Source organism: Aquarana catesbeiana, linkage group LG13 (genome assembly GCF_042186555.1).
Source record: "Aquarana catesbeiana isolate 2022-GZ linkage group LG13, ASM4218655v1, whole genome shotgun sequence".
Lineage (NCBI taxonomy): Eukaryota > Metazoa > Chordata > Amphibia > Anura > Ranidae > Aquarana > Aquarana catesbeiana.
Window position 1 is genome coordinate 48482504 of NC_133336.1, and position 72089 is coordinate 48554592.

General features: G+C 44.7%; 1 protein-coding gene across 1 annotated transcript; it reads left to right on the forward strand.

Moving 5' to 3' along the window:
* The first annotated feature begins 8784 nt into the window (after positions 1 to 8784).
* On the forward strand, positions 8785 to 40785 carry LOC141117677 (prostaglandin D2 receptor-like). Its single transcript, XM_073610647.1, has 2 exons — positions 8785 to 9696; positions 38927 to 40785. The coding sequence occupies exons 1-2, from the start codon at positions 8890 to 8892 to the stop codon at positions 39140 to 39142; spliced, it is 1023 nt and encodes a 340-aa protein (XP_073466748.1). The 5' UTR covers positions 8785 to 8889; the 3' UTR covers positions 39143 to 40785.
* The last annotated feature ends 31304 nt before the right edge of the window (positions 40786 to 72089 follow it).

A 72089-nucleotide genomic window follows, 5' to 3' on the forward strand; every position in this document is an offset into this window, starting at 1 on the left:
AACTAACCTTTAATGTGAAGGTGCCCTTCTAGATCCTCATCTACAGACTAATCACAATGCAATTCTGAATATATGGTCAGGGCTGTGAATTAACATGTTATGGAACACAATGAGGGGAATTTATCAAAACTGAAGCAGCAAGATTTTGGAGCAGCTGTGCATAGCAGCCAGTCAGCTTCTTTCTTTCATTTTTAAAGCTCAACTGAACAAGCTAAAGATAGAAGCTGATTGGTTGCCATGCATATCTGCTCCAGGTTCTTTCTGCTTTCGTTTTGATGAATTCCCCTTATTAGGACTTAAAGCTAATTATGCTTAGGATAACAGCAGGAAAAATACAAAATTTATGTTCATGTTTCCTGCATTTAACTTGCTATAATATAGCGGCTTATTTATACGTTTGCAGTCACCTCCATTCACAGGTATAAGACTGAGCAGCACATGTTGCAGATGAAGGTATTTGGCAAATGTGCATGAAGCTTCCAATAAAATGGCAGCACATACCTTCATAGGAAATCAACAGATTTTCCATCGCAGATTGGCAGAGATTTCTGACCAAATATTTTCTGGGGAAAACCACTGGAATGGATGACGGCACTGCAATCCACTTCCTCACACATACATAGTCAGTAAGGCTGCCTTTTACAGTAATGGGCTGACAGTGATGCACTGCAGTTAGGAAGTGTGGTACAGTGCCATGCTGAAGGTGGTATGTGCATTAAACAGGGCCCCAAATTACTGAACTCCTGGGGCACACAAGATCAAAACCATAATGTATTTAGTACAACCTGGTCCAGAACTCGTGTTTGGACAGTGAAGGAAGAACAACACACTCATGAAGTCATCATTCTGTTCTCTGCTCCTGTCAGCAGGCTCCCAGCATTAGCCTGACAGCACAGTACAATAGTGATTAGCTGACACGGTTTGCTCAGCTCTAGCCATAGCTTTAGAGGGAGTGAGGAAAGTTCCTCTGTGGTAATTGAAAAAAACTTATGAGCAGGGACAGCAGTAAAAACCTGACAGAAATAAAAAGAAGAAAAAAAAGAAGTTTGTTTGTAGTTCATTGTTAAATGTTTACATCACAGTTTCCTTACTGGAAATACCTTTATATAGAGCAACATGTACCTAGTGTTTTTTTTTCCCCCTTTAAATATGTTGTAATAATCCAATAATTTAAAAGATAACTGTCCTTTCATATTATAAGGAAACAATTTTGCCTTGGGCAGACAGGATTGGCATTTCCTGGAATAACCCTATTGCATGGTCTGTGCGCAATGTTTAAAGCACCCTGTCGTGCTACAGTCATTAAAAGCCATGGGCTGAGCCTAAGAGGGCTATCACACCGAGCCGCGGGGGCCGTCGGTGGTAAAGCGCGCCGCTTTACCGCCGACGGCCCCCGCGGCTCGGTGTGATAGCCCTCTTATTATTTTTAGCTCCGCTTTACCGTTGTTTTAGCGGCGCTATTCGGGTGCTAGCGGGGCGGTTTTAACCGCCCACTAGCAGCTGAAAAAGGGTTAAATCCGCCCGTAAAATGCCGCCGGTGCAGCGTTTTGCCGTCGGTATCGCAGCGCTGCCCCACTGATTTCAATGGGGAGCAGCGGTGGAGGAGCGGTAAGCGCTCCTTCACCGCTCCAAAGAAGCTGCTGGCAGGACTTTTTGTGATGCCCCGCCAGCGCACCACTCCAGTGTAAAAGCCCTCGGGCTTTCACACTGGAGTGAATGGAGCCGCTTTTTTCAGGCGCTATTTTTAGCGCTGTAGCGCCTGAAAAACGCTGGCAGTGTGAAAGGGGTCTTAATGATGCAGTGAAGTGAGCCCATCTACCTCAACGCTCCAATCATTCTCTTTGAGCCATTTGAAGCAAGGCACTTAGTATTTTCTTTTTATAGCTGCAGCAGAATGGGAGACTCTTAAAGTGGAGCTCCACCCAAAAGTGGAACTTCCGCTTTAAACACTCCTCGCCCCCTGACATGCCACATTTGGCATGTCATTTTTTTTTGGGGGGGGGGGGAGTGTGTACCCTCTTTTTAGTGTGACTTCCTTTCCCACTTCCTCCTTCTTGTTCTCGGGAGCCTAGGCAACTCCTCCTCTCACCCTAGGCGCCCCCTCCCTGCCAGCGATCTTCTGGGACACAACACAGGTCCCAGAAGATTGGCTGGCCAACAGCAGAGTGCAGCGCGACTCGCGCATGCGCAATGCGCGCACAGCCGTGAAGCCATGAAGCCGTAAGCTGTCATGGCCGGGTGCCCACAGTTGCTATGATGGGAGAGGAGGGGGAGAGGAGCGAGGCTCCGGGCAGCCGCATCCCTGGACCGTGGGACAGGTAAGTGTCGGTTTATTAAAAGTCAGCAGCTATGCTTTTTGTAGCTGCTGACTTTTAATAAACTAAAAAATGGGTGGAACTCCGCTTTAAGAACTGTGCACAGGTGAGGCCAAACAGTTGGGTTTTTCTAGGGAAATCAATGTGGCAATGTAACATTTTAAACGTAGCTCAATTGTGCCCTGGGGTAAGTTTCATATTTTTCTAAGTACAATCCTTCCTATTTGGCAGATCTATCTGCATTTTCCATTATTGCCATCTAATGACGTACTGGCGGAAAATGAATTCAAGCTCACATGTTGCTCAATTTGTCACCTAATCCCTGACTACGTACAATAACCTGCCTGTGAGAGTCCTTCAGGCAGAACTGCACTGCATCTGAGCACCACAAACCAAACATGCTATTTAACCACCTCAATACAGGGCATTTTCACCCCCTTCCTGCCCAAGCCATTTTTCAGCTTTCAGCTCTGTCACATTTTGAATGACAATAGCGCAGTCATACAACACTGTACCCAGATGAAATTGTTATAATTTTTTTCCCCACAAAAAGAGCTTTCTTTTGGTGGTATTTGATCACCACTGTGGTTTTTATTTTTTGCGCTATAAACAAAAGAAGAGTGTCAAGTTTGAAAAAAAAAAAACACATTTTTTACTTTGCTATAATAAATATCCATTTTTTTTTTCTTTAAAACAAATTTTTTAGTTTAGGCCAATATGTATTCTTCTACATATTTTTGGTAAAAAAAAATAAAATCGCAATAAGCGTATATTGATTGGTTTGCGCAAAAGTTATAGCATCTACAAAATAGGGGATAGATTTATAGCATTTTTATTATTTTTTTTTTTTTTACTAGTAATGGCGGCGATCCGCAATTTTTATCATGACTGCGATATTGCGGCGGACATATCGGACACTTTTGACACATTTTTGGGACCATTCACATTTATACAGCGATCAGTGCTATAAAAATGCGATGATTACTGTATAAATGTGACTGGCAGGGAAGGGGTTAACACTAGGGGGCAGGGAAGGGGTTAATTATGTTTCTAGGGAGTGCTTCTAACTGTAGGGGGCAGGGACTCAAAAGGGGAGGAGACCGATTGGTGTTCCTCTGTACTGGGAACACACATCGGTCTACTCTCACCTGACAGGACGTGGATCTGTGTGTTTACACACACAGATCCACAGTCCTGCTGTGTTCCCTGAGCAATCGCGGGTGCCCGGCGGACATCGCGGCCACCGAGCACACGCACCGGGTGCCCAGTGACACGGCGGGCGCGCGAGATTGCCGGCGGTGGGGCGCGCCCCCTGGTGGGCCAGGAACGTGAGGCCGTCATATGACGCCCGCTCGCAACGAGAGCTGCGCCGCCTGGCCGTCAATTGACAGCCGGCGGTCGGCAAGCAGTTAAAGTCGTTTAAAAGCCCAAAGGTTTTTTTTTTTTTTACCTTAAAAGAGAAGTGTGGGTTTTACAAAAAAATTAAAAATAACATGCATCTGTCCTCCACCACCTCTGCACTGCATTTTAAAAATTAATTAAAGTGATATTAAAGCTTATTTTTTTTAATAAAATAACTAAAACATGTTATACTTACCTGCTTTGTACAGTTGGTTTTGTACAGAGCAGCCCCGATCCTCCTTTTCTTGGGTCCCCCTCCATCACTCCTGGCCCTTCCCCTTTGCCAGGTGCCCCCATAGAAAGTCACATTCTGTGGGGGCATTCATGCTGGCTTGTTCTCGAGTCGCCCTGTCTGCATCTATTGACACAGATGGGGCAGCCTTCACTCCCCCCAACTGCTCCCCGTCACAGAATGTTAATTGACAGCAGAGCCAATAACTCCTGCTGCTATTACCCACTTCAGCCCCGGAAGGATTTACCCCCTTCCTAACCAGAGCACTTTTTGCGATACGGCACTGCGTCGCTTTAACTGACAATTGGGAGGTCGTGCGATGTTGCACCCAAACAAAATTGACGTCCTTTTTTCCCCACAAATAGAGCTTTCTTTTGGTGGTATTTGATCACCTCTGCGGTTTTTATTTCTTGCGCTATTAACAAAAAAAGACCGACAATTTTCGAAACAAGGGGGAAGGGAAGGGCTCACTAGAACATGACAGAGATCACTGCTCCCAATCACTGGAAGCAGTAGATCCCTGTGATGTTGCTAGGCAGAACAGGGAAATGCCTTGTTTACATAGGCATCTCCCCGTTCTGCCTCTCCGTGTCATGATCGCGGGCCACCAGACATCGAGTCCGCGGGACCCGCATGCACGCACTCGTCCACTAGCCTGCGACTTAAAGGGGAGGTACAGGCATGCCCATTTGCGCAGCCGTGCCTTCGCGCACTGGTCGGCAAGTGGTTAATCTGCCCAGTGAGGAGGAAGAGAGCCGCTGCACTGCGCTGAATCAGGTATAGGCTCAGGTAAGTATAAGGAGGGTCTGGGGGATTCTGTGACTTTGTGATCAGTGGACTTTTTTTTTTTTTTTGGAAACAAACTTTATTGAGTTTTATGCAAAAGTATATAGGGTATTCATTCATTGCGAGTCCTATCAAGGAGACATAATCCAATAAAGAGAAACAAATGTATGCATACATAAAAAAAAATAAACACACAAAAATTAACAATACTGGTGATGATTGTGTTCCATTTACAATATAAACCAAATGGTGTATATAATTCACACATGCCACATAGGGCTAGGTGCATTCAGTTAGTAATGCATATTGCAGATTCAGGGGACATAGGTTGATGAGGACTGGAGCCATCTGTCCCAGATTTTATTGTATTTGCCCGGACACCCTCTATTGATGTAAATTATCTTTTTGTATGTTAGGGTATTATTAATTTCAGCAATCCAAGCAGCCATTGTAGGAGCTGCAGCCTGGATCCAATTTCTGGCTATAATCTTTCTAGCTACAAACAAGGTTTCATGTAGGAATCTGAGAGTGTGTTTGTCTATATCAGTGTCAGGAAAGATTCCCAACAGGCATTGCTTAGGATCGAGGGACACCGGTGAGCCCATCTGATCATGTAGGAACTGGATAATCTATTACCAGTATCCTCGAATTACGGGGCAATGCCAGAGGAGATGGCCAAAGGTGCCAACTGATATCAAGCACCTGGGGCACATAGAGCTATGCGAAGGACAGAATTTGGCTAAGTGGTGTGGAGTTAAGTATGCCCTATGTGTTATGTAGACTTGTGTAAGCCTATCCGACATTTTGGGGGAGACAAGAGTGCAGGTCTCTAGAGCCTCGCCCCAGTCCTCATCATCCAACTCCCCAGCATCGTCAACCCATTTGGTCTTAGCATTATAGGCAAGTTTAGTGGCAGCTGGAGTAATGAGCATGTTATAAAAAATGGATATGAGTTGACATGGCTCAGTGCTACAGATTATATCAAGTGCATCCAGGGATGGTAGGTCGGGGTAGGAGCCCGCGAACTGGGTATAAAGGGCATGGCGCACCTGGAGAAAATGAAAGAACATGTAGTTGGGGAGGTTAAATTCTGCCTTTAATTGATCACATGTTTTGAGTGTTCCATTTGTGAGAACGTGGGACAACAGGTAAACTCCCCTGGATATCCATATAGTAGGATCGGGTATCTGAAGGAGTTCTGGGAGAAGTTTGTTGTACCACAAGGGAATATTAATGTGAAACCCAGTTGTTCCCATCTTGGACATTGCCAGATCCCATATCCGCTTGCGCTGGAATATAAGGTCCGAGCGGCTTGGGAGCTGAAATGAGCCATGCAGGCCACGCAGCAGGTCGCAAAATGGATGTGGAGCCCGTGAGTCCATGGAGTGACATGCCAAGGCGAGGTATCTACATTTGTCAGTCTTATCAATATGATAAAAATGCGTGAGATGTGCTGCCAGGTAATATAATCCAAGGTCCGGAAGTGCCAGGGAAGTTGGGATCTGAGGAAACTTCCAGGATAATTTGTGTCTACTGGGTCCCCATATGAAAGACTGTAACAAAGTGTCCATAGTTTTAAAGTCTAAGTGGAATGTAGACCGGAGAGTGCCATAGTACATAAAGAATTTTGGGCAATAGTATCATTTTGACTAGTCCCATGCGGCCCATAACTCCCAATGGCAATTTGGCCCACGTCTGTGTTTTGGTTTTAATCAGCGGGAAAAGAGGCTCTACATTCAGTGAGATATAGTCAGCTACATCCCTAGAAACCTGGACCCCCAAGTGTTTAAAAGTGCTAACTCTCAGCAAGGGCATATTGGCTTGGTCTCCAGATGGGGGAAACATATCCATGGGGAGGATCTGGGAATTGTCCCAGTTTATTTTAAGGCCTGAGAATCTACCGAAATTGTCTATGATCTGTAGCGCAGTTGAAAGGGAGGGGCCAGAGTCAGCCAGGTAAAGGATGATGTCATCTGCATATAGTCCCAAACTTTCAACCACAGATCCAGATGTTAACCCTCTAATATTGGGGTGATCCCTAAGTGCCACCGCTAAGGGTTCTACAGCCAGTGCATAGAGAAGGGGCGAAATAGAGTCCAGGCTGAGCACTAGAAGGGAACAGTCTCGCTGTAGCAATTGCGACAAAGTGTCTTCTGATAATGCAGGCAATAGTAGTCACCTCAAACCAGTAAATACACTGATAAAATATGTTTATGGGTGCCATTTTACCTGCCAAATGATTTGTATTTTTGTCCATCTAGTCCTGAGATTTACACAGCCCTGAAAGACAGCACAGGCAGCCTAGAGACCAGACTTTTCTTTGTTGCATTAAAATAATACAACTAGGTCTTGTTCCCACCCTAGCCCTAGCCTGTGAATGAACAGTGAAGGAGAAGCTACAGACTGAAGAGCTGCCCCCGAGCTTTCCTCCTGTCAACATGTTCTTTATCAGCACATTAGCATTACAGTACGATTGATTGGCTTCTTTTCTTTCACCCAGTCTGAGCTCTCCTTTATATAGGATTACAGGAGCCAATGCATGAATTTATGTTATCTGTCTTGGGTTCAGTTTTAACAGCAGCAAGTGCATGATCTTATTGAGTAGATTCCAAATGAAAGGAACTCTAGCCCCAACTTTTTGGCTAACTTTGGATAGAGGAATGTTGAGAACCTCTAGCAAGCCTTTATTGCTATGTCCCTTTTTAGAGGACTTCCCATCACTTCCTGGCCTGGTTACAACATAAGGATGTCAACAATGGCTGCAATATTCCACTTCAAGAAGGGAACATGCAACCCCCCCCCCCCCCATACTTGCTTACACTTAGCAAAGGAAACCTGTCATATGGTCATACATTTTTTATAATAGTAGCACCTAAGGCAGCCATTTACAAAGTACTTTTAAAAAAGTTTAATTGTTCACCAAACCAGTTTATGACAAAAGCAGCCAATAGTTACACCCTAACTAACCATTGAATGAGAAGGGGAATTGGCAGAGTTCCAACTTGAAGCAAAAGTAGAGTGTTTTTTTAATATTTTAAAAATATATTTTATGTGTTTTTTGTTTTTTGTTTTGTTACAATTAGGACTAAAAGCTTGTTCAAACCAGAACGCAGTGTGGGAAGCCAGCAATTCATGAGTGTTTCATGCACCACTGTCAAAACGCACTGGGTCTGTGATCTACTGCGGGTGTTAATTCAATTCTAATGCAGGTCACAAAAGTACGTTTGCGTTTGCCTGCACCAGCAGCAATACCATGCAATCCGATGCAACGCGTTTTTAAAAATGAGTGCATGCACTACTTTTAGCACGATCCATTTCAATTGCAGCCCATTTAAATGAATGACAAAGGGGGAGTGGCAGAGTTCCAACTTGAAGCAATAGTAAAGTACAATGTTTTTAATTTTTTAATATATATTTTATGTATTTTATTCTTTATGTTCAGGACTAAAAAATATTGCTCAATCACCTAATGCTTCAGTACAGGGTTGTAGATAATAAATATGAACATTTATCTCGAAGAATTCACCCAATTTAAAAAAAAAAAAAAGAATGCTTGTTACAATTGTATGTATTTTATTCTCTGAGACTCAACATAACATTATAGATTCTTTTTAAAGTATAATTATTTACTAACCATCTTCTATTGAGATAATGTGCATCAACATTTGTTTAAACTTTTTAAAAGAAAAAAAAACTCTGCATACAACATAGGACATACTACCAGGAAGCTTGGGGGCTTTATATACACTTTAAAATAAAACCAAAACCATTATACTTGTCATTTTAAAAAGGGACAGACACAGCTGCAACAATATGCCTTATTACACAGGGAAGTGCAGAGAGGGACAAAAGCCAACACATCTCTTAATAAAGTTCTAAGATGTTGCAATAAACTTTTTTTTCCCTGTTTTCTTCTTGGCAAATCACAGACCTAATTTCCACATTAGCTTCCTCCTGATTGGAAACTACAAGCTGGCCCATTTCCCAGAAAAAAAGCATGCATTTTTAAAATGATCATTTACGTAATTACTCATCTCCCCCCCCCCCCCCCGCACACTCTGTAAGAAAAGTGCTGATCAGATTTGCCTGCAGAATCAGACACAAACACTTGTTGTTAGCTCTCCGACTGTATCTAACAGTCTTTTTAGTCTTCAGATGGAACTCTACCCATGTTCCTCAAGGAGAGACATCCAAGGTAACCACTCTGTAGTGCCTAGTTCTGTGCTGTTTACTGCTGGCCTCTTAGGCAACATCATTGCCCTCATCATTCTCTGGCAACACAAAGTAAATGGGAAGACCAAGAAGACTTCAGTTTTCTACATTCTGGTAACAGGACTCACCATCGTAAATCTCATGGGGAAGATTATTGTGTGCCCAGTTGTAATAGCTGCTTATTCCAAAAATGAAACTCTATTCCAGCTGACTGAGAACCAAAATTTGTGTCATTTTTTTGCTTTTTGTATGACATTCTTTGGCCTGGCACCCACCCTCATCCTTTTGGCCATGGCTGTTGACTGTTGGCTGGCTCTAGCCTATCCATTTACCTATCAGAGACGCATCACCAACAAAGTTGGGCTTATGGTCCCTGTTGTGGCTTGTATTTTCAGCCTAGGCTTTTGTTTGTTGCCTTTTTTTGGAATTGGGAGGTTTGTACAATATTGTCCCGGCACCTGGTGTTTTATTGAAATGACCATGATGAACTCAGCTCTTGGGGATCGCATCTATTCTATGCTCTTTGGTACAATTATGGGACTAGTAGTATTGGCCATCATTTTCTTCAATGTGGCCATCATGAGACATCTCTATACAATGTACCGGAATAACAGCATGAGGATCGTTGTTCGTGCCAATGTTAGCAACAAAGGGATGGATGGGAACCAAGCTCAGATGAAGGAGTCGGATCATCTAATTCTTTTAGCAGTCATGACTGCTTTATTTGCTGTCTGCTCGATGCCTCTGACTGTACGTATGTAGGAGTAAATATTAAAGTAGTATATTCTATAGTAAACTTACATATGACTTAATTTCCATAATGCAATTGTTTTTTACCACCACTTCAATATGAGAGGTAAAGGGCTCGTTCACAGGGACAGTACATAAAAAAAAATATATTTTGCCTCCTTACCCTGTTTTTGAGTTTGGTAGTGGTCCCACCTGCTGAATGTAAAATGCTGTGTAATTCTTGCCACAGCAGCAACATCCAACAGAAGTTCAACCCCTTCTACAATCCATCCAAATCTAAACGAAAAGTTTTGGCTTCACATACACTTTCAAGTTTTGGGGGTTGCTCTGACCCTGTGCAACACCAGATCAATGTTAGTCTTCCTGTTCTCTGACAAGCTGCATACGTGCGGCAATAACAAAAGCTCATCTGTTCTGCCCATAGTACCGGAATTTAACTTGAGAAGATAAATTATTTGTTCTGATACCAAAAATTGTGGCAAAAAACTTATAGAAAAAAATCTGATTAGCACTGCTTGGTTGCTTTGTGTAATTGTATACTTTTATTTCTTTAACCTTGAATGTGTTTTGGCACTGAAGCTGAACTATGTCTGACAGCTGAACAGTCAGTAGAAAGACAAACAGCGGATCTTCCAAAACATGGAATCGCTGCACCAGCAAGCACAGAAAACCTGTTCAGATTATCTCCAGGACTTGATTTTTCTGTAAATTCAAAGGGGTACATCCAAGAGATGCTGGGACTTCAATCCTTAGGGCTCATGCACACTGGGTTTGTCAGGTGCTTGACTTTTTTTTTAGCCTGTAAAAGCACCTCTATGTTAGCCTAGGTGTCCATGAACACATAGAAGTTTACAGGCATATTGGAAGAGGAGCGTTTACAGGCAAAAAAAAAAAAAATCAATCATCGGCGTGTGGACAAGAGCTTTTGGGCAGAAAACACGCTTGACGCACCAAGACGTATTTAGCACTTGAGCATTCATTCCACTGGCTAGAATAAATTAACTTTCAGGCCAATACAATTCATAAGCGCTCTAATGCTTGACGTGCCTAAACACACATGCAAAACGTGGCTTTAGGGGCTTTTTTAATCACCTTAATACCATTTTACCCGAAAGACGACTACAGCGTGATCCTCTCATTCTGGGAGGTATCCATGGACTCCATCAGGCTTGCTCTGAGATCACAGTGTTCTTCGGACACAGATCACACATTGAGGTAAAGGGCCAATCACAGCTGATTACATGTAAACAGACTTGCCAGTTATCGTGAGTCTTTTCCTCACATGCTGTGTCTGTGTGAGGAAAGGAGAGCTGATAAGTGGCAAGCCTGTCAGATTGTTTACACTGATAATCATTGCCGCCCCATCAGTGCAGCTTATCAGTGCCCATGAGTGCAGGATATCAGTGCCCATCAGTGCAGGTTATTAGTGCCCATCAGTGCAGCTTATCAGTGCCCATGAGTGCAGGATATCAGTGCCCATCAGTGCAGGTTATTAGTGCCCATCAGTGCAGCTTATCAGTGCCAATAAGTGCAGGTTATGTGTCCATCAGTGCAGGTTATCAGTGGCCATCATTGCAGGTTATCAGTGTCTTCTCATCGGTGCAGCTTATCAGCGCACATCAGTTAAGAAAAATTATTACTTATTTGCAAATTTTGTAACAGAAACAAAGGAAAAAAATGTTTTTAAATAACACCAAAAGAAAGCTCCGTCTCAAAAAATATATAAAAATGTAATTTGGGTACAGTGTTGCATGACTGTGCCATTGTCATTCAAAGTGTGACAGCGCTGAAAGCTGAAAATTGGCCTGGGCAGGAAGGGGGTGAAAGTGTCCAGTACTGAAGTGGTTAGGCAGCTTTTCTCCTGTCAGGGGAAAAGGCATTCAGGGGAGCTGAGCAAACACTCAGGGGTTAATTTACTAAAGGCAAAGCGACTGTGCATATTGCAAAGTGCAGTTGCACTATGCAAGCGCATTTGCTCCAGAGCGTAGTAAATGAGCAGAAGCCCTGCTGACTTCCATCATCCAATCATGTGCAAGCAATTCTGTTTTTTTAATTTTCCTTGCATGTGATTGTGTATTCTTTGCAAAGAGAACCTATCCCTCATTTGCGGAGTGCAACTGCACTTTGCAAAGTGCACAGTCTATTAGCCTTTAGTAAATCAACCCAAATGTATAAGTGGATATTGAGCCAATAATAGATTGATTTACAATTGTTATATTTTTACATCTTTGCATTTGTCTTGTAGCCCTGGTGAAGAGGAACCTGTTTTGGCACCAAAATGCATTGACTGTCTTTTGAATCATTAAAGCTCAGTGCACATAAGGCCTTATTGATACAGGGTGGTAAAGGGAAATAAGACAATCATTAAAAAAATCTCACTGGCTCTGGTTAAGCAGCTCACAAGCACCCTGGAGCATCACTTAGAGCTTAAGGCTGGGTTCACATATATGCAGCCGCGGTTTACTGCATGGGGTTCGGTGCGTCCCTGTTCACCGGTTCAGGTGCAAATTCAGGCACCGGACCCAAAAGGCGCACAGGACCCTTCTGCAATCCAGGCTGCGGGCACCCCGGACCTGTGTGCACCGGCTCCATTGAGAGCCTGTCACACTCGCCTGTCATGGAAATTGAATGCGGGGAAACCCACATACAATTCGCATATATGTGAACCCAGCCTAAAGCAGTAGAATAGGTTAATTAAAAAAAGCCTGCAAGTTAAAGGCATAATGGGCTAGTATGCATTGCATATTAGCCCATTATGAAAGACCTATTTAAAACGAACCCCTCCAGTGGCGCGCTGTCACCGCAGGTCTTCCTTTTCAGGCTCGCGGGCTGCAGCTGCTTAAATGGCTGAGCCACAATGACATCACGGCCACGGCACAGAGCTCTGAAGGAATGTCACGTATATTCCGTTCCTTCAGAGTGCATGCGCCAGTGACGTCACCAGCTGCTGCTCCCAAGAATATATTCTAAATGGTGCACATTTAGGAGAAATTCATTTAACCTACAGGTAAACTTTTTATATATTGTAGGTAAAAATCAAAATACAGACTTTACTGCCACTTTAATCCAGGGGTCTCCAAACTATGGCCCTCCAGTTGTTCAGGAACTACAATTCCCATCATGCTTAGTTATGTCTGTGAATGTCAGAGTTTTACAATGCCTCATGGAACTTGTAGTTCCACAACAACTGGAGGGCCCTAGTTTAGAGATCCCTGCTTTAATCCCTTGACGCTGACACATATGCAGCCACACTGGATTGGGCTTTTTTTTTCGTGGGGCCACATACAGTACCTTGAAAAAATATTCATACCCCTTGAAATTTTCCACATTTTGTCATGTTACAACAAAAAACGTAAATGTATTTTATTGGGATTTTATGTGATAGACCAACACAAAGTGGCACATAATTGTGAAGTGGAAGGAAAATGATAAATGGTTTTCAAATGTTTTTACAAACAAATATGTGAAAAATGTGGCGTGCACATGTCTCTACCAGCTTTGCACATCTAGAGAGTGAAATGTTTGCCCATTCTTCTTTGTAAAAGAGCTCAAGCTCTGACAGATTGGATGGAGAGCATCTGTGAACAGCAATTTTCAAGTCAAGCCACAGATTCTCAATTGGATTTAGGTCTGGACTTATTCCAAAACATCAATATGCTTTGATCTAAACTATTCTATTGTAGCTCTAGCTGTATGTTTAGGGTCGTTGTCCTGCTGGAAGGTGAACCTCCGCCCCAGTCTCCAGTCTTCTGCAGACTCTAATGCCCTGTACACACGGTCGGATTTTCCGACAGAAAATGTGTGATAGGACCTTGTTGTCGGAAATTCCGACCGTGTGTAGGCTCCATCACACATTTTCCATCGGATTTTCCGACACACAAAGTTTGAGAGCAGGCTATAAAATTTTCCGACAACAAAATCCGTTGTCAGAATTTCCGATCGTGTGTACACAAATCCGACGCACAAAGTGCCACGCATGCTCAGAATAAATAAAGAGATGAAAGCTATTGGCTACTGCCCCATTTATAGTCCCAACGTACGTGTTTTACGTCACCACATTCAGAACAATCGGATTTTCCGACAACTTTGTGTGACCGTGTGTATGCAAGACAAGTTTGAGCCAACATCCGTCGGAAAAAATCCTAGGATTTTGTTGTCGGAATGTCCGATCAATGTCCGACCGTGTGTACGGGGCATTACAGTTCCTCTTCTAAGATTGCCCTGTATTTGGCCCCATCCATCTTCCCATCAACTCTGACCAGCTTCCCTGTCCATGGTGAAGAAAAGCATCCCCACAACATGATGCTGCCACCACCATGTTTCACGGTGGGAATAGTGTGTTCAGCAGTGGCGGCCCATCCATTAGGCGCTCTCTCCTCACCACCCCTATATGCAGTGGATAGATTCATGCATAGCATGAATCTATTCACGGCCGCTGTGGCCGCCATTAATTCATGTGTCCGGCCCCTTTCAGTGCACCTGGCGCATGAATTACAGCGACCAGGGTTTTTTTTAAAGCACCTTTTTAGAGCCAGAGGCTCTAATAGGCTTCAAAATAGGATGGGCACGGGTCCCAGAGGATGCAACCGAAGCCCAGCCAGGTGTGTTGCAACAGCGAATTAATATTCGCTGGTGCAACACTGATCCTCCTCCCGGCCAATCAGGAAGCAGGTATCAAACTTGTTTCCCGATTGGCCAAAACATCAGGCGATCCTATTGGGCGCCTAGCACCTGGAGGAGCAGAGAGGAGATTCACTGGAGAGGAAGGAGGGGAGGACATCGGAGCAGCTTTCCCTGAGCCCACCACGCTTAAGGACAGGGCTGGAAGATGGCCCGCATCAGCTCCGACCGCTGCTCTCACCGCCTGCATCTAGGGTAAGGGCAGCGGGTGGTGGGGGTTTGGTTTGCTGGGGGTGTTAGTGCCGCGCCGCAGGGGGTAGGGGCAGTTGTGCTAGTGCTGCTCCACCGGCGGCCCCCCGCCCCCCCCCCCCCCAAAAAAAAATCCAGCTGCCACTGTTGTTCAGCGTGATGTGCAGTGTTAGTTTTCTGCCACACATAGCATTTTGCTTTTTGGTCAAAAAGTAAAATTATGGTCTCATCTGACCAGAGCACCTTCTTCCACATGTTTGCTGTGTCCCCCACTTGGCTTCCCACAAACTGTAAATGGGACAACTTATGGCTTTCTTTCAACAATGGCTTTCTTCTTGCCACTCTTCCATAAAGGCCAAATTTGTGGAGTGCACAACTAATAGTTGTCCTGTGGACAGATTCTCCCACCTGAGCTGTGGATCTCTGCATTAATTTTTTTGAAACATGACAAAATGTGGAAAATTTCAAGGGGTATGAATACTTTTTCAAGGCACTGTATATGCGTATCTGTCTTTGTGCTGGGAGCATGCCACACAGCACACTCCCAGCACAGAGACCTGGGTCTCAGCGGGAGTCCCGGGTCCCGTACTAACGATCAGGACCTGGAACTCCCAATTCCGGGTCACCTGATCGCTGTGATAGCCTCTGATTGGCTATCACAGTGATCAGTCACTGTGACGCCACCCCGTATTTCTTTCTCTGTGAATGGAGAGGAAAGATACATTGGATCTTTCTCTCTCCTTGCAGAGAGAAAAATAAAACAAGTGTGTGTAAAAATAATAATAATAATAAAAAAAAAAAACATAAAAAAAAATACCTAGATCAAGGTTCCAACTAGGTAAGTGTTATGCAGCGTACACACGACCGGTCTTCCTGCTGGACCGAAGTCTGACGGTCTTTCCGACGGAGTTCCGTCGAACTTCCGCTGAAACGGACTTGCCTACACACAATCACACCAAAGTCCGTTCATTTAGAATGTGATGACGTACGACGGGACTAGAAAAAGTAAGTTCAATAGCCAGTAGCCAATAGCTGCCCTTGCGTCGTTCTTGGTCTGTCGGACTAGCATACAGATGAGCGGTTTTCCCGATAGGAATTGAGTCTGTCCGAAAGATTTGAAACTTGTTCTATTTCTAGGTCCGTCGGAATTTTTGAAAAAAAAAAGGTCCAATGAAGCCCACACACGATCGGAATGTCCGACGGAATGGTTCCGTCGGACCTTTTCTGCCGGAAAGTCCGGTCGTGTGTACGTGGCATTAGTGTTTGGGTCAGGTAAAGGTCAAAGGTCAGGGTCATGTATATTTTGGGCAGGATTAAAAAATGAAATTAGTATCAGTATCAGTGTGTTTTAGGTAGGATTAAAAAAAAAAAGGCAAAAAAAAAAAAAAAAGCAAAATGCACACTATTGTTTCTGGGCTGTACTATGAGTACAAACAACAACTAACATACACATATGTATCGCTGTGGTTGTCGGAAGCAGGAGAATTTATTTTGGGTTGTTCTTTGGTGGTTGGTAATGTCAGTAATAAGAAATACACAGCTAAATTCAAAAACATTTATTTTTATTTTTTTTACTAGTTTGGGCCAGTTTTCTCTTAACAATAATAATAATAATAATAATAATAATAAAAAAAGGTATAATCGACTTGGATGCACAAAGTAGTTTTGATGTTATGTACAGTTTTACTAACACGTGTCAAAGTTGCAAAATTGTTCTTAGGCGTTAACATTTGTTTTACCCTTACGCGAAAGGGTTAAAGATGATTTCTAGGAATGGATATTTTTCCATAGTTATATTGGTTCAGCTTGGATAGACGTAAATATATATATATATATATATATATATATATATATATGTATGTATATATATATATATATATATATATATGTATGTATATGTATATGTATATGTATATATATATATATATATATATATATATATATATATATATATATATATATATATATATATATATATATATATATAATTATACCTGTAGGATCCCAGTGGAGCCTGGAAATAACTGTAGAGGGCACCGCTACTCCTCTGATCTCTACTAGCTTCCAGGTCCCATGCCGAGCGTCTGTCCTGCTGCATTGTGAACACAGGAGGTCATCTGCTCAACATGGGTGCCATTCACGTAACAGTGTGTATGATGCAAACAGTTCTCTGCTTGGATGGGGTGAAGAGGCAGGGAGATGACATCACAATCTCCACCTTATCTAATCAGAGAAGGCATGGCATTCATTGACAAAATGCAACGCATTCTCTTGTGTTCAGTGAGCAGCACGGCAGTGGCTCAGCACAGGACCCAGAAGTAGTGGAGATCACTGTAGTAGCGGTGTCTACTACAGTTAATTTCCAACTTCCAGCGGCCAGGTATGGTAGGTATGGTATGTGTATGTGACAAGTATGAAAGAGCTACTCCACGTGACAGATTATAAATTATAAATTACAACAAATGCTGTGCAAATATCAAATTAAAGTGCAACAATGGATTTCATATGTAGCACTTACCCCCGAAGGAGCATCTTAATATTTGCTATATCCGTAATTCACGTTTACTACTCAACCCTCGCAGCCCATAGATTTAAAAGTCACAGTCCTTAATGCTTTTTCTTAACGCTTTATTCATCAACATAAACTGGAACGAGAGAAGGATTTCCTTTGATATGCTCTTTTGTTACATTGTCATCTTTCAATGAATCATACAGGAAACTCTGAGTACAATTGCGGGTAGTCAAGAAATCATTTTTAAACGATCTCTTCAATCAGGGACGATGGAAGTAGATTTGATAGAGAATGAGTTGATAAAGAGTCACTCTGAATAACTTCTTCATCTGAATAACTTTAAAAGGAACGATCCATATCTCTACATGTGTGCTTGCAGCTTCACTGCTACCTCTTTACCACTACTTCTCACCGACGTGGTACTTCCAAATTAAGCTAAAGGAGAGCCAATCTGAATAACTCCTCTCGCTTGACTGATTGGAATCCCGGGGCAATGCTGAACTCAAAGTCTTAGGCCATTACTGCCCATCTCACTGACTTGTGCATCAACAACCCTCAGTCTCTGGCAGTACCTTTCCCTTGGGCTTTCACTCACGTGATTAATAGTCCATGTGCCACTCACAAACGATCGATCGCCCAGTTTCCTTCCGCTTCGTTGCTACTTCATCCGCAATGATCCTCAGTTTTCTCTACCTCTTTGTGGCCTGTTCCTCTCCCCGCAGGGGTGGCCTACGACATGCACAACTACACGCGGCAAGATGTCGTCTGTTCCTCCATGAGGACTGGATCTCCACCCTCCTCACTAAGGTGAAGCTCCGTTGGCTCCCCTCCAACTTCCCCTCCGGGAACCAGGCTGGCTCTCTCGCTCCTCAGAGCAGGACTGGACTGGACTCCCCACTCCGGAACCACGTGACCCTGCTTTTATATGAGAGTCCCGGGATTACCAAGCAAATTAATGATTGGCCGAGACCAACGCATAAACCACCTGTCACTCAAATATGGAAATCAAACAAAACAGGCCTGCTGCAAATAGCATCAGCCTGTCTAAATGTACCTGTAACAGAAAGCTAACAAGAAAGGTCACCTACTTAAAAGTAGGTGCCCGCTACACATATAAAGTTCATTAAGTTCACAAAAAGTTCAAAAAAATTCATAAGACTTCAAAATCTTCTTAGTGCATAACCATTTCCATGTGCAAAATAAAAGTGCCAAGTGCTCAAATAAAGGGAATTATACTATATATCTTCTGTTTGCCATCTGTTACCAACTACCTGAACACACTTTGAGGACATCTCAAGCTGCCATTGGAGTTCCAGCCTGTAGGACAACAAAGCCCAGCCATCAGTACAAGCGCTTGAGACTTCTGTCATGGAAGACCATGATATCTGGTGAGTGTAAGGGCACACAAGAGGGGAGCACGGACTGCATGAATAGAATCCTAACAGCACTTAGGACTCCATTCGTGCGTCACCTCAGTTCAGCCAAACTGCAGAAAATACAAAACGCAGAAGGATGACTGGGTGAAAATGAAAGTGCTGGGAACTGGGGAGAGTACTGACAGCGCATCGCTGGAGGGCTCCATTTGTAGGTAAGTCTGTCATAATGTACTAGCATGCAGTGCATACTAGAACATTATGGCTTAAACCGTCTGAGTCATTTAAGATTTTCCTACTGCTCTAAGGAGGATTAATGGGAAGGAAAGAGGGACCCTGAAATTTTGGACTTGAAAGAAGAACTTTTCACATCTGTGTTTTGCAAGGTACCGCAATGCAAGTGGGTTGTGTTGCATTTGTAAGGCACTGCAAAGCAAGTGGGTTGTGTTGCCACAATGTAACATGTTACCACAACAAACGGTAAAAACACATGTTAATAATAACTGTGCAGTGCCTGGTGGAGTCTTATACATGATGAAAATAATTCCAGAGAAATCATTATAAGAGACGTTCAGACCCCTGTTAAGCAGAAATACTTCCTATGAGTAGAGAAAAAAAGCAAAAATTCTGGGGAAGACAATAATGCAAATGAGGGGTGAATAAGCAGCTTCTTGGAAATCTTTTGCACCATATGCTAGGCTGTGAGTCACTAACAATAATCTGTCCGCTGGGACCAAGAGGAAATCACTACTTGTGGTTTTCCCAAGGAAAGCTTTCCCAGTATAGTATGCAGACATACTGTATGCTTTGTTCCGAATCCCTATGGAAGAGGGCCTGCTCAGAGTAAGACTCCATGACACCTTCAAGTGGACTTCCTACAACCCATACCCAATGGAGAGAGGCCCTGGACCCACCTGTCTATGGATTTCATTGTGGAGTTACCCAACTCCCAGGGCAACACAGTTATCCTTATGGTGGTTGACCGGTTCTCGAAAATGTCCCATTGTATTCCACTTAAGAAGTTGCCCACTTCTAAGGAACTGGCTTCCATTTTTGCTCGGGAGATCTTTCGCTTACATGGGCTACCCAAGGTGATTCTCTTGGACAGGGGTAGTCAGTTTGTGTCCCGGTTCTGGTGAGCCTTTTGTGCAAAGTTTTGAATTCAGCTTGCTTTCTCCTCTGCGTATCATCCGCAGTCTAATGGGGCCGCAGAACAAGCCAATCAGTCCTTGGAGCAATTCCTACGTTGCTATATTTCTGGCCATCATAACAACTGGTCAGACCTCTTACCGTGGGCGGAGTTTGCTCACAATAGTGCCTTGAATTCTGCTTCCCTATTGTCCCCGTTTATGGCGAAAGATGGTTTCCAACCTTCCATGTTGCCTGACTCATTTATTCCGCAGAGTATTCCTGCGTTAGAGCAGCATCTCCGTGGTCTTCATTCCACTTGGGCACAAGTCCAGGAGACTTTGCAACATGCTAATGATAGGTACAGACTCCATGCTGACCGCAGACACCTGCCTGCGCATTCCTACCAGGTTGGGGATATAGTCTTGCTGTCATCTCGCAACCTCCGACTTCGTTTTGCCTCTTTGAAGTTCGCACCTTGGTTTATTGGGCCTTTCCATATTCTTCGCAGGATTAACTCAGTAGCTTACGCATTAGACCTTCCTTCTAATATGCGTATTTCAAATGTATTTCATGTCTCCTTATTAAAGCCTTTGGTCTGCAACCGCTTTACCACCTTGTTGCCTCGTACTCATCCTGTACAGGTTGAGAACCATGAGGAGTATGAAGTACAGTCCATTGTTGACTCCCGTAGGTCCCGTGGGTGCATACAGTACCTGGTGCATTGGAGAGGGTACGGTCCGGGGGAATGTTCTTGGGTCTCATCATCGGATGTACATGCCCCTGTCCTCCTCTGTGATTTTCATAGATGTTTTCCCCTCAAGCGTGGTGGTCCTCCGAGGGGGAGGGGTCATTGAGGAGGGGGTACTGTCAGGGCTGGGCTCAGCCCTTCCTTCTCAGAGCTGGCCGCTCAGCTGTCGGCTAATTGCCAGCTCCTATCTCTCCACAGTGACTCACCTGTTGATGATATCCTGCTCGCCAGTCGTGCCTACTTAAGACGTACAGTCCAGATGTTCTCTGCCTTTGCCTTGGTCATATCTCTAGAGACATTCTCCTGTATTCCTGTTAAAGACTTGCTTGGTTGACATTCCTTCTGGCTCCAGATCCTGCTTGCTGTTCTACTACGCTCATCTCCGGCTCCCTGACATTTTGGCATGTCTGACTATCCGTTCCGGTTCCTGAACTCTGGCTATGTTTTGACTTCGTTTGCTCTGTTTATCTTTTTTTATTATTAAACAAGTGTGATTTAACTGTACTCCTGTCTCAGTCTGATTCATGGTTTCTGACAGCAGCTCATGTATCCCTAATTCCCATCCAAGTTCAACGTTCTACAATAAACCTTAAAAACCAAATCCCCTAGACCAGGGGTGTCAAACTCAATATCTTCGCGGGCCTGCATCAGCATTATGGTTGTCCTTAAGGGGCTGATTGTATCTGTAAGACTATATACATTTACAGTATGTAAGGCTTTTTCTCTCAGAGAATAGGTGCAGAAACTCAACCACACCCCCCCAGCCGAACCGCATTGAATGATGGGTGTGGCCAAATTGCACATTGGGATGATCTTCAAGGGGCAATAAATACCAGGAGTGAGTTATGTGCAGAATTTGGGGATGCACTACGTACAGAGTTCATGAGTGCATTGTGTACAGAGTGCAGATTTCATAAGTGCGTTGTGTACAGAGTGCAGAGTTCATGAGTGCGCTGTGTACAGAGTTCATGAGTGCGCTGTGTACAGAGTGCAGGGTTTAGGGGTTTGCTATGCACAGTGTGGGTGGATGCGCTTTGTACAGAGTGTAGGGTTGAGAAGTGCGCTACACACAGAGTGCAGGGTTTAGGAGTTTGCTATGCACAGTGTGCAAGCATCAGCTCTATTTCACAGGTTGTTTACATCTCACTTCCACCCCACCCCCTGGGTGCGAGGGCCACACGAAATGGCCTGGATTGCCGGATTTGGCCCACGGGCCTTGTGTTTGGCACATGTGCCCTAGACTGTTTCTTGAGCCATTTGTAAAATGTTGAAAATTCCTGTCGCCTGGCTGTGGGTGCTGTGTGCGGCAAAAGACCCAAATTTCAGCGGCTCTTAAAGGGGTAGCACTGTACAAGTAAAGTTCTAATTTAAATACTAAAAGCCACTCTAAAGAATATCTTTTAACCACTTCCCGACCGCCGCACGACTATATACGTCCTAAGTTTGAACGGGGATATCGTTGTTATGGCAGCAGCTAGCTGCCATAACCCCGGTATCCCTGTTTTCGTGCGGCGGCCGGCTTTCAGATAAAAGTGGTCCCTGCGGCGGATTCGCCGCGAGATCACTTTTATCGGTGACAGGAGAGGGGCCCCCCCCCTCCCGCCGCGATCCGGTGCCCTCCGCCGCTTACCGGAGCCGTCGGTAGCGGCGGAGGCGATCGCGTCCTCTGCCGTTGTGTGTCAGGAGACGAGTGAGGCCAAGATGGCGCTCACTCGTCTCCAAGATACTGCTGGGCGGAAGCGACGTCAAAACGTCACTTCCGTCCACGCCTCTTAAAGGCATATTTTTTCAAATGTCATTTTTCTAAATGACTTTTTTTTTTTTTTTTTTTTTTTTTATTGCATTTTAGTGTAAATATGAGATCTGAGGTCTTTTTGACCCCAGATCTCATATTTAAGAGGTCCTGCCATGCTTTTTTCTATTACAAGGGATGTTTACATTCCTTATAATAGGAATAAAAGTGACACAATTTTTTTTTTTTTTTTAAACAGTGTAAAAATAAATAAAATATTTTAAAATAAATAATAAAAATTAAAAAAAAATTTTTTAAAACCCCCCTGTCCCGACGAGCTCGCGCGCAGAAGCGAACGCATACGCGAGTAGCGCCCGCATATGAAAACGGTGGTCAAACCACACATGTGAGGTATCACAGCGACCGGTAGAGCGAGAGCAATAATTCTAGCCCTAGACCTCCTCTGTAGCGCAAAATATGCAACCTGTAGAATTTTTTAAACGTCGCCTATGGAGATTTTTGAGGGTAAAAGTTTGACGCCATTCCACGAGCAATTTTCAAGCATGACATGTTGGGTATCAATTTACTTGGCGTAACATTATATTTCACAATATTAAAAAAAATTGGGATAACTTTACTGTTGTTTTATTTTTTTATTCAAAAAAGTGAATTTTTTCCAAAAAAAGTGCGCTTATAAGACCGCTGCGCAAATACGGTGCAGAAAAAAGTATTGCAATGACCGCCATTGTATTCTCTAGGGTGTTAGAAGAAAAACCATATATAATGTTTGGGGGTTCTAAGTAATTTTCTAGCAGAAAAACCTGTTTTAAACATGTAAACACCTAAAATCCAAAACGAGGCTGGTCCTTAAGTGGTTAATCACTGTCTTGCATAAACACCAGACCACTGTCTGTAGAGGCCCAGAGGGATGCACTTTAAGTGACAAAGAGCCCCCGAGCACTAGAGCCTTAGATGAACAGATATTAGGTACATATAATAATATTAGTAATGAGTACATTTTATCTTTCCTAGCTTCAAGATGATCACAAATAACGCTGCGCTCTGAAGAATTAAATCTCTTATTACTTTTGGCAGACCTTTCATTCATCTGCCTGTCCGCATACAGCTCAATTCAATGTGGGAACCAATAGTGGAAAGGTGTGGCACACATGGGCCCTGATGAGGCAGCACAGATGTGCACTGATTGATTGCACAGATGTGCACTGATGAGGTGGCACAGAAGGGCACTGATTGATGTTACAGATGTTTACTGATAAGGCGGCACAGATGGGCACTGATTGATGGCACAAATGGGCACTGATTGATGGCACAGATGTGCACTGATGAGGCAGCACAGATGGGCACTGATGACTGATTGATGGCACAGATGTGCACTGATTGATGGCACAGTTGTGCACTGATTGATGGCACAGATGTGCACTGATGACACAGATGGGCACTGATTGACACTGATGATTGATGGCACAGACTGATGGCACAGATGGACACTGACCCTGAAGGGCACTGTGACAGTGTTTGGCACTGTGACAATGTTTGGCTCTTGATTGGGCACTGTTTGGGCACTGTATTCACTAGTGTAATAAAGTAATTCACTCAAGCTGCAGCACAGGTCGCTCTCCCTCATCACAAGCGGTCTCTGTGTGAGGAGGGAGAGCTGTCAATGAGACATGATCTCATATGTTTACATTTGAGATTATCTCTCATTGGGCACACTAATCACGTAGTAAATGGCCGCTGTAATTGGCCATTTACTACGATCTGTGATTGGCCATGTTTCAATCGGCTATAGCGCAGATGGGAAGGGGTTAAGCAATAAGAAAACCTGTCATACATGAAAGACTATTCAACACAAGGGCACAGTAAGGGGGGGGGGGGGGGTCAGGAGGGCACAATACTGGGATCAGGAGGGTACAGTACAGGTTCTGGGATGTGGCCATCCCAGGACAGCTTAGTAAAAAGTGTTTTACTATGGATATGTGTAAGTGCAATACTTTATATTATTATATTAAATGCAACCCTTAAGAGGTTTTACACTATTTACGTTTTATGTTTTATTTGGATCTGGCAGCATGATCGTTGTTTGGGTTGAGTCCTCTGGATACTCTGGAACTGATCCTGATGTGGTTCCTTTATACATCCCCTACTGATGACCTCTGCTGGGATATATACATCAAGCCTGTTTGACCCTTTGTAATAAAGGGTCCAGGCTCTCCGGTAACTAGTACAACTTATTGTGGTGGTGGCCTGTTCACTTGGTGAAGGGATTGGATGCATCTTATCCACGATCATAGAGTTTTCCCCTTGACCATTATGGTCCATCTTAGAGGCGGATTTTTTTGGACTAATCATTTGTACTTTTTTCAATATTTTTTAATACCATACACTGTAGCGCAACACGCTTTTATTTTGTCTCTTGTTTTTGTGGCAATATCTCACATTTGTGGTGCTGCTTTTCTTCACACTGAATAATCTTTCACAAGCGCAGTATAATTTTTTTGTATGATTAGTTTTTAGTATGATGTACTGCAAGACTATTATGGGGCTCCTGGGAAGTGCCCAAGGGTGCCCATGCATTAGGACAGTCCTGGTTACAAGCTGTTTTTTAAGCTGGACCAATGCACCTATGTAAAAAACGGCATACCTGGAATTATTCAGTAATATTACACAGTGTTTTAGCAAACTAAAATCATTGAGTTAGGCTCCGTTCACATCTTGGCGTTTTTCTGCTCTAAAAACACAAGACAAATCACATTCATTTCAATGGCCCCTGTTCACATCTGAGCGTTCGCCCGTTGCTCAAAAAAGTACATGAGCTTCTTTTTTAGCAGATTACAAGCGTTTTACTGCTTTTATATAGATGACCTTTGAACTTCAAAACGCCTGTACAAAAATGCTGCAAAAACACCTGAAAAAATGCCTGTAAAATAGCAACGCCTAGATGTGAACGGAGCATTTAGATCTGCCTTATTCACAGTTCATAACTATGAATGTTATGTCTGAACCACGTCAACTGCAGAGTATAGAAACGATGGCTAGGGATTACCCTTTGCAGGCACACAGACCATGGCCCAGGAAACAATGGGTTAAAAACAAAGTATATGAGATATTGACAGAACAAAGTTTGAAAATAAAAAGGTTTCATATGTGTACAATGTTTGTTATAAGAGCTTAAAAATACCCCCCCCTTCCAAAGTTTCCCTTCAACATAATGTAATAAATACAGTAATGAAATGAAGCAACCCCCCTACTCCTGGGGCATGTACGCTAATAAAAGTTTACATAGCAGTTTCATTGCAGTGATCATATTTAATTTTTAATCAGCAGACAGTAAACAAAACAAGATTGAAGAATGATTGCTGGCACGATTTTATCAGCGCACAATCATTTCAAGGTAAATAATTAATTTCCAGCACTGAATAACGTTCTGCGGTGTAAAATGTTATTTCCTCTATGAGATAAACCTAAGCCTTTGTTAACATAATTAACCACCGGGATGACGGGGCAGCCAGATTAGGTGGATTCTGGGGAAGAGCTTGTTGATTTGCTATTCTGAAAAAAATAAATCGGTGTGAGATAAAACAAGGTGTGAAGACCAACTAATGTTTTTTCTTGTTTTTGTAACCGTGTAGAGATCCATCCAGGTTAGATGCACACTGTATTTAGCAGTAGAGCTAAATCGCCCATTTATATGTCATTGGCCAGCAGAACAGCTGGAAAAAAAAATGTATACATCTATATAAAAAGCAAGTGTCCATGGGACTTTAAAGAGTCACGCCCAGAAAAAGTAACAAGGGTTACAATATGTACTGTAAATAAAAAGTTTGAACATCTTCATTATTCACATTCCATATGAAAACACTCAAAAGCAGATAATAGAAAACACTTAAAAAGACATGTGTATTAGTATGAAATATCTTACACTGCATTAACCACTTGACCTCCGAAAGATTTAACCCCCCTTCATGGCCAGGCCATTTTTTGCGATATGGCACTGCGTTATTTTAACTGACAATTGCGTGGTCACGCAACACTGTACACAAAATCATTTTTTTCCCACAAATAGATTTTTTTTTTTATGGTATTTGATCACCACTGCGTTATTATGTAAACAAAAAAGACTGACAATTTTGAAAAAAAATATATATATTTTTTTCACTTTCTGCTATAAAACATATCCAATTAAAAAAAAAAAAGTAAAAAACAACATTTCTTCATAAATTTAGGTCAATAATGTATTCTGCTACAGGTTTTTGGTAAAAAAAAAAACCCACAATAATGCCCTGTACACACGGTCGGATTTTCCGATGGAAAATGTTCGATGGGAGCTTTTTGTTGGAAATTCAGACCGTGTGTAGGCTCCATCGGACATTTTCCATCGGAATTTCTGTCACACAAAATTTGAGAGCTGGTTCTCAAATTTTCCGACAACAAAATCCGTTGTCGTAAATTCCGATCGTGTGTACACAATTCCGACGCAAAAAGTGTCACGCATGCTCAGAATCAAGCAGAAGAACCGCACTGGCTATTGAATTCCATTTTTCTCGGCTCGTCGTATGTGTTGTACGTCACCGCGTTTTTGACGTTCGGAATTTCCAACAAGATTTGTGTAACCGTGTGTATGCAAGACAAGTTTGAGCCAACATCCGTCGCAAAAAAAAACCTGGATTTTGTTGTCGGAAAATCCTATCGTGTGTACAGGGCATTAGAGTATATTGATTGGTTTACATGCACATTATCGTGTCTACAAACTATAGGATATATCTATGGATTTTTAATTTATTTATTCTTTTTAATACATATTTTTTTTTTACTAGCAATGGCGGCGATCAGCGACTTCTAGCGGGACTGCGATATTGCGGCGGACAATCGGATACTAGCTGACAATTTTAACTAACTGACACCTGTCAGTTCTCATTAGTGAAAAGGAAAAAATAAGGGGGCGCTAGTTATACTGGTATCTGTTGGGTTACCAACTATTATTAAAATAACTGCAATAGCATAAAAAATATTACAACCTCAAGCTTTAAATACATTAAAGTGCACAGTGCTACATCATAATGTGATTTTTTAAACCAGGTTATAAATAAACGTCCATTATATAGTTCATAAATCTTCAATGATGTGTCTTCAATGTGACATACTGTGAAAAAAACGTTACCGACTTTCAATGTATCCAAACACACCCCCAATGTGCTCAATAGGATGTCCTACTCACTAGAGAGCCATGGCCTCTTCAATTAAAATGAAGGTCAGATTGCACTTAAGTGGTAAGATCTTGGAACTTGCTTTATTGTTCTTAGGGATAAATCAGGAGACGTGTCTTTCTATCCTCCTCTCCAGCATGGTAGCCCATTGAAAATAAGAGAGGGAGGGAACCAATAGCGTAATAATGATTATTTTAAAAAGCTTAAAATCAATACAAAAATGCCCGCTTATATGTGTGGGTGCCTTTTCCCGGAACTGGGGACAGCCCGCATACACGCTAGATGGAATTGTCACCGCCCGACTCACGCTCCAGGGTCGGCGTGCGTTCCACTGCCATGTTGAGACTAAACCGGAAACCAGGAACCCAAAAGTGACGTGACCTGAAAGTGCCTCGACGTACATTTCATTTTACAACGTCTTTAGGATCTCATTAGTGACTACCGATGATGCTCTTATACTCCCCCACGCACATGGGTTCTCCATCCCAGAAGAAACCCTAAGGGGCGGAGCAAAACATGTTGGTGGCGTGGCCTGGTGGGAGCCCAGGCTGAGGTGGTCATTCCCACCAGCACCAGATCATATAGTGATCACTGCTAAAAATATGCACGTCACTGTACTAATGACACTGGCTGGGAAGGGGTTAAACATCTAGGGCAATCAAAGGGTCAAATGTGTGCCTAGCTAGTGTTTGTGTTAACTATGTTTGCTGCTTTTTACTAGGGGAAGAGATGGATTTTAGTCCCTGCCCTGCTGGGCCAGGAACACAGTATCCAACCCCCCCCCCCGTCAGACCGGCGATCTGCCTTGGTTACATAGGCAGATCCCCATTCTGTGTTGTTCACCAACAATCGGTGGGTGCCAGAGGACATTGCATGCCCAGCAGCCAAAGATCGGCTTCTGCTGTGAAGAACCAAAGCAGAAGTGGCGCACCCACTGCAGGCGGAAGTGCAGGATCACATATATACACACATGATCCTGCGCAGAGCTGCAGCCCTATATCAGTAAAACGACTATAGGGCAGTCCGCAAGTGGTTAAAAATGACAGAGAAAAATGTATGGTGTGAACCAGATACTGGTTCCTTCTCTCAAGGCTTTGTGAAACAAAGTTCACTTCTTCAGGAGATAAGTGAGTTTAAAGCTGATAAGCAGCATCTGTAGAGAAACCATGTCATTAAAGCAAATGATCTTAGAACAAAAGTGCCCAGAGAAAAGGGACAAAGACCATATATTAGCTCAAACACATATGTATATAACCAGTATTAATGATTACACTATTATAGTAAAGGGACAGGTGCCTGAATGGGCACCAATGAGACCGTCTGGCCTAGGAGCTGTGGGTGTGGCAAATGGAGGACACACCAAAGATTAATATAGAGGCCAAATGGAAGTAACGGTAAGGGAATGTAACCTGTATGTGAATTGATTAGCAAAAGGAGAGCCTTTTATAATGTATCTGCAAGGATCCACAGAAAAAAAAAATAGGAATTAAAACAAATATCAAAATAAAAAAACAGTAAAGAGAAAAATAAAATAGAAAAATAAGAATTGTCATTATGAAAAAGATAAGAACATGCATTAGGAAAAAACACAAAATACATTACCTGTTGTCACTGGGACAGCTGGGATCAGTGTACAAACATCCCTGTCCCTCAAAGTTCCAGGTACCATCTATTGCAAGTACTATAGAGAATAATGAAGTGCACAAGATAGGAAAGTGCCAAACAAAAGTAACCTGCTCCTTAAAAACCAGTGAAAGGAATTGAAACAGAACTATGAATTGCCTAACTCATATTTGTTTAGATTCTTACAGCTTCGGCATGCTTTTAGTACTCAATTTGAAAATTCCCAAGTGGCTTTTTATTCTTCATCTCTGGAAGACTTACTCAGGGACGGATCTGTAACCAAGGTTCTGTCCAACATATACAAAGTAATCTCACCTAATATACACACGGCACTTGAAACTCTTAAGGCCAAGCGGGTGGAGGGCTTCCCAGGCATGGATACAGAGGACTGGGAGGATGCGTGGGAATGTTCCTTCACACAATTGGTTTTGGCAAGAGACAGACTAATACAATTTAAGGTCATGCATAGGGTGTATTACACACCCTCGCGCCTGCATAAAATATACCCGTCTGTCCCATGTTCGTGCTGGAGGTGTGTTGCCCTGTCGGAGGATTTTATTCATATATTCTGGTCCTGTCCTCAAATAAACCATTTTTGGAGGGAGGTGGCTATGGTTGTCTCCATTGTTACCACCATCCAGATACCACTGACAGTGGAGGTGTGCCTACTGGGTCTTGTCGAGCCTCTGGCTCATAGCGGAGCAGTCAGAACCCTCCTGGGATTATTAGTCTACTATGCACGCAAGGCCATTGTACTCCAGTGGAAATCTTCTGTTGCCCCATCCATCAATCTCTGGAAACAGGACAGGACCGGGACAAAAAGTTGGCCCTGGACTTCCTCATGACTGGCCCACTTTAATTTTGAGTGTCCCCAACAGCGTCCCCCTTACATCAGAATGTCCCCAACAGCGTCCCCCTTACATCAGAGTGTCCCCAACAGCGCCCCCCTTACATCAGAGTGTCCCCAACAGCGCCCCCCTTACATCAGAGTGTCCCCAACAGCGCCCCCCTTACATCAGAGTTTCCCCAACAGCGTCCCCCTTACATCAGTGTCCCCAACAGCATCCCCCTTACATCAGAGTGTCCCCAACAGCATCCCTCTTACATCAGAGTGTCCCCAACAATGTCCCCCTTGCATTAGTGTCCCCAACAGCGCCCCTCTTACATCAGAGTGTCCCCAACAGCGTCCCCCTTACATCAGAGTGTCCTCAACAGCATCCCCCTTACATCAGAGCGTCCTCAACAGCGTCCCCCTTACATCAGAGTGTCCCCAACAGCGTCCCCTTACATCAGTGTCCCCAACAGCACCCCCCTTACATCAGAGTGTCCCCTACAGCATGCCCCTTACATCAGAGTGTCCCCAACAGCGTCCCCCTTACATCAGTGTCCCCAACAGCACCCCCCTTACATCAGAGTGTCCCCAACAGCGTCCCCCTTACATCAGAGTGTCCTCAACAGCGTCCCCCTTACATCAGAGTGTCCCCAACAGCGCCCCCCTTACAACAGAGTGTCCCCAACAGCATCCCCTTTATATCAGAGTGTCCCCAACAGCGTCCCCCTTACATCAGAGTGTCCCCAACAGCGTCCCCCTTACATCAGAGTGTCCCCAACAGCGTCCCCTTTACATCAGAGTGTCCCCAACAGCGTCCCCCTTACATCAGAGTGTCCCCAACAGCGTCCCCCTTACATCAGTGTCCCCAACAGCGCCCCCCTTACATCAGAGTGTCCCCAACAGCGCCCCCCTTACATCAGAGTGTCCCCAACAGCGTCCCCCTTACATCAGTGTCCCCAACAGCATCCCCCTTACATCAGAGTGTCCCCAACAGCATCCCCCTTACATCAGAGTGTCCCCAACAGTGTCCCCCTTGCATTAGTGTCCCCAACAGCGCCCCTCTTACATCAGAGTGTCCCCAACAGCGTCCCCCTTACATCAGAGTGTCCTCAACAGCGTCCCCCTTACATCAGAGTGTCCCCAACAGCGTCCCCTTACATCAGTGTCCCCAACAGCACCCCCCTTACATCAGAGTGTCCCCTACAGCATGCCCCTTACATCAGAGTGTCCCCAACAGCGTCCCCCTTACATCAGTGTCCCCAACAGCACCCCCCTTACAACAGAGTGTCCCCAACAGCATCCCCCTTACATCAGGGTGTCCTCAACAGCGTCCCCCTTACATCAGAGTGTCCCCAACAGCGCCCGCCTTACAACAGAGTGTCCCCAACAGCATCCCCTTTATATCAGAGTGTCCCCAACAGCGTCCCCCTTACATCAGAGTGTCCCCAACAGCGTCCCCCTTACATCAGGGTGTCCCCAACAGCGTCCCCCTTACATCAGAGTGTCCCCAACAGCGTCCCCCTTACATCAGAGTGTCTCCAACAGCGTCCCCCTTACATCAGAATGTCCCCAACAGCGTCCCCCTTACATCAGAGAGTCCCCAACAGCATCCCCCTTATATCAGATGTCCCCAACAGCGTCCCCCTTATATCAGAGTGTCCCAATCAGCAGCTCACTTCACATCACAGTCCCCACCAGCAGCCCACTTCACATCACAGTCCCCATCAGAGAGCCCCCATCAGCAACCCTTCACATCAGTGTCCTCCCTCTCCTCCCCCTCCCACATGTACTCACCGTTTTGAAGGCAGCTTCTCATTCCTCTCTCCAGTCATGTGATAAAAAGTGATAAGGGGAGAGAGGAAGGAAAGTCTGCCGTTGGTCTATCTCCCCCTGCAGGCTGGAGGGAGCATAACGCCTAATGCTCTCTCCAGCATATGACGGAAGCTGCTCCTCCTGACAGGAGTGAAATTGCGATCACTCACTGTCAGAGAGGAGCTGCTCCAGGACCGCACCTGACTGGCCCACTGAGCCATCGGCCCACTGGGAATCTCCCGGTAGTCCCGATGGCCAGTACATGCCTGTCTGGAAACAATTAATTAACTCTGCCCTCCCGTTGTATAAGGCCACTTACTTGTCTAGAGGATGTGCTAAGAAATTTCACAAAATATGGGACATCTGGGTGGAATCCCCTCTACAAATGTAGACTCTTTAGATGACTAGTAAATATTCCGTACAATAATTCAACCATTCTTAAACTGGCCATACACCTATAGATTATCTGCAGATTTTCTATGGTTAGATGGAAAAAGTGGGAGATTCCTCCATCCACAAAGTTTAGGGAACATGGAGAAATCTGTTGCACTTTTTCCATCTAACCATAGAAAATCTGCAGATAATCTATAGGTGTATGGCCAGCTTTAGTTAAAGGAACTTTGAATTCTTGCTACACCTGTCAGGAATTTTCTAGGTGACTAGAGTCTGAGAGAGGGACTATCTTTCAAGTGGACTTAATTCTGAAGTTTAACTGGACAAACATGTGTGTTTGCACTGCATAGGTGGTCCAAGCGTACCGGGGGGGGGGGGGTTCTTTTTGTTTTATTGGTTGTATTTTTTTTTTTTTTTATTTTCTCTATTTTTCTTTCTTGTTTTAGCTATGTTTGCGTTGTACATCCGAGCCTGGGTATGCCCAATAGGCTCTTTTCTGTACCTAAATTGAAATACTGCAATAAAAATAATTTTCAAAATAAAAAAAACAGTGAAAGAATGTGCAACCACCCTGAGGTCAAACCACCATGGAAGGATACAGAAAGAGAGATGTTCACCATATAATTACCTATTCATAAGGCTCAGAAAAAGACAGAGGAAACTATGCAGCCTTCAATGACCGCCAACATCATGTAATGAGTGAAGGGACCCTAAATAATCCCACCACCCAGCGTCACGTGGGAAGGGGGCGAGAACGCCCAAACCACAGCTGCCATACCAGGAAGACGGCAGGGAAGCCACCTCCAAAATAGCAGACGGATGGAGAAGCACACATGTGTCGGGCAGGGTGACACAACATGCGGCTCTGCAAGGCGCACGGGTGGGAGCAGGTTACTTTATGTATAGCTCCCAACTGTCCCTGATTTCAAGGGACTGTCCCTGATTTGGAGCAATGTCCCTCTGTCCCTCAATCCTCCTCATTTGTCTCTCATTTTGATCTGATCCACATAGTTGTATATAAAATGCACATTTTAGCTTTCAAAAAGTGTTTTCCAGTGCTAAACCTTTTATCTGATTTCTAAATTGTTGCATTTGTAAATACCAAAAGCCAATATAAAGGAATAGTAGTGGTAAAAAAAAGCACTTGTGGGTTTAACCAATCTTGTTTTTTTGTACAATTCACCTTTATGGGGGAGTGTGTTCTATGCATGCATAATTTTTGCTGATAGGTGTCCCTCATTCTCATCTCAAAAAGTTGGGAGGTATGCTTTATGTTTGGCACTAAATCAAAAGTCTATATGACTTTCAAGCATGCCTCATCAGGAATTGTGAAAATATTTGACAATATGAGTCCCAGAAATACAGTACCTTTAGGGCTTGTTCACACTATATGCAGGGGCCTGCATTTTTCTGCACTGGATTAATGCAGGTCACCCCTAGGGCACATAGAAAACAACTGTTCTCTATGTGCCCTGTTCACATGATAACATTAGTGTTATGTGTAGTGACACTTCAAATATAGTTTGAAAAAAAAAAGTAAGCAAGCAGTGCAATGCATGTTTCACTTAATTTCCCATACACTACACTGATGATGGTCAACAAGCCTGAAATATATATATATATATATATATATATATATATATATATATACATATATATATATATATATATATATATATATATATATATATATATATTAGTTATAAGGTTTGGAATAAACAACTTTTATAATATTAAGCTCTATCTGCTACACATTTGTGGTTCTGAATTCATGGAACCACAGGAATGAAAAAGAATGAAGAATACATTCACATTCAGTTTATTAATGGGGTGAACATGCTTCACTCACTATCCTGAAATGAGGAATAATCCATTTAATTTTGAGATATGTGATGAAATGAGACATGTGAATATTTTCTATTCTAAGAAGGCGTTATTGTGCTACATGTCTGAGAATAAACAAGCCAAGAAAAATAAATCTACTAAACAGCCACTAGAGGGCATAGGAAGCACACAGAATGCATTAAACTGCAAGTTTAAAGGATAAGTTCACTTATAAATTATATATTTTATGTGCATTTATTATGTGCATTTATATATAAATGTGCATTTATATATAAATGTGCATTTATTATTATTTTTATTTGTGCCTTAAAAGCATTGCACCAACAATCAGCAGATCGCTGGTGCCATTCAGGTCTCCTGCAGATCTGTCAGTGTATCTGTGTGCCCTTGTGTCCCGTAAGGGTAAGCAGATACAATCTGACAAGAAGAATCAATGAACTACCATGGTGATCCACAGCCGAAAAAGGATGTTGGGCTTGTAGTTCATTCACACACTGAACTTCGGGCAGTGGCTGCAGCATTGGGAACATGTTACGTGTTTCAACCCACCGGGTGGAACATATTACATGTTCCCAAAAGTGAACTCATCCTTTAAGGCTGCTTTCACACCTGAGCATTTTCAGCTCATAAAACACCCGAAAAAAAGCCTGAAAAATGCCCAACAAGCAAAATCCCATTCATTTCAATGGCACCTGTTCCTACCTGAGCCTTTTGTCACCTGAAGCAAAACGCCTGAAAAACGCCCTAAGATCAAAAAAGAACATGAGCTTCTTTGGGGCAGATTACAGGCGTTTTTCTGCCTTTTACAACGGTGACTTGAACAAAAACGCGGCAAAATCAAGGTAAAAACCGCGTGACTTTGAATCGCTCAGGTGTGAATGCAGCCTAAAGGATGTGATCCATATATGTCTATGGATCACAGGAGTGCAGTTCGTTCTGCAGCAGACTGTCGGCTGACATCACTGAGACGGTCCAGGCTCTGAAAAACACCTTGACCATAAGATCGGGATCCACCAAGCAGCCAGGACCTTCACCTGGTTCAGCCTTCCAGTGATCCACCGAGAGCCAACCCCTCCCACCCCCCACAGCCCAGCGTTCCAGTAAGGCCCCTTTCACACTAGTTCGACTTGTCCTGTGACTTGGGACTTCAAAGTCGCATGACAAGTCATACCCCATGATTTCCAATGAGCACCATTCAAATCTGTACGACTTAGAGCGGCAGCAACTTCAAAGTAGTCCCTGCACTACTTTGGTCTGACTTTGATCCGACTTGAGGTCCATAGACACAGGCATTGCTTCAAGTCAAAATCGTGGCAAAAAAAATCACGGTAAAAATCGTGCGACTCTCAGGTCGCACAAATGTGAAAGGAGCCTGAGTCCTGGAGGGGAGAGCAGAGAACCGGCGACTGACATTCACAGATCTCTGCTCAGAGCAGAGGGGAGAACTGAGTGATAAGTGGTGTTTAATCGCTCAGTTCTAACTGCAGAGCCAGCGGGGACAGATGCAGCATCAGATCGTTGCTGCGCCCACCTAGGTGAATATAGGCGAGTATAAATGTACAAATACTGTAGCTGCTGACTTTTAATAAAAGGACACTTACCTGTCCAGGGATCCAGAGCTCACCCAGTCTTTGAGTCCCTAACACTACCGTGTTACCTGTGGAAAGAAGGCCGTGACTCCTTGCAGCTTATTAGCTGGCTCCCCACTGCACATGTGCAAGCCACGCTGCTCCTTGTAAATGGTCCTGGGCGATCCGGGCAAAAGTAGGAACAGGAAGCTCTCAAAACCAGGTTGTTTTTGTGTGCGTTCACAAAACATGCAAAAAATGCATGTCATGCTTACAGTGCCAATCATTGTTAATGGCACCCCAATTTCGTCAAGCACATGCATGTGTGCATCAAAATGCGAGATAAATGCGGCAAACTACATGGTTAAAAACCACACAAAGCACTGTTTGCAACTTTAATGCTACATACGCATTTATGTTTTTGTCTGTTTGTTTATTTGTATGTAAACAATAAAAAATTATACCTAAAAAAAAAAAAAAAACACACATAGCTCAATGCCCAAAAAGGTACATGAGCTACTTTGGCCAGTTTTGAAATTATTTAAAATAAATGGGCGGGACTATGCATGTAGCAGGCAAAAATGTGCATTAATGAGACGCTAGATGTGAATCTAGCCTTAAAGGGGTTGTAAACCCTCGTGTTTTTCACCTTAATGCATCATATGACGGCGTCCCAGAATGGCCGCTCTCGCGCGCAGCGATCACGCCATGTTGCTAGGACACAGCGCAACCCTGATCTGTGGAAAGATCCGCGGCTCTTTAACCATGTGATCGGCTGTGTCCAATCACAACCGGCCACATGTAAAGTGTCGGTAATCGGCGCTCCTCGCCTCACAATGACAGAGTGTGTTGCGAGGAGAGCCGATCAGCGGCATCTCCACACAGGGGGACATTTAGGAATGTAATCAGGGCACTGATCATCGGTGCCCTGATTACAATATTGAAAAACAGTGTCATAAACCAGTGCCCACCAATGCCAGCTATCAGTGCCCACCAGTGGCAGCAATCCGTGCCCACCACTGCCCACAAGTGTCCCCAATCAGTGCCCATTAGCGATGCCAGTCAGTGCTGGCAATCAGTGCCACTTATCAGTGCTGCCCATCAATGCCCATCACTGCTGTCAATCAATGCCCATCAGTGTCGCCCATCAGTGCCACCCATCAATGCCCATCAGTGCCGCCTATCCATGCCACCTATCAGTGCCCACCAGTGCCGCCTATCAGTGCCCACTAGTGTTGCCTATCAGTGCCCACCAGTGCCGCCTATCAGTGCCCACCAGTGCCGCCTATCAGTGGCCATCGGTGCCCATAAGTGCCGCCTCATCAGTGCCCATAAGTGCCACCTCATCAATGCCCACCAGTGCCCATCAGCGCTGCCTCATCAGCGCACATCAGTGAAGGGGAAAAATTACTTAGTTACAAAATTTACTGACAGAAAAAAAAGTGAAAAACATTTTTTTTTCAAAATTTTTGGTCTTTTTTTTTTGTAAAAAATAAAAATCCCAGCAGTGATTAAATACCACCAAAAGAAAGCTCCATTTGTGTGAAGAAAATGATAAAAAATTGTTTGGGTACAGTGTAGCATGACCGCGCAATTGTCATTCAAAGTGCAACAGCGCTGAAAGCTGAAAAATGGCCTGGGCAGGAAGGGGGTGTAAGTGCACGGTAGGTATGTGGTTAAGCATATTTATGGTGTGTTTGAATCATTTTTAGCCTACTCCTAATAATTTAACTGGTCTTTAAGTTTGTAAACTTACTTTGTGAAGATCCCCACACATTTACTTCCTTGAACATGTGGTCACTATACCCTATTGATAGGCACTGCTTTGTCACACAATTCATAGAGTCTGCCTTCTGAACTACAGAGTTTCAGGAGGCGGAGTCAGTACAGGAATCACTGCTAGCAAGGCAGCAAGGTACCATGGGATATGTAGTCCTTAGCAATAAAAATAAAACAGCAGAGGAGACATTTGCAAAGCATGTAGGGAGTCCAAGAAGATGGGGAAAGAGACGGCCAGCAGACAGGTAGCACTCACAACCTGAAAGGAGACTTTTCAAGTAAGCTTATATTGCATTGTCAACAATAACTATTATTTTTACTGCTATTACAATGCTGATCTTAAATAATTAAATGTGTGCGCTGTGACCATAGAACTTCTTTAAAAAAAAGTACATATACTATTTACCTTTAATGGCTGCTTGAAATATATCTGATCTTTAAAGGAGAAGTCCAGTCTGAGCTCATTTGGCTGGACTTCTCCTATGGGTCACAGGAGTGCAAATCCGTTTTGCACTCCTATGACCCGTTTTCCGCAGAGAGCGGGCCGGAGTCCACTCTCTGCTGATGTCACACAGATCAGTCCAAGCACCGCGACAATAGAGTCTGGATGTGCCAGGTTCCTGGACTGATGCCCATGTCAGCCTCTCAGCGAGCCGCTGAGAGGCTGAGCCGGCCGCTTCCCATCCCTCAACAGCTCAGTGCTCCAGTAAGCGTGGAGTGCAGAGCAGAAGAGCTGCTGATTGACAGGTAGCAGCTCTCCGCTCGGGGAGCTGTGAGAATCGAGCGATCGGCGATGTTCGATCGCTCGGTTTTCAGTACAGAGGCGCCGGGCGGACAGATGCAGCATCGGATCGATGCTGCATACACCTAGGTAAGTAAATGGGAAAAAAAAAAAAGATACTTCTCTTTTAACACAGTATAGATGAACTTGGTTATTATATTAAAACTGTATTTTTTTAGTAATGGAGGCCCCTTAATAAATATTATTATGTGCAAACCAGTAACTGAATTCACTTTCTGAGAAAGCCAGAATTGCTGCAGAAACATTCCCCATCATCTGTGCTCTGGCTCCCATATATCTGCCACGACAGGTTCATTTTAAATGATCTTTGAAATGTACCTTCAAGGACTTATTCATTAAAGAAGAGAAACATTAAGGCTCGGTTCAGACCTAAACCGTCCGCAAATCGCACAGCAACACTGTCCGTCCCTGTTCTCCGTTTTAGGCAGAATCTTTGCCTGAATTCGGCCCTGAAATGGAGGCAAAGACACACGGCGTTTCTGTGCAGTGCGAGCCGCAGCCGCCCTGGAGACATGTGAACTGGCTCCATAGAGAGCCGGTCATATTCTCCTGCTATGCGAATTGGATGCACAGAAATCCGCATCCAATTCGCAAAGGTGTGAACCCAGCCTCAAGCAATGTGCACAGAACAGAACCGATTGGAATTCACTTTCTGGTAGATCTGTTGCTCCAAGCTCCTCTGGTTTTAAAAATGCATGTTCCGACTTTGGGGTTGATTTACTAAAGGCAATAGATTGTGCACTGCAAGTGCACTTGCTCCAGAGCTTAGCAAATGAGGTAAAGCTTCATTTTGCAAAGAATAACCAATCATGTGCAAGGAAAATAAAAAACAGCATTTTTGCATGATTGGGTGGTAGAAATCAGCAGAGCTTCCCCTCATTTCAGAGCAACTGCCCTTGCAGTGCACGGTATATTTGCCTTTAGTAAATCAACCTCGGTGTGTCTTAGGTTTTTCACTTACACCATTTCTTTTTTTCCCCCCACAGGCACGTGTCTACGTTGGGCTATTTACTGACCAGCACAATGAATATTACGATCTTATCGTTCTGAGGCTGCTCTCTATGAATTCTGTGGTGGATCCATGGGTTTTTATTATCTGCCGAACTTCAAATTTTTACTACCACCTCAGCGTTCTGTGTAACAAGCTGCGCACCAAGACCCGTGGGAGAACGCATTTTCTGCGGCAGAGTGTAAGCCTCTGATGGAAAGAACTTCACACCTGCGCAGTCAGCTCCTTACTGAACTGTGGATGTAATGTCGAGGACATCAGCCAGTGAATCTACATTCATGCCTCTTTCATGTCTGACTATTTAAAGCAGATATAAACTCCAATGTAAACATCAAGCTGCGTTCACAGTCTTGCTGGGCTGGAGAAATGATTTCTCTTTATATAATTTCTGCTGAAAAGGGGGATCGGCCAATCTGAACACCAATCCATCTTTCTTACCTTTTTCTTACATTATTCAGTTATTGATGGGACAAACCACATGTAGTACTTTGTACCATCTTCCTAGGCACATGGCCTGCCACCACAGCTAGCATGGACCTGGCTGCTTTAATAGCGAACGTCTACATCTGGCTCCCAGCACAGGCAAGAGGTATGCAGAGGGAGACAAGTGACAGCCACACCTCCCTCGGCATTCCTCTTGCCTCCTTGCTAGATGCAGTGTCAGGCAGCTGTGAGCCAAGGAGGAGGCATCCTGTTCCACATCACAGCTAGTGTTTAGAGACCTGCTGAGATGGGCCCAACACCCCCCTGTCCAGTTAGCAGCAGAACTCCCAAACAGGGAAAAAGTTCTAACCCGAACGGCGAGCCCCACTGAAGTCTGAGGGAGCCGAACAGGAAAAATCAAAAGTCCCTATTTTGAAGGCTCACATGCAAGTAATTGGCCATAAAAATGGGATGGGGGTCCGGGTAGTGCCCTGACGTATCAATGCAAAACATTTTTTTAAAAACAATTGTTTTTTTCAAGAGCAGTGATTTTAAATGATGCTTCAAGTGCAACAATAAAAATGAAAAATTCCTTTAAATTAAAAAAATTGTGTCCCCTTAGACTGTCTGTAAAGTGGTGCATCTGTAGCATATATAGAACATGCTGCAGCAAAAGTGAATTTCTAAAGAAAAAAGTAAAATCACATTTAAAATGACTTGTGGTTAAACTGCCGACTCCTAGCTATTGAAAATAACGACGTGCCCCCCCCTGTCCATACCAGGCCCTTCCGGTCTGGTATGTGGTTTCGAAGAGGAACCCCATGCCAAAATTTAAAAAAAACAACATGGGGTCCCCCCAAAATCAATACCAGACTGGCAGGTCAGGAAATGGGGGATGAGCGAGCGCCTCTCCTTTAGGGCAGGGGGGGCTGGAAATTTGGGTGTTCCCCATTTGGCCGAATTGTTCACCCAACTCTACCAGTGTTACAGGGCACCTAGAAAAATAGGAGATGTTACTACATGTACTGTGTACTATAGGGAACTATATAATGCAAAAAAAGGTATAATTCTTCTTTAACTGAGACCACATGGGCAATTACATGAGCCATGCTTTATTTCAGTGGTTCTTAACAATAGGGCCAGAACCTTCTGCCCTCCACCTAGGCCGCTGTTTTCTGTCTGTTATGCTGTGAAGAAAACCTCACTTTCTAAGGGCCCATTCACACCATTTGCGTTGGGATTCACTGGGCAGCAGTGGAAAGACAAGGCAAATTTGCCGCATCTGCTAAGGCAATGTTTCTCAACTCCAGTCCTCAAGTACCCCCAACAGGTCATGTTTTCAGGCTCTCCATTATTTTGTACAGGTGATTTGACTAGTTTCACTGCCTTACCCTGTTTCCCCGAAAATAAGACCTAGCGTGAATGTCGGTGATGGCTGCAATATAAGCCCTACCCCCCAAATAAGCCCTAGTTAAAGTCCTTGTAGGTCTTATTTTCAGGGTAGGGCTTATTTTCGGGGAAACAGGATAGGGCTTATTTGAGGGGTAGGGCTTATATTGCAGCCATTACTGACAATCACGATAGGTCTTATTTTCGGGGAAACAGGGTAGTAATTACCACAGCCGTTTCATCTGAGGGAAATCCTGAAAACATGACCTGTTGGGGGTACTTGAGGACTATGGCAGTGATGGCAAACCTTTGGAACTACATTTCCCATGATGCTTAACTACACTGCAGAGTGCATGGGCATCATGGGAAATGTAGTTCCAAAACATCAGGGGTGCCAAGGTTCAAACCACTGCATTGTGGTGGTGTGCAGAGCTGAAAAACAACTGCATGCCATCATAGAACTCAATGAAATGTCACTTGTGCAATTTCAATAAAGTTCTAAAAAGTAAGCAGTGCACCAGGTTCAACCATGTCTTTCCAGTGAACACCAACAACAGTCATTGGGGCTACTAGTGTGAATCAGCCCTAAAGAAAATCCTCTAGCAGCAGTAAAAACCTGACTGGGGTTCTAATCCTTTCCATACTTTATCCAGACTAAACCAATATAATGGATTTGGGTACACTTTAAAGCAAATCTTAGCAATGTGTCTAAACGTTTCAGAAATGTTGTTTTGTTCAAGGGTAAGCAAGGAAGGACACTGTACATATATACAGTATATATTTATTTATGTTTTTTGCACATGCTTAGTTCCTTGCTTGTTACTAGCAGCAGGGTGACTCTGCTTTACTGATCTACTTATCTCTGTGCAAGTCTGTTCTAATGGTCTTATCATATAGAAAGCCACTGCCACCCCCCTCCTCTTATATTTTATGCTCTCTCACAGAGCTTTGATCTGCCGGTCCAGCATTTTGAAAAGCCTGTACTTCTGAGTTATAGGACCACTTGTACAGCCTCCCACAATTCATCAGCTAAGTGTCCAATTCCCAGGCCAGTACTGTCATCTAGTCAGCTTGGGAATTGCCCAGCTTTACACAGATATTGACGTTCAAAACATCAGGGGGCTGGCTGGATGGTGGGGGAGCGCAAGAAAGGTAAGAGCAGGTACCTTATGGTACCACAGTCATGGCTCCCAACTGTACTGATTTCAAGGGACTGTCCCTGATTTAGGACACTATCCCTCTGTCCCTCTTCCCCCTCATTTGTCCCTCATTTTGGCCTGATCCATATAGTTGTATATAAAATGCACATTTTATCTTTCAAAAAGTGGAGACAAGACCAATCACCCTGCACAAGGACAGAGAGCAGCAGTGAGCAGTCTTTATTACAGGAAGTTCCTGCACAGAGGGAAAGTCTCACACTGGATTACTGTACATATCTGACCACAAGAAAACAGATTCAAGGAATTTGTTGGAGCATGTATGTACAATTTATTTTTTGTTTTATATTAGAGAAGGGATAAAGATCTTTTTTTTTTTTTTTCCTGGGCAAAACTTCCCTAATTTCCTATCCCAGAGACACAACAGGAAATAAGAGAAGAGCTCTACAAAGTGAGGGAAATCCCCTGTTAGACCCCTTTCACACTGAGGCGGTTTTCAGGCGTTTTAGCGCTAGGAATAGCGCCTGTAAAGTGATTGAAAACCGGCTCCCATTCATTTCAGTGTGACTTTTCACACTGGGGCGGTGCGATTGCGGGACGTTAGGAAAAGTCCTGCAAGCAGCATCTCTGGGGCGGTTAGGGAGAGCTGTATACAGCACTCCCAATATTTCCTGCCCATTTAAATGAACGGGCAGCGCTTCCAAAGTGCCTGAAAAGCGATTCGGAAGCACCATTTAACCCCTTCTTCGGCCACATTGGCAACCCCCCCCGCTGTAATTTAGGCACCTGGTGCCCGAAAAGGGGGTGGCAGCAGCAGCCATAGATAGATTCATGCAATGTATGAATCTATCTATTGGTGCTAGAGGGGGTGGCAGGAGAGAGGGTGGACGCACCGCCACTGCCTATGATAAAAATGACAGACCTCTACATGCTTTGTAAGTAGGAAACCCTGCAAAATCAGCAGTGTATCAAATACTTGTTCTCCCCACTGTATCCACATTGGAAGATTTTCCCTTAGCCATTGTTCTCGTGACATTTGTAAAATTTTAGCTTTCCGCTCACTTTATGTCCCTGCGACAATGGTCACCAGCACAACAGAGATGGCAATTCTACCTATTCATTTCAATTTCAAAAAAGTTGAAAAAAACTTTTCTTGAGCTCGGAACTTTGTGCGTTTTTATTTAACAACACATTTTTCACAAGAAAAACAAACGTCTCAATGCCACGTTTGGGGTACCCATTAACAATTAATGGCATTGCAAGTGTGACTTTTATTTATTTTTTGCACAAAATCATGTGGTTTTGCAGGTATTAATGAAACACTATAGTGTAAATGCAGCCTCACTTGTAAAGTTACCAAAATATCCATTTTAAATAATACTTGCTAGAGGGGGACAACCACAGACATATGTGTTTTGTCAAATATGTGGCAAAAAAACGATACTTGATACACTTTGGAATAATCTTATAAAATGTTGTGAATTGATGATCAAGAACCAATAAATATATCAATTGTTTACAAATAAATGTTACAGTAACAGTATAAAGTAATACCTACTGATGTGACATTATAGACGTATAAGAAGGATTTTGTCGTCAACACATGAATGTTTCAAACACAGTATCGCAACTACCTAAATAAAATAACATTCTTCCCCAAGTCTCTCTGTGGTCAGGAAAACCTTACAGTGTACCAAATCTGCTTGGGAAACAGTTATCTGATATAATCATCTGCAATGTCTGGGCACAAAGCAAAGCCGATCGTCCTCATATTACACTGCTGATTACTTGGCAAAGAGAGCAGGATATAAAAAGTTTCCAAATTTTTTTTTTCGTCACACAGTAAACTTACTTCAAACCCTAAGAACATTACATTTTTTTAATGCAGCGGACCTATAGAAAAAATTTGGGCGGGTGCAAATATTTATGTTGCACAATGCTTGTGCTCATGTTTATCAAATACACTATATTGCCAAAAGTATTGAGACACCTGCCTTTACACGCACATGAACTTTTATGGCATCACAGTCTTAGTAATATTGAGTTGGCCCACCCTTTGCAGCTATAACAGCTTCAACTCTTCTGGGAAGGCTGTCCACAAGGTTTAGGAGTGTGTCTATGGGAATGTTTGACTATTCTTCCAGCAGCACATTTGCAAGGTCAGGCACTGATGGTGGACGAGAAGGCCTGGGTAACGGTCTCTGCTCCAATTCATCCCAAAGGTGTTCTATCGAGGTCAGGCAAGTCAAGTTCCTCCACCCCAAACTCGCTCATCCTTGTCTTTATGAACCTTGCTTTGTGCACTGGTGCGCAGTCATGTTGGAACAGGAAGGGACCATCCCCAAACTGTTCCCACAAAGTTGGGAGCATGAAATTGTCCAAAATGGCTCGGTATGCTGAAGCCTTAGTATTTCCCTTCACTGAAACTAAGGGGCCAATCCCAACCCCAGTAAAACAACCCCACACCATAACCCCCCCTCCCCCCACCAAATGATTTGGACCAGTGCACAAAGCAAGGTCCATAAAGACATGGATGAGCGAGTTTGGGGTGGAGGAACTTGACTGGCCTGGGGGGTTGCTATGGACAATCTCCAGTTTGCAGGCAGAAAGAACAGTATATATAATATAAAAGTGCTTGCAGGGCACTGAAAAAAGCACTAGGGAAAAAAAAGGTATGTGAAAAGATTTCATACAGTAAATTAATCTGTAATATTACAATGTACTGTGTGTGTTATGTTTTGTGTACTTTTTGAATTTGCCACCGGGCTCCGCCCCCATGCGTTTGTGACTCTCGCAGGTAACGGAGCCTGACACACAGAGCATTGGGCGGAGGACACAGCCCTCAGACACAGCGGGGGGATATCGCAGGATCCTGGGTACAAGGTAAGTAACCTGCACCCGGATGCTGAGATGCAATCCCGAGTATGGCTCGGGGTTACCGCTAATGGTACTGAAATTTATCCCCCGAGCCACACTCGGGAATACCGCCAGGGAGGTTAAAGGCAATATAAAACTTACCATCTGCACCTTGTATTTTTCACCTGCATAAGATGTGCATTGATCATGTAGTTTCATGGTGTCATTTGTCCCCTTTAATGTAGGGTCTATAGTAGAGAAAAACTTAACATCTCTGTGTCAGCTATTTCAGTTTGTCTGCAAACATGAGACATGCTGCTGCACAGGTTAATGCACAACCACAGTCTGCAGTCTAAGAACTGACACTTCCTGTGAAGAAACTGCAAATCCCAGAATCACTGGGTTTCCTCAGCCATTCATAGGAAGCTTTGTATTTTCTGAATGAGTACAGGTCTTCCTCTGACTGGTGGAGATTGTGATAAACCGGCCGCCTCTCCACCTCGGCCAATCAGAGGAAGCCTTGTATTATTTCGGACAATACAATGCTGGCTGTGGATGGCTCAGCAGAGCTTAGCTCGACCAGATTTTTGTCTGGGAGTGGGACAGGAGGTCCCTAAACACAACGCTGTATACTGTATGTAGTTAATGCCGCATACAGATTGTATAGCACTCGCAGTGGGCGCATCTATTAGTGAAGGTAAAAGTTCATTATCAAGTGATAGAAAACTGGAGTTAGGCTTTAAGAGAGTAGTAAGCCACAAAAAATAAAAATAAAAAATCACCTGCAAATTAAGAGCATAATTTGCTAGTATGCACTGCATACTTGCACATAATGAAAGAAAGACTTACCTTAAAACGAAGCCGTCCAGTGGCGCGCGGTCACCACTGGCAGGGCTTCAATCTTCACCCGGTCTTCCTTCCGGGTTTGAGGGTTTTGACCATTCGAATGGGCGAACCGCAACAACATCACTCCAGGTCATGTGCATGTGATCCACTGAAAGCGCAGAGTGCATGCACCGGTGATATCACTGGCTGCTGCTTGAGTAAATATTTCCTAAACAGAGCATGTTTCAGGGATAATATACTGTATCCACAGAAATGTCTTATTAAAGGCTTCCCTGTAGGTATAAATAAACAAGCGGAGATTACTACCGCTTTAAAGCAGGGGTCCACACAAATTACTCACTTAAGCTTAACCCCATTAGTGCATTGCACAGATGTGCCAATAAACAAAAAAAATGTTTTGGTGCTGTATTTACCTTATTATTGGTCTTTTTAGCGGCACTTCCTGCTGGTCACCTCCGCGGGAGTAGGCGTGTCTATCCTTTTTCCCCGGCGGCGCACTGTCTCTGGGAAGCTAAGTGTCAGCATTCCCAGGAGTCAGTGCGGATCGCCGCTGAGAGAGATGGTACAACGTGTGGCGCTGCTCTCTCCCCGTACTGAGCTTTGCATCATCTGTGTTTGTTCTTGTTGCCATCACAATGGGGCGGGAACTTCCGATGACGATTGTGGTGGCAAGCTGGAAGTTTTCGTCGCTTCCCCCGTCAACACTGAGCATGTGCGGGAACTAGTGGTGAATGCTGGGAGCTCAGCATTCAAAGCATCAAGGAAACAAATGCTTGTGGGCTTCACAAGCCCACAAGCAAGATGGAACCGGTCATCATCAATTATTATAACTTCGTTTTTTATGCCAACTTGGACATTGGGGGAGATATTACAGCTAACAAGTGAGTGTAATATTGTAACTATGGCTGAAAAAAAAAAAAAAAAATGAATGGTCGGTGGACCTCCGCTTTAATGCATGACCTTGTTTTTTAGTGTAGCACCCTTCTAGATAGGTGTTATGTTAGGTAAATTTAGTTCTGGACTCACAGTAATCATTGTGGCGGTGTGATTATTTAGGTCTGTTCTGTGTTTCACAGGCTGCAGATTTGACTGCTGCTCCCTGCATCCCAGAACTTTGTGTTGTTCTGGGACATGGGTGTGGCACAAAGCAAATTGGCAACATGAATATTTATACTGTCTCAGATAACCCCTGTGTAAGACTGCACAGATGGTTGCTGGGAAGGTGTATAAATAGCCTGAGACCTGGAACAGAGGTGTCTTGTCCCTGAGGAGGAGATTGCCGCCTAGGGGGGCTGTTGCTGTTGACAACACACTGGTGTGAGAGAACCTTGAGACTGTGTACTGCTGTTATTCCTCTTTGTGCTAGAGTCAGCAGTGTTCAAAGAGAACATTGTCCCGACCCCTTACCACATGACCAGCTGTCAGCCAATGACAGCTGATCATGTGATGTAAACAGAGCTGGTAATCGGCTATTTTTTCTCCTCGCTCTGACAGCGTGAGGAGGAAAAAAAAGCCGATCACTGGCGGCCGTTAGAGGGACATCAGTCCCGATCACAGCGATCATCTGTGCCCCCTGCCAGTGACACCTAGCAATAGGCAGCAGTGCCACCTACCAGTGCCCACCAGCGTCACCCATCAGTGCCCACAGTGCCACCCATCAGTCCCCACAGTGCCACCCATCAGTGCTCACAGTGCCACCCATCAGCGCCCACAATCAGTGCCACAACAACAGTGCTGCACATCAGTGCCACCTATCAGTGCCCATCAGTGTCACCTACCAGTGCCCATAAGTGCCCATCAGTGCCGCCCATCACTGCCCATCAGTGCCACCCATCAGTGCCCCCCATCAGTGTCGCCCATCAGTGCCCCCCATCAGTGGTACCTATCAGTGCCCATCAGTGCCACCTATCCGTGCCATCCATCCGTGCAATCCATCAGTGCCACCCATCAGTGCCACCCATCAGTGCCCATCAGTGGCCATCAGTGCCGCCTTATCTGTGCCCATCAGTACCGCCTTATCTGTACCCATCAGCGCCGCCTTATCTGTGCCTATCAGTGCCGCCTTATCTGTGCCTATCAGTGCCGCCTTAACTGTGCCGCCTTAAGTGTGCCTATCCGTGCCCATCTGTGCAGCCTATCAGTGCCCACCAGTGCCTCCTCATCAGCGCATATCAATGAAGGAGAAAAATTAACTGTTTGCAAAATTTTATAACAAACTATGAAAAATGATTTTTTTTTTTCAAAATTTTCCATCTTTTTTTGTTGGTTTAGCAAAAAATAAAAATCCCGGCTGTGATTAAATACCACCAAAAGAAAGCTCTATTTATGGGGGAAAAATGATAAAAATTTCATTTGGGTACAGTGTTGTATGACCACGCAATTGTCATTCAAAATGTGACAGCTCTAAAAGCTGAAAATTGGTCTGGGCAGGAGGGGGGTTTAAGTGCCCAGTAAGCAAGTGTATAAAGTGGAACTTCAGTAATTTTTTCAACTTTCCATCTAATAAATCTTCTGCCCTTGTTGTTTTAACTTTGGATAGTAAAACATTTTTTTTCTGCCAGTAAATACCTTATACAGCCCACTTCCTGTTTCTTGTCTGGTAAAAAGCCTAGGCTTATGACATCATGCACAGCTCTCTCTCTCTAACTCTCATGAGAGTTTGACAGGAAGGGGGGGGGATGAGTCATAAGAGGGCCAATGAGAGCTGCAGGGCTGCAGAGCTGGAGGTGTGCCTCTGTGTGTCCTGTGTAAATCCAGGAAGTGAACAGGCAGCAGCTTCAGCTGCCCACAGTTAAAATGGTCGCAGCAAGACTTAGTGGAGGGAGATTTCTACAGAATATTTAGCAAATACAGAATCACAGTATATATAAAATAATATGCAAAGTGGTTGGAGGGAAGCTTCAGAATGGCAAAGATGTTTTTATTACAAATTATGTGAGCAGACTGCAGTTCTTCTTTAACATTCTCAAGTTGCTACTACAAAGCTCAGTCCACTATTTACTGCAAGCAAGGATTTTTGTTCACATTACTGCTACTTTTGCAATAGAGTCAGTGCTACCTAGAGGAAATTCACTACTAAAGTGTTGCTGAAAAGCCTGGTCCAATATTTGCTGTAGGCAAGGACTCTCACCTTACTAAGACGCTCACCTTACTAAGAGAAAGTTTAATGTCCTCAAGTTCACTACTGCTGCGTACACACGACCGGTTTTGCCGTCGGAATAAACTCCGAAGGTTTCTCCGACGGAATTCCATTCAAGTGGTCTTGCCTACACATGGTCAATCCAAAGTCCGACCAAAGTCCGACCTTCAAGAACGCAGTGACGTACAACACTTACGACGGGACTAGAAAAAGGAAGTTCAATAGGCAGTAGCCAATAGGTTCTGTCTCGTACTTGCTTCAGAGCATGCGTCGTTTTTGGTCCGTCGGAACAGCATACAGACGATCGGTTTTCCCAATAGGAATTGGTTCCGTCGGAAATATTGGGAACATGTTCCATTTCTAGGTCCGTCAGAATTTTCGAAAAAAAAAAGTCCGATGAGGCCTACACACGATCGGAATAGATGATGAAAAGCTTCCGTCTGACTTTTTCTGTCGGACATTCTGCTTGTGTGTACGCGGCTTTAGAGTTACTGGAGTATCCCATAGTTACCCTGAACCTATCCAAGTTCAAGATCTGCAATAAAGCATCAGAAAAGCTTACCCTAAGCTGTTCATTGAGCCAAAGGCTGCGGGGCAACCAATGGTAAAAGAACCCTGGGCATATATTCGGCGGCCCCTGCGGGGGTAAGCACTACAGTAGTCTATAAACAAACACTTCCTGTGATAAAACTATATATCCCACAATCCCTGGGTCTTTCAGTCTAGTGCTCTGCAAGTGAAAGTTAAAGCATAGTTAGATTTGACATGGGCACAAATAGGTAGAGCACTTAACAGAGAAATGTGTTTCGTCACATGAGCAATCCCATATTTGTGATGCACGAAGAGGAAATGGAGAGGCATGGACTGGATTCTATATGAGCTGGAACAAGAAGCTGCCTGTCCCTCTAGGGAATAGAATAGCGTTTGGAGGCAGGAAAAAAGAAAACACTGCCAGTGTGTCCAGGAGCATCAGAGTTTGGGCCGAAAAATGTTTTACGCCGGTAAACTCGCCTAAATGTCCGGGAGCAGACTATGGTTATCTTATTCTGCAGACTTGCCTCCTATTATTCCAGCTTGCTCCTATGTCCCCCTTGTGCTGGACTTGAATCACTGGCATCATGTTCTGAGCACAGAGAAAAGCATTGCTGGAGCTGTAGTCTTCTGAATAGACATTGCTGAAGTGCAGAACTGACCGGACTACATCTCCCAGCAGACCATCTGCTCCACAGGAGAATTGTGGGAGAGACTATAAAGAAATCTGCTGACCAAGCCCATGCTCTCTTGTTTCCTGGATCCCATCGCGTGAGCACCAACCTGCCGTTGTGTGAGGAGATTGCATCCTATCACGTGGCCCACAGCCTACAGCTCCAGCCCCAGCGAGTCCAGCCGTTGTCCTCTTGCAGAAGGATGCTCAGCAGCAGCGCTGAACATCACAGAACCAGGGGGTTTGCTGAGTTAGCAGACTGATCGCCATCTCTGCCCATCTGCAGTAAGAAGAAGAATCATTTGATTGTCCCTCCGGGAGGCTGCCGGGGTCTATCAGGATTGGTGGGGGGGCTTATGCCCACAGATCCCACTGCCTTGTTAAGTACAACAATCTGAACACTGTGCACAGGCGACACTCACTTGGATTACGAATAGTATTGCTATAAACCGGGATCAGCTATCTTGCTTTGTTTATCATCACTTTGCCACAGTCAGGAATCTTTGTTCTATGAGCTCCAACTTTGCCAGTGAAGAAGTTTAAGACAGAAACATTTCCTTATATCCATTTATAGCTTTCTCAAGGTATCCAATTGTGACTGTATATTGTTATCATTCATTTGTCATTACTGTTATTGCTGCAAGCATTATTTAAACCTAGTCTTGGCTGTAACCAGGATTTGGCTGACTAATCCTTGCTTTAAACCTCTCTTTTCAAATAAGTAAAATTAGAGAGATTTGAAACTACTTGCTTTGAGTCTGTGTGTCATTCAAAATGGTTATAAACCCTGTACAACCACTTTTACCTACAGGTAAGCCTATATTAAGGCTCACCTGTAGGTACTGGAAATATCTCCTAAACCTGTACGGTTTAGGAGATATTTACCATATACGCTTGCGCCGATGTCATCAGCGCATGCGCACTAAAGAAAGGGCGCGATCGTGCTGTTTCTATAGGGCCCATGCCGTGACCATCGGCTCCCGCGCGCATGTGCGGGAGTGACATCATGCGACTCTGGCCAGAGAGCCGGGCTCCGCGGCCCCGGAAGGAAGAGGGGTGAAGATGGATGCTTCCACACAGCGGAGACAGCGGTGACAACGCGGGCTTCCTTTGCAGGTAAGTGCAACATAATGGGCTAGTATGCGATGCATACTAGCCCATTATGCTTTTACTTTGCACGGGGGGAAAAAAAGAAAGTAAAACCCATCAGATCTTGCTGTGGTACAAGTATTTTTTTTAGGTGGGCTGTAGGGAGTACAGTGATATCACTAGAAAAAAAAAAGCCTTTGAAAATTCTTTTGCAATAATGCCATCAGTATCACCAGCAAAGCAGCTTCATTATTATCCCATTAAAGAAGAGAATTGTGCGCTGCATTTCGAGATCTTATAATTTGCCACGTCACAAATGTTAATTCTCCATTACGAACGCTAGTTTACAAGACCAACCGCTTCTGGCTCGTCCTTGCTTGCGTGTTTGTACATTGGACTTTTGTCCGACGGACTTGTGTACACACGATCAGAAAATCCGACAACACATATTTGTCCGCGGAAAATTTATAAACCTGCCAACCAACATTTGTCCACGGAAAGTTGGCCAACAATTGTCTGATGGAGCATACACACAGTCAAATTTTCCACCAACAGCGTGTCATCACACATTTCCCATCGGAAAATCCGATCGTGTGTACGAGGCTTAAGACAAGCATTGTCCGTGGTCAGTTAAGGCCTACAAATATATAAACAATTTGATGCTACATGGCCCAGTCGGGTGGTTCTATAGGTCTGTAGGCATCTTAACCCTTTCTGCAAGCTACCCCTTCCATACTCGCAAAAAGCCCAAAAAATCTGCCTGTTGTATCTTTTCATGAGGCTGGACAAGAAGCCAATTGCCTTTACAAAATACTACTTCTTGGGGCCAGAACCATATCTCTGCTATCTATAAATGTTATTTGTTCTTTCTACATGTTGATACGTCATAAAACTTATAACAGCCTCTAACATCTGGATATTAAGTTACTCCAGGAGGACTATCATTCTTGGAACATCTGAACTAGAAATAGTTGTAGCCCTTTGCAAACACAATCACACCCAGAGAGTAACATGACAAGGTATGAAAATGTTTACCTTACTGCCGCTCAGCGATTATTCTATTAATGCATGTGAAATCATTGAGATATACCAGTCTAGACCAGATGGCTAATGCTAAGCTTAAAGCTGAATTCCATGCACAAAAAAAGGTCATTTAAATACATTTCTCAATGTTCACAAAAGGTATTAATCCACTTTACTTTGCTGGCATGAAATGCCTTTGGAAATCAAGAAATTACCTTGCAAAAGTAGCAGTGACATCATCGTTGTGCTGTACTTGGCCTGTACAGAGAGTGGAACTGTGGGTGGGATCCATCAGGCTCCACCCACTACAGGTTACCTGTAGAGAACTTCAGGAAGGGGCGGATACAAGATCAGTCACCCTGCACAATAGGGTGTGCAAAAAACCCAAAAACGGCTCTGGCAGCGAAAGGGTTAAAACGTGACATGGCATTTACAAGTAATACGAGTGACCACAGTACCATGGTAAAAACATGCTCACTCTTGTCATCTGAGCATATATGTTTTCACAGCAGAGATGACTACAGCAGCCGCTAGCAATAATCACAAGTGAATTTGGCAGGCTGGTTGTACCCAACTTGATTGATCGATCAACTTGGTACATTCAGCCTGCCCACACACGGTTCGAATCTTGGCCAGTTCCTGCTGAACACTCTGTTAAAAGAGTGTTTTACATTTTTGGAAATTCCAGAGGAAAATCACAGCACAATACAATTCAAGGAATAGAAAGATTGATGAGAAAGCCTACCCATGGAGATGTGAAATGATATTGTGCAATACTTCTAAATTTACTTTTTCACACATTGTAAGATACTGAAGAATCTGAATCACTGAATTTCAGTTCTTCTTGGTCAGTAACCACAAACTGATCATTAAAGGCTTATCCAGCTCTCACAGAGGGAAGGGCTGAGTCACTAATCATGCAAGGTTTAAGGGGAAAAATAAGAGGAAGAAGCAAAATTGTACGTGGAGACCAAAAACCTCGGATCACTTCTGGTCAGAATTATGGCCTACTGACCTGTGTGGTCTTCAACTGCAAGACATATTGGGATTTAAATGTGCACTAATGTCTAAACTGCAGCCTTCCCTTCAATAGTGCACTGGGGCACAGGCACCTCTTCTGTAATGAAATGACTCTGATTTCACCACACACTGTGAGATTTTAAAATGTATATTAAAAGCTTCAGCAAGTCAGATAGAGCCTGTCTCATTTCCTGGCTAGAAGATGTCCATTATCCTCTAGTCTTTTCCTCCCCAACTTGACTGTCCCTGGCCGCCACTTTAATGAATTGGAATTTAGTTTGTTCAATCACGGAGGCTCAACATGTGGGCTTTACCTAGGGTGGTTTGCATGCACATACAACCTACCAGTGGCAGCCTGTCCATAGGGGGCGCATGGGCGCCGCCCCCCCCCCCAAAAAAAAATAAAAAAATGTCTCTTTAAAAAAAAAAAAAAAACTTCCTTTAAGTGCACTGTGTTCCGGGTGGACGCCGGACACGGTGCACTATGGAAGCGTCATGCCAATGCAATCCCGTGATTGCAGGCAAGACGCTTCATTTGCAGGTTTTTTTTATGCCCTGTGGCGCTGTGCAGTGCGCCTCTACACGCTGATTGGGCCATTCTCCTTCATTTCTTCATGTGTGGGCGGTGCTGTCTCCCGGCGGCGTGTCACTTCCTGTTTCGGCTCTGTGTGAATGAAGACAAGGTACTGTATTACCGACAGGACAGCCTGTCTGTCCATCGTGTTATATTCTCCTTAGTCTGTGATCAGAGGGTGGAGGGAGCCGTGCTTCACCTCTGCCCTGCCAGGAATCAACCTCTGCTCCAGCCCTTCACCCGACAATCTGCTGGAGCCTTAATTACACATCTGCTATATGTGTATATCATGGGGGCTCCCAGCACTGTGTCCTGGAGTCATGCTGTGCATTCTATCATCTCATCTCTCTCTCTGTCTCTCTCTCTCTCTCTCTCCTATCTGTATAACTGCATATCTATCTATCTGCATATCTATCTATCTATCTATCTATCTATCTATCTATCTATCTATCTATCTATCTGCATATATCTATCTATCTATTGCCCCGTACACACGGTCGGACTTTGTTCGGACATTCCGACAACAAAATCCTAGGATTTTTTCCGACGGATGTTGGCTCAAACTTGTTTTGCCTACACACAGTCGCACAAAGTTGTCGGAATTTCCGATCGACAACCACGCGGTCACGTACACCATGTACGACGAGACTAGAAAAGGCCGGTTCAGAACCAAGCGCGGCACCCTTTGGGCTCCTTTTGCTAATCTCGTGTTAGTAAAAGTTTGGTGAGAGACGATTCGCGCTTTTTCAGACTAGTGGCTTTCAGATCGTTTTCTGCCGTTCAGTTTGTGCTTGTGGGTTTGTATCTGCTCTTCAGTGCGTGCAGCAAGTTCCGCGTGACTTTAGGTAGTCATTGTATTCTTGTTCGTTCGTTACTGGTTTTCAGGTCGCTCTTCACAGGCCTTGCTGTTCTTCAGTGCGTTCTGTTACTTCGTTCTGAGCAGCCGACCGTTTTCTAGCCATGTTTCGTATGCGTACTCCTCGTACAGTTCGTGCTGTGCGGGGGCTTGGTGTTGGGGTCCTGACCTTGACACAAGTCCAGTCCATGAACAGGGTGGGGAGGAGTTCATGGACCAAGAATTGGTTGCTTCAGCGTGACCAGTTCTGTCATATGCCTTTGCTCCGTGAGATCCGTGAGAATAATCCTGATGATTTCAGGAACTTTCTCAGGATGACGGACCCCGTATTTCACCGTTTGTTGGCTTTGCTGACCCCTTATATTAGCAGGCAGGATACTTGCATGAGGCAAGCCATCACTCCGGAGCAGAGGCTCGTCGCTACCTTGCGGTTTTTGGCCACAGGGAGAAGTCTGCAGGACCTCAAGTTCTCGACAGGCATCTCCCCCGAGGCTCTTCTTTGTGGACATTTACTGCTTGTGTTTGTTTGAGCTGACCCTGACAGAAATGTGTGGAGTGCAGAAAATGTCGTGATTGTGTAACCTTATACAAAGCACTGTTGGCTGTTATTTACTAAATGCAAAGACACTTTTCACTACAAGTGCACTTGCAACTGCACTGAAACTGCACTTGTAGTGCAAAGTGGATTTGCCCTTAGGAAATTACCCCCATTTTCTCATAAAACAACAATTACATCACCCCAAAAGTGTTGTAGCGTTGAGACAATAATCCACACATTCTTGATGAACAATCTTTTTAATACCTGCACAATCACATGTGCATTTACCAAAGGTTTTTCTGACAAACCGACATGTTTGTTGTATAACAATTTTTGTGGTGTCATTATCCAAAATCAGAATGTGCATTTTATAGAAAACAGGCCTGTGTAAAACCCACAAGAAAGACACAAATCTTGATCTTACAAAGTTCACATTTGGTAGAACTTGAAGGCAATATCATACATGAGTATTTAGGAACTGTGTTTGATATAGCGTTCAGATGGGGGGAAATCACCCCTGGAAAAGCCAAATTTGGAAGATGCACACAAATTTCCCAATGTCAACATGTGCTAGCTGCCATCACGGGGGATCAAGGGACGTGTTTTGGGGGAGAAAGCCCTTCCTCACCGCTACTTTATTATTGAGGAAGGGGTTGCACCCCCAAAACGCATCCATTGATCTCCCGTGATGGCAGATAGTACATGTTGACATACTGTGTGCATCCTCCAAATTTGGCTTTGGGAAAAATCACAAAAACATTTAGCACATTGTAGCACACAAAAGAAGAAAGTGATTTGGAGGGGTTTTAAACTCGCCCCAAAACATCAATGATGTTTTTATATTTTGGAATAACATCATTGATGTTTTGCTTGATGTTTTCCAATTGTAAATTACACCCCATGATCTCTCCGATCAGGATCTGGGCACTTTTGGATGTGAAAGGATCTTCATCCACAACCTCAAGATCACCTAAAAAGAGAGGAACCCCAAAATAAATTAGGTCTAAAAAATATGCCGCCATCCATCTCTTATCTGAGCCTGTGGTTGCAGACACTCACCTGTTGTGGTGACTAGTTCCACCACGTCTTCTTCCTCCTGCTCATCTTGTGTTGGGGGTATTTCCCCTTCTTCCAGAAGGGGGGGGCTCTGGTCTCCTCGGATGAGGGGTGTCCTCCGAGTCTTTTCTCCCCTATGTAAAACAAAAATGGTATAATTAGCACACAGATATTTGATGGCAGAACTATAAAGATGAAACATTGCTTGGAAGTGGGGTACAATTGTCTATTTTAGCCGAGTTCCAAGATGTAGCTTTTTTAGTGTCCTTTTTCAAGCTGCAATACTTTACCTGTTTAGTACAAGCTTCACAGATGTAGCCCCCCCTATAGTATACACTGGAGCACCTATGTGGCCCCCCTAATAAAAATGGTGTTCTTGTGTCCCACACTAGTGCTCCAGTGTCCAGATGTGAAAACAGCTGCTCAGTGTCCTCTACTTACACACAATTTAGTTTGCATTTCATTCTAGTAACAAACCCATCTACACAACCAAATTCTTTGAAGACAAGTATAGGGCCTCAAAATGGTGGCCAAATGCATATGGCCTAAACAATGGTATTTTATCGTCCGAAATAAAAATGTGTGATCAGAACGAATAATGTGCCCATGAACATGAAAGTTGCCATTTTAAACTGTACAACAGTTCCTAAAAGCACATGGAGCAGCACGAACGTAATAAACACAAGAACAATAGGAACACAGCACAACTACTTACTTTTTTGCAGCACTCTCCGGATCTTTCTGTACTGCTCATGTTCTCGTAATTTCAGGTCCGACCACCGCTTCCTGAGCTGATCTTTCGATCGTCGTACCCCGAATTTCCGGTGCAGACTCCTGACCACTTTCGCCATGATCTTGGCCTTTCGTATATTGGGGTTGGGGTAAGGCCCATACTTTCCATCATAGTCGGCCTTCTTCAGGATGTCCACCATTTCCAACATCTCCCCAAAGGACATATTTGAGTCCTTTAATCTCCTTCTGGATCGGGACGTTTCAGGCTCCGGCCTTTCCTCCTCCTCCTCCTCCTCGTTGCTGTAATTAGCACGATCCTGCTGTCTATCCGCCATGTGCTCTTCCTCCACTGCACCGAACGAAAAGGGGCGGGGAATAGAATAGAAAGAACGTCAGGGGCGGGCGGAGTTATACGCATGCGCAGTGTGTATAAATCGTAACGCGCGCGTCTTACGTACGATCTGTGAGCGGAGGAAGGAGCATCGGAGACGCCGATCGTGCTAACGAAGGTAGGATCTAAACTTGGGCCTATACTGCTTCGAAATGGAAGCCTATATTGTAACATGATTAGGGGAGTTTGGCCTGACATTAGGGTTTGTCTTGTGTTGTGTCTTGCAGAGAAAATGGATGGGTTCAACGACCACTATTTCCTGCCCCTGTTTATTGACAAGTACAGGGAGCTGCCCTGTCTGTGGCAAGTGAGACACCCCCACTATAATCACAAACAGAAGAGGCAGGCAGCGCTGGAGAAACTGCTGGAGTTGGTGAAGCCGGTGGTCCCCACGGCAACCATCCCTTATTTAAAAGCTAAAATTGGTGGCCGGAGGAACACATATCTTAGGGAGCGCAAGAAGGTCACAGATTCCCAGAGGTCCGGAGCTGCAGCAGATGACGTTTATGTCCCCAGGCTGTGGTACTACGAGAGACTGCGATTTCTGTCAGACCACACTGAAGTCAGGGAATCCCTCTCAACCCTTCCTTCCACGCTTCCTTCCATCCCAGCTGAGGCTTCTGATGTCCAACCTGGGCCTTCCAGCCAGGAAGAAGTGGAGGAGCCCAGCTGGATTCAGGTATAGCATTCTTCTACAGATTTCTGGGCAATAAATAAATGATGTTTACTAGATGTTAGTATTGATCACTAATTGCTGATTAAAAAAAGTGTTTTACATATCAATAGACAGTAGTGGGCACCCAAAATTGGGACAAGAATGCAAAATGCTGGGCTCAGAAGGATAGTCTGTTATATTTGTTAACATTTAATTTGCAGCAGTCAGGAGGTGAAAATTGTGTGTGATTGATGTAAAAAATACTAAAACTAGGTCCCTTTTTCATACACAGGAAGACCTCAGCCAGGAGGAGGCTGTGGAATGTAACAGCCAGGAGGAGGCGGGGATTAGTGGCAGCCAGGAGGAGGCGGGGATTAGTGGCAGCCAGGAGGAGGCGGGGATTAGTGTCAGCCAGGAGGAGGCGGGGCTAAGTGTCAGCCAAGAGAAGCCTGGGACAAGTCGCAGCCTGACTGAGTCTCAGGTTCCTCCCCTCCGCCTGCCACATAAACGAGCCAGGAAGGCCACTCCCAGTCCTGTGCAGGATTCAGCATACAGGCTGATCCAGGAGGCTTCGGCGTCCCTCAGAGCCTTCCCCAGTCCTGAAGAGGCCTTTGCCTGCATGGCTGCCACCAAATTGCTGGGCATGCAGGAGGGCCAACGCAAGATCTCTGAGGACCTGATTTATAAAGTCCTACGTAAGGGGTAGAGTGGGGAACTGACACACAAGACGGATGTCATTGAGATCGACGATCCTCCTCCTCCTCCTGCTGCCACAACTCCACCACCACAGCCAAAGGCTGGAAGGAAGCGTGGAAGGAAGACCTGAGAGTGATGACCCTGTGTTCAGTCTGGTCTGACAGAAGATGCAGTCTCTCGTATGACCACAGCCTGGGGACACAGATGTCATCTGCTGCTTTCCGGATCTCTGGGACTTCTGGACCAGACTGTCCTCCCTTAGATATGGACTCCTCAGGCCACCAATTTTGCTTTTAAATAATTGATGTCTGCCCTGGGGGTCCAAGGCTTCCCCCACTTCTGCAGTTTCTCCAGCGTTGCCTCTCTCTTTGTTTATAGTTGTGACCCCTTAATAAAAATTTTTTCGGTAAATTCTACTCTCCTGTGTGTGTTTTCATCCAAAAAGGGCAGTTTGTTGGTGACGATTCAGGTACATTTCTAAAAACATAAAATGTGAAATTAACAAGGGACAACAACACCAAACAATCTCCTACAGATTAAATAGAACAACATATCAATGGTGTTGTGGGAACTTGTCACAAAAAACACACAAACATTTTCGGGAGTACAAATCAAAATCACCAAAAAAAAAAATTAAAAAAGAGAAACACAAAAAAAGATTCTACATTAAAGTCAAAAAAAAAAAAAAAAATGTTGTCAGATGTGAGAAATCAAAATATATTGAGGGAATCCCGATAAATAGTAATGAAAGAAGTTTGTGAGAAGTGTGTGTGAATATGAGCAGCAAAACTACTTAATTCTTGTCACATTATAAAGAAGAAGAGAGTGCGCTGTATTAAACCATTTTGAACATTGCAGCGTGACGAAAGTGATGTGTCAGGGGCATATCAGTGGCCGTCAGGCAAATATGCGTGCACGCAGGTGCACAAGGAGCCTTTCCAGGACAATTCCGCTTAATTCCCCACCAGGGGGCGCCGGAGCGCTCCCGCGTGTGCCCGTACGCGCGTTCGCGAGTGCGCGCGCGCCCGTTCGCGCTAGCGCTGTTTTGGCGCTAAGGGCCCTTTAAAAGAATGACAGTTGCTTCTGTCAGGTAGTGTTCGTCTGCAGCTCTGTACCTGAGTTCCTGTATTCCGCCTGTTTGTTGTATTTGCTAGTGACCCGGCTACGTCTGACCATTCTCCAGTCTCCAATCCGACCCGGCTTGTCTGACCCTGTTTATCTTGATTACCTGTTGCCGAACTCCTGCCTGCCTGACTATTCTTGGATCATCCCTTTTGCTCATACCTGCCTGATCTCCTGCTGAACGGACTGTCTGACTTTGCTTTGCCTGTGTCCTGTGACGCTGCTTCCAGCCTGCTTGCCAAACATCCTGCCGCTGCCTTCTCAGCTACCTGCCTGCCTTCCGGCCTGCATCTGCCTACCTGCATCCGCAGCTCAGCCATCCCTGAGAGACATCCTTCCAGACCATCATCTGCTTCTGCTGGAACCCGCATCAGGCCCTCCTACCCACTGTGCTCAAGAGACCACTGTTCCCACTTCCAGTGGCTACTGAACCAGCGCTTAAGAGAGGTCTCCTTCTACCAGTCAGGCTCAACTACCAGGTACCTCACAGTACGAACAGCCATGACTGAGCCTGCAGGAGAAACCTCTCCCATCAAGGAGATCTGTACGCACCTAGCAGCACTCACCCAGGCAGTGCAGACCTTACAAGACAGTTACAACAGACTGGAGGGTCAAGTATTAAACCTCAGTGGCCCCGGTAGTGTGGCCCCTGCTTCTGCAGCCGCTCCAATACAGGCTGCTGCACCACCCTCTGTGGTCATGCTCCCACCTGAGCCGAGAGTTCCTATCCCCGAAAAGTTTTCTGGTGACCGAACAAAATTTTTGGCCTTCCGCAGCGCTTGCCAACTCTACTTTGCCCTACAGCCACGGACTTTTTCCTTGGAGGCTACCAAGGTGGGATTTGTTATATCCCTTCTTCAGGGGGAACCCCAGACCTGGGCCCACCGCCTGCTTGAAACCAACGCTACACAGGTCCAGTCCTTGCCCGCCTTCTTTGAAGCCATGGCCCAGCTTTACGAGGACCCTCAACGGACTGCTACCGCTGAGGCAGCTTTGTTCGCGCTCCAGCAAGGCCGTAGGCCGGCCGAGGACTATGTTACAGACTTTCAACGCTGGAGCGCGGACACCCAGTGGAACAACGCAGCCTTACGTCACCAGTTCCGCATGGGGCTATCTGAAGGTCTTAAGGATGAGCTTGCCCGGGTAGGGATGCCTGATACCCTTGAGGAGCTCATCGCCATTACCATCCAGATTGACCGACGCCTTCGTGAGCGCCGGTCTGAACGCTCTTCCCAACAAACACGCCCTATGTGGATGACTGCAAGAGCTCCGGTTCCTGCCTCCCGATACCTACCTTCTGCCTACCCGAGTCCAGTCACCCAAACATCCGATGCCCCCGAACCTATGCAACTGGGACTTATGCGTGCTACCCTGACCCCAGAGGAACGGGCGCGCAGACGCCAGTTAAACCTCTGTCTCTACTGTGGTGGGACGGGCCACTATGTGAACAACTGTCCAGTAAAGACTCGTAAGTGCTTTTCTTCTACTCTGACCAGTTTATCCGCTTTAACCGCCAATACAACTCAACTTGTTCTCCCTCTCTCATTACAGCTCCAGGGAAGAACAATCCAGGTCAACGCCATTGTTGATTCTGGGGCATGTAGCTGCTTTGTGGATTCTGTTTTTGCCACCCAACAGAATCTGCTTTTAAAGAACAAGACACACAGACTCTCAGTTTTCTTGGCCGATGGGTCCCACATAAGATCTGGACAGGTCTCTCAAGAAACCCTTCCTCTGTCTGCCACCTGTTCATCTCAGCACCAAGAGATCCTAACCCTGGATGTTATTTCATCTCCGCTATTTCCAATCATTTTGGGCATGCCCTGGCTCCAGGCCCACAACCCTCTTGTTAACTGGGTCACGGGCGAGATCAAGTTCCAGTCACCCTATTGCCAAAGACATTGCCTACCAGAACCCTCTAAACCTGCTGCTACTTTACTTTGTATGGACATTGATCCAGACCTGCTCCAAGATGTACCAGAAGTCTATCGGGAATTTGCGGATGTGTTCAGCAAGAAGGGGGCAGATGCCCTGCCTCCCCATCGTCCCTATGATTGCCCAATTGAGCTGCTCCCTGGGGCTGAGATTCCTTTTGGGCGCATTTTTCCGCTGTCCGAAAAGGAACAAGAGGCGCTTAAGGTTTACATAAATGAAAACCTCGAAAAAGGCTTCATCCGACCTTCCACTTCACCAGCTGGTGCCGGAATATTCTTTGTCTCTAAGAAGGATCAGTCTCTTCGCCCCTGTGTGGACTATCGGGAGTTAAACAAAGTTACGGTCAAAAACCGCTACCCGCTGCTACTGATACCTGAACTGTTCCAGAAGCTGAGGTCTGCTATTATCTTTACCAAGCTGGATCTGAGAGGGGCCTACAATCTGGTCCGCATTCGGGCCGGGGACGAGTGGAAGACGGCTTTCCGGACCCGTTTCGGACACTATGAATATCTCGTCATGCCCTTTGGTCTATGCAATGCTCCTGCCACGTTCCAGCATCTGGTCAATGATGTGTTTAGAGATTTCCTGGACATCTTTTTAATTGTCTATCTGGATGACATTCAAATCTTCTCCAGTTCACTTGAGCAACATAGGGAACATGTCCGTAAAGTCTTGACCCGACTCCGTTTGCACAGACTGTATGCTAAGGCGGAGAAGTGCGAATTTGAACAGAAGGAGATTCAGTTCCTGGGGCTAGTGATCTCCCCAACCGGCATCAAAATGGACCCTCAGAAGGTGTCTGCTGTGTTAGAGTGGCCAGCTCCCATGGACAAAAAGGGCGTACAACGCTTCATTGGGTTTGCAAACTTTTATAGGAAGTTCATTAGGGGGTTTTCTGCTATCATCTCCCCCATCACGCAGCTAACCAAGCAGAACTCTCGCTTCCATTGGAACCCGGAAGCCCAGGAGGCCTTTGAAGAATTAAAAAGACGTTTTACGTCAGCTCCGATCCTTAGCCATCCGGATCCATCCTTACCTTTTATTCTGGAGGTTGATGCGTCCGAAGTAGCCGTGGGTGCTGTTATTTCCCAACGACAAGGCAACAAGGACCTGATGCACCCCGTAGGTTTCTTTTTTAGGAAACTTTCACCGGCTGAGCGGAACTATGATGTGGGGGATCGAGAGCTACTCGCTATCAAGACAGCTTTGGAGGAATGGAGGTACTTGCTAGAAGGCGCAGTCCATCCAGTACTGATTTATACAGACCACAAGAATCTCGAATATTTAAGATCTGCCAAGAGGTTAAAACCCAGACAGGCCCGTTGGGCTCTATTTTTCACACGGTTCTGTTTCCACATTACCTACCGGCCTGGATCCAAAAACGTAAAACCAGACGCGCTGTCGCGCATGTTTGATAACCCTAAAGACTTTTCTGTACCTGACACTATTTCTTCTTCAAACAGATCTTCTGTCCATGATCAGAGAAGCATCTCCAGAACCTTCAAGTCTTCAGGGATCCTCTTTAACACCTCGTGATGGACTATTGTGGAGAGGAAGTCAAATTTTTGTACCAGAGAGCGCCCGAGTCAAGGTACTGACACTTTTGCATGACCACCCACTTGCAGGACATTTTGAGGTCCGTAAGACCCTTGAGCTGGTGCAGCGCACCTTTTGGTGGCCTAACCTAAAGGAATTCTGCAGGAAATATGTCAACTCATGTTCTGTCTGCATCCAGAATAAGACTCCCAGGAACAGAGCTTGGGGACTACTGAGACCATTGCCTATACCAGATAGGCCCTGGAGGATGATAGCAATGGACTTTATAGTTGAACTGCCTTGCTCTGAAGGATGTTCGGCGATCTTTGTGGTCGTCGACCGGCTGTCCAAAATGGCCCACTTTGTGCCTCTAAAAGGAACACCCTCTGCTGTGGAGACGGCCCGTGTGTTCATTAAGGAGATTGTCAGGCTACACGGAATCCCCGCAAATATAGTGTCCGATAGGGGGGTGCAGTTTACCTCACGTTTTTGGAGAGCCCTTTGTGAAATTCTGAAAATTGAACTAGCCCTGTCCTCAGCATACCATCCCCAAACAAATGGGCAAACTGAAAGGACAAATCAGACACTGGAGCAATACATAAGGTGTTTTACATCTTTTGTGCAGGATGATTGGGTATCTCTGCTGCCCCTAGCGGAATTCGCCTATAACAATGCCAGCCACTCTGCTACCGTTCAATCCCCTTTCTTTGCCAACTATGGTTTTCATGTATCTTTTTTACCAGATTTTCTTTCAGAATCCTCAGTTCCAGCGGTCCAGGACACAGTGCAGTTTCTTAGTCATAAGAAAACGATATCCAAGGCACAAGCGGACAACAAGAGGTTCTTTGATCAGAAAAGAAGAGGAGACCTAAACCTTCAGCTTGGTGACAAGGTATGGCTGTCTACCGATAATATTAGATTAACCTGTCCTGCTAAGAAGCTTGCTCCTAAGTTCATTGGGCCTTTCCCTGTGAAAAGGAAGATTAATGAGGTGTCCTATGAATTGTGTTTACCTGACTCACTCAAGATCCACCCTGTGTTTCACGTGTCACTCTTGAAACCTGCTGTAGATGATCCTTTTCCTGACAGGGGCACCAGGGTCCCTGAACCGGTTCTGGTGGACGGCAACGAGGAATATGAATATGAAGGAATATGAAGCCATCCTTGATTGCAGAAAGAGATCTGGGCAAGTACAGTTTTTGATTAAGTGGAAGGGGTATGGTCCGGAAAATAATTCTTGGGAACCTGACTGTAATATTCATGCCAAACGTTTGATTCATGCCTATTTCTCTGCTCATCCTGAAAAGAAGGGTATTCTGGGTATCCGGAGGCTGCCCGTTGGGAGGGGGCAATGTCAGGGGCATATCAGTGGCCGTCGGGCAAATATGCGTGCACGCAGGTGCACAAGGAGCCTTTCCAGGACAATTCCGCTTAATTCCCCACCAGGGGGCGCCGGAGCGCTCCCGCGTGTGCCCGTACGCGCGTTCGCGAGTGCGCGCGCGCGCCCGTTCGCGCTAGCGCTGTTTTGGCGCCAAGGGCCCTTTAAAAGAATGACAGGTGCTTCTGTCAGGTGCTGTTCGTCTGCAGCTCTGTACCTGAGTTCCTGTATTCCGCCTGTTTGTTGTATTTGCTAGTGACCCGGCTACGTCTGACCTTTCTCCAGTCTCCAATCCGACCCGGCTTGTCTTACCCTGTTTATCTTGATTACCTGTTGCCGAACTCCTGCCTGCCTGACTATTCTTGGATCATCCCTTTTGCTCATACCTGCCTGATCTCCTGCTGAACGGACTGTCTGACTTTGCTTTGCCTGTGTCCTGTGACGCTGCTTCCAGCCTGCTTGCCAAACATCCTGCCGCTGCCTTCTCAGCTACCTGCCTGCCTTCTGGCCTGCATCTGCCTACCTGCATCCGCAGCTCAGCCATCCCTGAGGGACATCCTTCCAGACCATCATCTGCTTCTGCTGGAACCCGCATCAGGCCCTCCTACCCACTGTGCTCAAGAGACCACTGTTCCCACTTCCAGTGGCTCCTGAACCAGCGCTTAAGAGAGGTCTCCTTCTACCAGTCAGGCTCAACTACCAGGTACCTCACATGCTGTATCCATTGCGAACGCTAAGTTTACCAGAACGAGCTGTCCCGTGTCGGAATTTCTTCTGAGCATGCGTGGCACTTGTGCGTCGGAACAGGCCACACATGGTCGGAATTGACGCGATCGGATTTTGTTGTCGGAAAATTTTATCTCCTGCTGTCCAACTTTGTATGTAGGAAAATCCGATGGAAAATGTCCGATGGAGCCCACACACGGTCGGAATTTCCGACAACACGCTCCGATCGGAGATTGTCCATCGGAAAATCCGACCGTGTGTACGGGGCATATCTGTACCTATCTATCCATCTCTCTCTATCTATTTGTATATCTATATAACTGCATGTCTATCTATCTATCTACACACACACACACACACACACACACACACACACACACACACACACACACACATATATATATATATCTGTATCTACCTGTATATCTCTATCTATCTATCTAGCTATCTATCTATATATCTGTATATCTATCTATCTGTATATCTATCTATCTGTAGATCTATCTGTATATCTATCTATTTGTATATCTATATAACTGCATGTCTATCTATCTATCTGTATATATATATATATATATATATATATATATATATCTGTGTATCTCTATCTATCTGTCTGTCTATCTGTATATCTATCTATCTACCTGTATATCTATCTATCTGTAGATCTATCTATCTGTAGATCTATCTGTATATCTATCTATATATCTATCTATATATCTATCTATTTGTATATCTATATAACTGCATGTCTATCTATCTATCTGCATATATCTATCTATCTGTGTATCTCTATCTATCTGTCTATCTATCTATCTATCTATCTATCTATCTATCTATCTATCTGATTCCATTCTATCCCTCTGTCTGTCTATAGGCCCCATCACGGGCGAGTGACATTGAGGGGGGGGGGTTGGTTGGGATTTCGTTTGCGCCCCCCTAAAAAAATGGAGCACCAGCCGCCACTGCAACCTACCTAGGAACGCCCACTCCAGACGGACCCATCAAGGCATTTTGATATTTGCATTACACCTCCCAAGAGCCAGCCCACTGCTTGCATCAGAGATGAGGGTTCTTGAGACAAGTACTGGGACAGAGTACCGTGATGTTTTCAGAAGGCTATGCACACAAAAACTTATGTTGTTTGTCGCAGCTGTTCGGGCGTGTGCAACTTTAAAGCGTGACATGTTTGGTATCCATTTACTCGGCATGACATCATCTTTTATATCTTACAAAAAAATTGTGTTATGTATTGTGTTTATTTGCATTAAAATTTGAAAAAGTGCATTTTCTTCCCAAAAAACTGCATTTGAAAAAAACATTATGCAAATAGCGTGTCACATAAAAAAAATGCAAACCCCCAAATTTACTCTCTAAGACATCTGCTTTAAAAAATATATAATGTTTGGGGGTTCTAACTCATTTTCTAGCAAACAAACAAAAAAAACTGATTTTCACATGTACACAAGAAGTGCCAGAAAATGCCTGATCTTCAAGTGGTTAACCATAGCTCCCAACTGTCCCTGATTTGGAGGGACTGTCCCTGATTTGGAGCAATGTCCCTCTGTCTCTCATTCCTCCTCATTTTGGTCTGATCCATATAGATGTATATAAAATGCACTTTTTATCTATCAAAAAGTGTTTGCTAAATCTTTGATCTGATTTCTAAATTGCTGCATTTGTAAATTCCAAAAGCCAATATAAAGGAATAGTAGTGGTAATAAAAGCACTTGTGTGTTTAACCAATCTTGTTTTTTTACACAATTCTCCTTTAAGGGGTGTGGCAAGGGGTGTGTTCTATGCCTGCATACTTTTGCTGATAGGTGTCCCTAATTCCCATCTCAAAAAATTGGGAGGTATGGTTAACATCTGTTTTTGTTTTCATACTATGTTGACAGCGTGGGTATACTTTAAGCCTTAAGTTATGCTTCTGAATAGCAGTACCGCCTTTTAGATTGTAGATGTCACTGTTGCTTGTAGAGTTTCTTCATCAGTAAGAAAAATCTTGTGTCAGCAATCATTAATCTTGGCTACTTACCAGGTTCTACAGTGCCTTGAAAAAGTATTCAACCAAAAACGTAAATGTATTTTATTGGGATTTTTGTGATAGACCAACACAAAGTGGCACATAATTGTGAAGTAGGAGGAAAATGATAAATGGTTTTCAAAATGTTTTACAAATAAATATCTAAAAATTGTGGCGCGCATTTGTATTCAGCCCCCCTGAGTCAATACTTTGTAGTACCCCCTTTCACTGCAATTACAGCTGCAAGTCTTTTTGGGGATGTCTCTACCAGTTTTGCACATCTAGAGAGTGAAATTTTTGCCCATTCTTTGCAAAATAGCTCAAGCTCTGTCAGATTGGATGGAGAGCGTCTGTGAACAGCAATTTTCAAGTCTTGCCACAGATTCTCAATGGGATGGCTGTGGATCTCTGCAGCTCCTCCAGAGTTACCATGGGCCTCTTGGCTGCTTCTCTGATTAATACTCTCCTTGCCCGGCCTGTCAGTTTAGGTGGATGGCCATGTCTTGATAGGTTTGCAGTTGTGCCATTCTCTTTCCATTTTTGGATGATGGATTGAACAGTGCTCCGTGAGATGTTTAAAGCTTGGAATTTTTTTTATGCTTCTCCACAATTTTATCCCTGACCTATCTGGTGTGTTCCTTGGCCTTCATGATGCTGTTTCTTCACTAAGGTTCTCTAACAAACCTCTGAGGGCTTCACGGAACATCTGTATTTATACTGAGATTAAATTACACACAGGTGGATTTATTTGCTAATTAGGTGACTTCTGAAGGCAATTGGTTCCACTAGATTGTTAGGGGTATCAACGTAAAGGGGGGTGAATACCAATGCACACCACACTTTTCAGATATTTGTAAAAACATTGAAAACCATTCATCATTCACAATTATGTTCCACTTTGTGTTGGTCTATCTCATAAAATCCGAATAAGATACATCTATGTTTTTGTTGGTTAAATGACAAAATGTGGAAATTTCAAGGGGTGTGAACACTTTTTCAAGGCACTGTACACTGTAAAATGCCTGAGAAAGAACAATAAAGTATTTGTACTGGGAGTATTTGTTATTGCTTGTCTTCTGGCACACAAGCTTACAGAACTCCATCCATGCCATACCCCAACTACAGTATACACCCCCTATATGTACTGTATACTGTGGAACCAGGAGTCCAATTATGATTTACAAGTGTACACCAGCAGTCCCAGCTATCAGAGTGTGTAGAGGCACAATTGCCGACTCTCAGATCAGCTTAGAAGCAGCTGGCATACTTGTGGGTAGGTGCAGTGTAGTGCGGCGTTAGAGAATACTCAGAATCCAGATGAAGAGTACACAACAAGCCCGGCAGGAAGGCAACCCAACTGAAAACAGTGGGTCTTAGGTGTGCCGACAGCGTCTGACTCAAGGGGTGAAGTGCAGCCTGGCCGGTGTGTACCCAAGTGGGGAGGCTTCCAGGAAGATGATGTGACTCTGCGCTTTCCTGTCTAATCTGGGACCTCTAAGCGCTGTCCCTGACAGACGGGAGACCTGTCCCTACTCTAACCACATGCAAAATTCACATCAAGCCCAGGAGCCAGGGTCTTAAACAGACTCTGCCTGAGTCAAGGTGGACACCAGAGTCACATGGGGAGCCAGCATCCAATCAGATAGCTGCCCCATATGCAGGCCTGTACTGGCCATAGGGACTACCGGGAGATTCCCGGTGGGCTGATGGCTCAGTGGGCCAGTCAGATGCAGTCCTGGAGCCGCTCCTCTCTGACAGTTAGTGATCGCAATTTCACTCCTGTCAGGAGGAGAAGCTTCCTTCTATTAGGCGTTATGCTCCCTCCAGCCTGCAGGGGGAGATAGACCAACGGCAGACTTTACTTCCTCTCTCCCCTATCACTTGTTATCACATGACTGGAGAGAGGAATGAGAAGCTGCCTTCAAAACTGTGAGTACATGTGGGAGGGGGAGGAGAGGGAGGACACTGATGTGAAGGGCTGCTGATGGGGGCTCTCTGGTGGGGACTGTGATGTGAAGTGGGCTGCTGGTGGGGACTCTGATGTAAAGTGAGCTGCTGGTGGGGACTCTGATGTAAAGTGAGCTGCTGGTGGGGACTCTGATGTAAAGTGAGCTGCTGGTGGGGACTCTGATGTAAAGTGAGCTGCTGGTGGGGACTCTGATGTAAAGTGGGCTGCTGGTGGGGACTCTGATGTAAAGTGGGCTGCTGGTGGGGACTCTGATGTGAAGTGGGCTGCTGGTGGGGACTCTGATGTGAAGGGAGCTGCTGGTGGGGACTCTGATGTGAAGGGAGCTGCTGGTGGGGACTCTGATGTGAAGGGAGCTGCTGGTGGGGACTCTGATGTGAAGGGAGCTGCTGGTGGGGACTCTGATGTGAAGGGAGCTGCTGGTGGGGACTGCTATGTGAAGTGAGCTGCTGGTGGGGACTCTGATGTGAAGGGAGCTGCTGGTGGGGACTCTGATGTGAAGGGAGCTGCTGGTGGGGACTCTGATGTGAAGGGAGCTGCTGGTGGGGACTCTGATGTGAAGGGAGCTGCTGGTGGGGACTCTGATGTGAAGGGAGCTGCTGGTGGGGACTCTGATGTAAAGGGAGCTGCTGGTGGGGACTCTGATGTAAAGGGAGCTGCTGGTGGGGACTCTGATGTGAAGGGAGCTGCTGGTGGGCACTCTGATGTGAAGTGAGCTGCTGTGGGGACTCTGATGTGAAGGGAGCTGCTGGTGGGGACTCTGCTGTGAAGGGAGCTGCTGGTGGGGACTGCTATGTGAAGTGGGCTGCTGGTGGGGACTCTCTGTGAATGGAGCTGCTGATTGGGACACTCTGATGAAAGGGGGTCGCTGTTGGGGACACTCTGATGTAAGGGGGATGCTGTTGGGGACATTCTGATGTAAGGGGGACGCTGTTGGGGACACTCTGATGTAAGGGGGACGCTGTTGGGGACACTCTGATGTAAGGGGGATGCTGTTGGGGACACTCTGATGTAAGGGGGACGCTGTTGGGGACACTCTGATGTAAGGGGGACGCTGTTGGGGACACTCTGATGTAAGGGGGACTCTGTTGGGGACACTCTGATGTAAGGGGGACTCTGTTGGGGACACTCTGATGTAAGGGGGACTCTGTTGGGGACGCTCTGATGTAAGGGGGACGCTGTTGGGGACACTCTGATGTAAGGGGGACGCTGTTGGGGACACTCTGATGTAAGGAGCGTGCTGTTGGGGACACTCTGATGTAAGGGGGACGCTGTTGGGGACACTCAAAATTAAATTGGGCCAGTCATGAGGAAGTCCAGGGCCAAATTTTTGTCCCAGTCCAGCCCTGCCCATGTGACCCAGGAAACCACAGAGGAACTGAGTTCCTCTTGACTTTCTGTCCCTCTGCAATGTAGCTGTGGTTGAGTGCTACCTGCAGTGGAGAAAGCAGACTGCAGCTGCCTACATAGTTACCACTGCAGTTCACACCTGCTGCAATGAAGGAGGATGGCACCAGACAAACCTAAGCTTCTCCCATACAACCCATATCCTCCGACATCTCTCCGTCCACTTCCACTCTGGACTGTGTTTCAGCTCTCCCACTCTACGTGTGTTGTTGCATAACATATTTATTTAGAGCGTATGTACAGTACACGCAGCGCCCCCCAACAAAAACACTGCACCTGGGGCAGCTGCCCCTTCTGCCGCCCTCCCCTTGATTTAGCTCTGCATCTTGAATGTGTACAATATTTGCTCAGCTTTAAACAGTACCGGTTGTATTCAGTCATTTTTTTTTTTTTTACTCTACTCATCACAACCTTCCAAGTTAAAAAAATATTAAACTGCAGATAAACAAAACAATATCGATAGCAAACAATAACATTACTTTTTGCTGATTGTTTTAAAACCTTGGGTCTTTATTATTTAATCAGACTTGCACTGGCAGATTTGGTAACTGTAAGCTTGTAGATTTTGGAATGCGTCGCTGAGTTTTGAAAGGCTTCAGTAATGAATGGTTGTATAACCTTTGAAAAGCGGAGCATTTAATTTCTTCCCTGAAAGTACCGTAAATGGGTATCTGTTGAGAAATCTGCGACTTGTATCTGCTTCAAGGGCAATTTTAAAATGTACATAAAGCCAAAACTTATTTTTTACATTTTGGAACACAGTTGGGAAACCAGAACTAAAATAAATAAAAAAAAAAAAAAAAAAGATAAAAATGAATAGCCAATAAAACATAAAATAACAAAATCAGATTTTGTGGCAATATTCACCTGTAATCCAGAGATTTTACTGTTTCTGTCAGTACCAGTAGAAGTCCTCAGTCTGATAGGCCAACATCATTCAACTCACTTCCTCTGAGCCCAGGTTGTCCATGATCTACCCCCAGCCTGTGACTGGACAGTGCAAGGAGAAGTAGCACAGAGATGGGCTCATCTCTCGCGCTTAGGGTTGCCACATCATCCCTTTAATCCAGGACACATATTAATTACACAGGTTCTGAGACTGATTTAATGCAGATAAGGCACCAAGTGAGTTTAATTACCATCTTAATCAGCCACATAACCTGTGTAATTAATGTGTGTCCTGGATTAAAGCGATGATGTGGCAACCCTACTCGCGCTCTGCTTTCACCTCTTATCAGTATGTTCCTTAGCACATGAACTGATTGGCTCCATATGCTGCTCTCATTCACACTCCAGCTCTTATGTAGAGGGACTCCAAGAGGCTGATACCAAGTCACATCCAGGTATTTATACACACTGCTTGCATTTACAAAAACACAATTAATGATTTATAAAGCTGC

What these genes read in the sequence shown, in the direction of transcription:
- LOC141117677 (XM_073610647.1), top strand. Translation starts at nt 8,890, where the DNA reads ATGGAACTCTACCCATGTTCCTCAAGGAGAGACATCCAAGGTAACCAC. An exon ending in TCTGCTCGATGCCTCTGACT is followed by an intron (nt 9,697 to 38,926) that starts GTACGTATGTAG and finishes TTCCCCCCACAG; the next exon opens with GCACGTGTCTACGTTGGGCT.